The sequence below is a fragment of the Marmota flaviventris genome, chromosome X (genome assembly GCF_047511675.1).
Source record: "Marmota flaviventris isolate mMarFla1 chromosome X, mMarFla1.hap1, whole genome shotgun sequence".
Lineage (NCBI taxonomy): Eukaryota > Metazoa > Chordata > Mammalia > Rodentia > Sciuridae > Marmota > Marmota flaviventris.
This window is the reverse complement of record NC_092518.1, coordinates 103,461,614-103,533,702: the sequence shown is the minus strand read 5'-3', so window position 1 is coordinate 103,533,702 and position 72,089 is coordinate 103,461,614. Positions and strand designations below refer to the sequence as shown.

General features: G+C 38.2%; 1 protein-coding gene and 2 non-coding genes across 4 annotated transcripts in view; 1 reads left to right on the top strand and 2 right to left on the bottom strand.

Annotated features, from left to right (window-relative positions):
• The window catches only part of Atp1b4 (ATPase Na+/K+ transporting family member beta 4), a 15,801-nt gene extending 2,667 nt beyond the window's left edge, over positions 1-13,134 (bottom strand). The window contains exons 1-6 of one of the 2 annotated variants that reach the window (XM_027933606.2): positions 13,072-13,134; positions 8,862-9,135; positions 5,118-5,246; positions 4,754-4,858; positions 1,403-1,599; positions 575-631 (exon numbers count right to left, since the gene is read on the bottom strand). In XM_027933606.2, the coding sequence (XP_027789407.2) occupies positions 575-631; positions 1,403-1,599; positions 4,754-4,858; positions 5,118-5,246; positions 8,862-9,135; positions 13,072-13,134 (825 nt within the window). The remainder of the gene's footprint in view (positions 1-574; positions 632-1,402; positions 1,600-4,753; positions 4,859-5,117; positions 5,247-8,861; positions 9,136-13,071) is intronic. The other variant, XM_027933615.2, reaches the window with a different exon arrangement.
• Positions 1,068-1,140, bottom strand: Trnai-uau (transfer RNA isoleucine (anticodon UAU)). Its single transcript has one exon. It is a non-coding gene; the product is annotated as a tRNA-Ile (tRNA).
• A 44,531-nt stretch (positions 13,135-57,665) lies between the features above and the next one.
• Trnaa-ugc (transfer RNA alanine (anticodon UGC)) lies at positions 57,666-57,738 on the top strand. Its single transcript has one exon. It is a non-coding gene; the product is annotated as a tRNA-Ala (tRNA).
• Positions 57,739-72,089: the final 14,351 nt, after the last annotated feature.

Genomic DNA, 72,089 nt, shown 5'->3' with positions numbered 1-72,089 from the left:
ATCCAAGATCTAGGGCTTTTTCTTACAAAGGAGCTAATTGGTGCAGATGAGATAGGAGTTAATGGTCCAGTTAATTAGCATATTAATGAAGTTCTGTTTATACTTCCCTTGTAGTCATTTATTATTGCAACACCCAGTGCCACTGGTCATTGCTGCAAAATGTGAAATTCAGTTTTAAAATCAGGGACTAATGACTCTAATGAAAGCTGTTTGTTTAGTTCAAAGAAACAAGTAATTAGAGCTAAAAGCAAAAGTGTAAACAGAATTCCAATTAATGACTTGGCACATTATTGTTCCCTGCTGTGGAACCTAGCTGAGGTTCAGTCTTTGGCTTTCACAGGTATAAATCATGACACACCGACTCTCTCTTACACACACATATGCACTGCACACACATGCTTTGAATGCTTTCCAGAAAAAGGAAGACCTGAAGGCACTAAGAAAGGTATAGTTATGAAAAATATGAACACTTTCCCTAACATGCACTATCCCTGTGTAAGTGCATGGAAGGGCTCAACTACTTTTTTGGATGAAATAGATGTGCTAACAATGCTTACTCAAAAGGACACTTTACCTGAACCTTGCAGGAAACTTTCACAGGATCTCCAAGCTCAGGACGAAAGCCTACAATCTAGCAAAATCAAACAAACAAAAACAAACAACAACAGAAAATAGTAGTTTTTAAAAAACAGATTTAACAGTAAAAAATGAGGCTTTTCTAAACTCCCATTGAGTCATCTTTCCTCTGGCATAAACTACATCTACTTTGCCCCTTCAGATATGTCATGAATAGTGGAAAAGGCTAAACATCTTCAGAGTGGATCAGCCCAGCTGATTCCATGTTGTATTTGTGCCTGAGGGAAAATTGCAGATAACCATAAAGACGTAAAGAACTTTCTGGTTCCAAAAGGAGTGTGCTGGGTAAGGTTCTGCCACATCTAGGGTATGACAAGAGAACGGGAAAATGCATTTTTTTCAATGATACAAGAACCATCCCTGCCTCACCCCCATTTCAATCCTCTGTTCCAAACATCTCAGGACTCTATTCTTTTTTAATTTTGTTTTTTTGGTGGTGCTGGGGATTGAACCCAGGGCCTTGTGCATATAAGGCAAGCACTCTACCAACTGAGCTACAACCCCAGCCCCCCAAAGGACTCTATTCTTGACAGACGCCATCAATGGGGCAGGTTTAGAGGTGGGTTTGAGATGTGGCAACAGGAACTGTTCAGGGAGAGAAAGGAACTGATAGCTTCGACTGTTTGGTTGCATTTCTGATGCTGTTGATAAGAATGGCCAGACTTGCAGTGCTTAAGTAAAGACCAGAGCCCAAAACAAATAGTGTTCAGAGCCCTTCTACACAGCTCATTCACTTATCAACATGAGATATGAGGGGTTAATATACCCGGTTCATCTTTAGGAGGATGCAAGGCTGTCCAGTAGAATATCCAAAAGTAGGGTCCTCCAGACCAGAGCAGTTCTTTAGGAAGGAGCGCTTAAATTGGCAGGCCTTCTTGTCCTCATCCTCATCGCCATCTTGAATGAAGTACTGCCCTGGAGGACAATCTACATTCATTTCCTCTTGAAGACTGTCATTATAACCTAAAGCACATGTGGGTGGCAAAGGGTCGCGTTAAGACAAGTGCTACAAGGAAAGGCCATGCTTTTAGTCCTCTCTCCCTAATTTATTTTCTCTACCTTGCTTATCCCCCTGTGAAAACCCAAGTCTACTGTAATTCTTCTGACCTGCCATGAGCTGCCCAAAGGTCTTCATCAGCAATATCCCTGGGCGGGTGGGGTGTGTGGCTTCCTGGCTGGTCACTTCAGCCCACTTGATTCCTGCTCCCTTTGTTTCTCATTTGCTCAGAATTTCTGGATATCTATCTCAGGGTCGCATGTTGGCCACATGATAACTTTTCTCTATTTCTTTCCATATATTGTAAACTTGAAGGGGTAGCTTCTCTACTTCTGGGAGAAGAATGGGTATATAGTTGGTAGATTTTGGAAGACGGACTGAGTTGTGAAAAGGCATGGCACATACAAGGAGGCTAAGTTCCTAGGTTAAATTTCCTTAAGTTCAGCTTAGGAAATGTCTCCTTTCGAGGTCAATGAGAGGTACCTGATATAAGAGAGTGAGAATTATGTGTTGTGGAACAGAAGGAACATGAAAGAAGAGGAAGAGAAGGAGGAGGAGAAGGAGGAGAAGAAAATAAATCAGCTTCTCTTTTTTAACAGTGGGAAGGTAGCACTGCAAAATAAGAGCTTAGGTTGAAGACAGAAACCAGTGACAACCATAGGGTCTCCACTGAGAAGGTGAAGGGGTGAGATCTTGTCTCCTGAGACCCGAGACACCTAGTTTAGTGTCCCTTTGCATTGGATGGAATGTAATAGGTGTCCAAGAAATACACATAAGGGAAGAGAGCTATGTGTTCACTCTTTCAACTACCAGATACTAGGAAAATAGGCTTTGCAAATCACTGCATTATTTCCAATTTGGTTCTAACTGATGGAACCCAGTTAATCCTGTTAGATGTAGCCCCCATGTATTCATGTTCAAAGTAGCACAGTTTTTCAAAGGAGATTGTGCAGTTATGAGCCACCAGAGGCAAAACTCAAAATGAAATGCTGGATCCATATCTAGACAGGTTGTGACTTGGGTTTGATATTACTGAGAGACAACTGGGAATTTTAAATCTATTCCAATTATGGCTATGCCTTTATTTTTCTCTGACAATGCTACATTAAATTCAAGTCTTTGTTTTTCTCTCTCTCTCTTTTTTTAGGAACAGGAGCTATGCTCAAATAATAACTTTCTAAATAGAAACTGCAATCATGTGCTCATTGTTTCTCTTGAGGTAGTTCCATTAAAAATAATGTGACATGGGCATGACCCTTATTGCAAAATCCCAGTCCTCATGAGAATGAAACTGATACTCTGGGATGTCTATTTCAGAGATGTGTTCCTTTTTAGCAGGACATATTATCTACTCTTAGGAACAAAACCCCCAATACTTATCCTAACATTCCCTGCCTCCATCATCAGGTCACAATTGGTATTTTTCCATTTACTAGCTTCTCGTCAGCTAGTAAATGGGTTTCCTCAGCAGAGATTCTGGCGATATACATATTTGCAATACATATACATATTTGCAATCACAAGCATTTTGAAAGAAAAGAAGATATTGTGCTAGCTATGATGCCTAAAACATTTTTGTGGCTAAGAATGGAACTATATGGACTCAGAGAGAACCCAGCCCCCTTCATTCTATAGGTAAAGAACCTGAAGCTCAGTTTTACCCAAAATAACACCTGAGCATTATTGCTACAAAGGTAAGTTTCCAACTCCTGGTCAGATGGTAACAGCATAGAGTTGTGAAAAACATACAGATCACCTGCAGATTCTGTTAAAATGCAGATTCTGATTCAGTAACTCTGTGGTGGGACCAGGCCTTTCTAAGAATCCTAAGCAATGCCCATGCTTCAGATCCCTGGAAAACCCTTTTGAGTAGCAAGGGCATCAAAACATGTTGGTTCAATCACTGGCTCTACTTCTAGGAGATTTTGATCGAGTTACTTCCCCTTTCTGAGTCTCAATGCACTCATTTGTAAAACAAGGACAATGGACTCTATTATGCAGGGTTAAAGTTGAATGACAAAATTCATTTATTTCAAATAACACTTCATGGTACATAAAATTGTTATCCTCCTAATTCAGTGTACATTCTTCTAGGCACCCTCACCCCCCACTTTAGCCAGACCAGATCAACCAAACCAGTTTGACGCACTTTTTTTCTATGAAGATTGGGTGCAGCAACACAAACTCCACTGGGCTCCTCGGACAGTTGGGTAAATACAGAACCTGGGTTCTCTGGATTTAACTTTAACCAAGCTGCTACAACCTCAACTTTTACCATGTGTTGGGACTCCCACAAAGCCATTATTTTGTCCCTGAAATTATGTCTGATAACATAGAGATAGGCATCTTCAAATATTTGAGATCAAAATACTGGAGTGATGCCACCCAGAGATTATTCCTCTGACTCCTTTTTGGAATGCTGCTAAAGACACTTGTTTTCTCCCTTCTAGACAGCCCATCTCCAATAAACGAATTCTCTTACCATTAGAAAGCATAGGAGGCAGGAATTCTCCAGCTCTAAAGAACATTTTCCTTTACTCCTCACTATCTCCCTCCAGATTTTTTTTTTTTTCAGTGCTTGGGACGAAACCCAGGGCCTCACACATGCTAGGCAAGCACTGTACCACTGAGCTACACCCCAGTCATTTTAAATTTTTTTTTTTTTTTTTGAGACAGGGTCTCACTAAATTGCTGAGGCTGACCTCAAACTTGTGGTCATCCCGCCTCAGCCTCATGAGTTGCTGGGATTACAGGCATGTGCCACCATGCCCAACTCTGAGTCACCTTTTATAAGTGATCACTACTAACCACCTGGATATGCTTAGGACTTAACTAGGTTCTGTGTAGTGTTCATGAACATAAAGCATATTTTCTGCCTCAAAGAGCTTATTGTCTAGCTGCGGAGTTGACCTGTGTGCCCTCAAGGCAACATATATCATACACTAGAGCAGTTTCAATAGTATGAAGGGTGCTGAGGGGGAATGTAAAGTAAGGAAAGACCATGATAGACTGGGGTTGGTTAGTAAGCCTGGAATTTCTGGGTTAGGTGAATTTCGAATTATGAATTCCCACTCATCATCTTTCAAGAGAGTTTTCTGTTATTCAGAGGAGTTTACTTACCCTGAAGAAAGCCATTTAGGCTAATCACATAATGCTGCCAAGTGTCAGGTTCAGAAACATTGAAGTTGAAGTTAAGGCTATGGGCGAAGGGTCTGATCATAACTCCTGGCAATGAAAACAGGTCTTGGATATATTAACCCATTCTTGGATAATTTTTTTGTATTGATTCCCATGAAACCATTTCCCCCCAGGCAATCAAAATGAAAAGGACCATAATTTGCCAAGTACCATTTTACTTTTACTCTTAATAATTGAATCTCTAAGTCATTACCGGGAAGAACCAAAGTTAATTGAGGCTGAACATGCTGTGCAAGCGGATTTCTGTCCAGCGAGTCCTGACAACAGGGCATTTGGGCACACTCACCAGGAGGCTTCATCCGCTCAGTGAAGGTTGGCATGTAAGGAGTGATGGTCAAAAATAGTGTATACATGCAGAGGGTGATCACAGCAGCCAGGGAGGCATAGAAGACGAAGTAAATGACTAAAACCAGGCCTGCAGAGCAATTAAAAATGACAGTGGTCAGTGCTCACCAACAAGCCTTGCCTCCCCACTTTGAACTCATGATCCAGAACCAACCCAAACATGAGATGGCTTTTTTTTTTTAATTCCCCAGATTCTGTATGTCCTTGCTTATTCAGATTTTACCAATCTGGAACTAGTGAGGATTTTGCCAGGAGTCTGACTGCAGTTTACCTTCATAGTGTCTCCAGATGGAAGGGCTTGCTGGGCACATGATGACCATAAACAAGATTACAGGGAGTGGAGTTTAAAGTACTGCAGAGGGCAAATTGCTTGAGAGTCCTCTGGGCAATAGCTGATGTCCTAAGTACAAATCATTCTTCACTATTCATTAAAGCAGATGCCCTGAAGTGTCCTAGCAGCTTGGTTCCAGTGATTATATGTATTTGCAAGTGATGAAAACAGCATTTCCTTTCACAGCATTTCAAACTTTTGATTAATTTCCATTGGACTTGCCTCTAATCAAGGCAAAGTGAGGTTTTATACTAATTATTTCAAATCTTATTCATCTTTAGCAAAGTTTAAGTGGCTTTGCTTTTCAAAATTAAAAAAAAAACTAACATAGGGTGGGGAATGGAGGAGGAGGAAACAGTATTTAATCACTGACACTTGCTGTCTGTGAGCTTGGGCAAATTATAGAACCTCTCTGTACCCATTGTTCTCCGCAGGTAAAATGAGGATAAGATTAGCACCTACTTTATCTCCTTATCTATATCCCTAACAATATCTGAAATTCAGCCTTTCTTACATCCTAACCTGACTATATCACTTTCCAGCTCTGTACTCTTGGATGTGCTGTTCTCACTTCTCTGGGCCTCAATTTCCTTATCTGGAAAATAAGGATAATAATAGCACTTAGTTCTTAGCATTAAATAATGCATATAAACAGTATAGTACAGAGCCTGACAGATACTAAGTGTTCTATAAATGGCAGTCATCATTATGATAGGCCCAACTGAATCATGAACCATAAACTAGAACAAACCACATAACTTTGCTATACTCCAAACTGAATTCAAATGTTAAGTTTTAGATGGAACCCTAAGCTAAATAAAATTAACTGCGAAAGAAAGAAAGAGGGGTGGGGTGGGGAGAAGAACCCTGAGTAATCAAACTAGAAATGGAAATGACCCTTTATGTTTTATAAAATGAACTAAAGCAGAACTGGAACATGAGCACATTGATTCAGTTGGAGTCCCTGGAGAAGAAACAACAGTGCCAGTGTGCCTGTGATACTTGGCTGTTGCCCACAGGCTACCCTAATGGGATGTACCCTGTGCTTCCTCTTCCATTCCTCCACCCCCATCCCCATTTTGGGAATGAATCAACAGCAGGAGCCATCTCAGAAGAGCCCATCTGGTCCTGAGTCCCCTTCAGGGACTTGTTCATTGTTGCAATTCATGAAAATAGTATGATATTCTGGCAAGAGAATGAATTCTGGTGTTTGAATCCCAGCACTGCCACTTGGTTACTATATGACTTTAGATACGTTACTTACCCTCTCTAAGCCTCAGTTTCTGCATCTGTAAAATGGGGATAATAATATTACTACCTCATATGATTCTTGTCAGAATCCAATAAATAACATATAGGTCCTAATAATACAGGTTGCCCAGCTATCAAAGGAAAAACCCAGAGTATATTAATAGGCTGGGTGAATATGTTAAACATGCTGATGTCCAGGCTGGAACAGGGTTAGTAAATGCTCAAGTGGACATCCAGCTCTCAGGAAAGAGGGCAGCGAGGCATGTGCTTTATAGTCTAAGCGTTAATATTACCGTTTGCCTTTGCCTACGAGTAGCTTAACAGAAGAAGCTGGATTTGCTGGGCTCCCCTTAGACCTGCTACCCTGGGGTCTGGCTAGGGCCTACTGTGCAGTGTCTCTACTGACTTATCTTCTCCAGGTACTTGAAACTTCCTCCCTCATCCCCACTTATTGTCTTGGGTTATCTTCCACAGGAACAATTTAGATCAACTCATCTGGTGAAGTTCCAGCAGCTGGCTGTTTAGGGGTTAAAGCATGGTTCCTCCTCCCAGAATCACACTTGCATTTCACACAGCCTGTTTTCCAGTCGTCTTTAGGCATAAGAGAAACAGCTGTGCCCCTTTGCAGCCCCAGTGAGTGTCCAGCATTTGTCTGCAGCTTCCAGAATGTTGGAATGTCTGTATAATGGTACATTTGTTCCAGTTGAGAGTTCGAGGGATGGGCAGGGGTGGAGCTGGGAACTGAGGAGGGGTGACGGGAGCTGGGTGTTGTTCAGAGCCCCACACCTGCTATTCCTAATTCCAGGAAGCAGGGCTGGCTGTTTTACCCTCACTACGCTGAATTAGCCACATTAAATACAAAAGAGAGAATTCTCAGTCACAGGGGCCTTTGGAAGGCATGGCCACCAACCTCAGCAAGGTAGACCCTTGGCATAATAAGAGGACTCTTACTTCATTCATGGCGTCCTCTATTTTTTTTCTCTTGTGGATTAACTGAGTTCTAAACCAGCAACTTCTCTGCTTCTGGGTTGTGTAGAGTGTAGCAAGTGTGAATTTTACTACAGGCAAAAATCTCCTGAGAAGAAGGTCCAGCAATAATAGTTTAAGTGAGTAGGACCCGATGAAGCAGTGCTGGGGAGGTTGTGAAGTAAAAATAGTGGGATCATGTGACAAAAAAGAAAAGCTAAGGAACAAGATCCTGCTGTTGAGCAAACAGCATGGAAGCTCAGCCCTAATCTTTGGTAATGATTCCGTTCAATCTAATTCCCCTGTGTCTACCATGGGAGAATAAAGCACTCCCAAGCTGAGGCCAGGGACAGGCATCTTAGTTCTTCTTTTCTGACATTACGAGGTGAAGTGATAAGGCTTTATAAACCTTTGATCAGGCTGGGCGTAGTGGCACATGCCTGTAATCCCAGAGGCTTTGGAGGCTGAGGCAGGAGGATCGAAAGTTCAAAGCCAGCTTCAGCAACTTAGCGAGGTGCTAAGCCACTCAGCAAGACTCTGTCTCAAAATAAAATATAAAAAAGGGCTGGGGATGTGGCTCAGTGGTTAAGTGCCCCTGAGTTCAATCCCCAGTACCAATAAATAAATAAACCCTTGATCACGTTAACAGAGACTTGGGTCATATCCTAGAAATAGGTCTTCTGCATAGTACTTTCAACTTTACAATTTTAACATCTTATTGGAGTAACATGCTGATCCTGTGAGAAAGACAAGGCAGGGATTGTTTGCTTCATTTGGCAGGTGGGGAGACTGAGGCTAAGAGAAGGTAAATGATGAGCCCAATGTCACATGGATAGAAAATGACAGGGCTGGGACTTTTTAAAAACCCTATGCTTTTTCAACTCATTTTCACTGTCTCTTTGCATTGCATATTAAGCCCAGTGGATTTCAGTTACACAATCAAGTTTGTTCATCTATTTGGAATTTGTTTTGCTGGATCTGTCCACAGTCCAGACATTTCCTTAGGTATCGTGCTTTTATGTGAAATGTTAAGAAAACTTTGCAAACAAGTCCATCCAGTGTATGGTAAAGAAGTCCTGGACACCACACCAAAAGCGAAGGACACCAGACTGGGGCATTGGGACAAATGGGACTTACTCCAACTCTGACCTGTTCGGGCCAGAGACATCCTTCTCTCCGGGTCCCACAGGTATTCATTCATGATCTGCAATTTCCGCCACCAGGCATTGCCTGTTGGCTGACCCTGACCCTCTTCCTCCTCCTTTTCCTCCTCCTCCTCCTCCTCCTCCTCCTCTTTCTCTTCCTCTTCTTCCTCCTCCTCCAAATCAGGCACCATCATCACCCGAGCCTCTTCTTCTGCTTCTTCTTCTTCATCTGCTAAGTAGTTCTGATTCACTTCATCCTGATCATCCTGGAACAGAGACAAAACAAAATCTCCTTTTTGAACAAAATTTCCAATGGCACATCCCATCAGCCAAAAATAAGTGGGAACAACTCAATATTTGAAAACACTTCAAATTTCCACTTCCCCCAAAACATCCATTGTTACAAGAGGTAGATTTTCTTTCTGTTCTTTTGGAGGAAATATCCTTTCTATGACCCATATTGAGTAAGTATTCTTTCCATAGAGGTATAAGTTTTATTCTCAGCTTTAGGCATTTTGGTTCTTCCCCTAGGACATCTCTTGTCAATACTTTGTCTCGGGGCCTTGGCCTTCCGCTTAACTTTGACCTGTCAGGGAAGAGTTGAGTTCACAGTGGAGAATGGAGTAGTCTTAGACATTTATGTCTATGATGGCAAATTCTCAGTACTTGCCTGCTTTGTCCTAACACCCTGTACACTTTCAGCTGCTCAACCTCACCATCCCAAGTTGTTCCTAAAAATACCCTGGGACAGGCATCAAGAGAAGAAGCCAACTGCTATACCCCTCCTCAAACCTTGGACTGCCTTCCCAACAGAAACAAGAGATGGGGATTTATTTGCTACTTCTCTAACTACTGCTCTAGCTGGAACCCCTTCCTGCCTTAAGCTAGACAGACAAACAACCTGAGAGCTAGGGCCCCAACAGATAACTTTCCCAGTTCTACCCCTACCCCATAACCTAGGCAAAAAGCTGGGCACATAGGAAATGCTCAATATCTATTTGTTGATTGACTGATTGCAGCCATTAATTAAGATATGAAATTGTAATCTTCTCTAAGTGGTTCTAAGAAACTTTAAAAAATACAAAGAAAGGAAAAAGAAAAAACCAGACTTCACCAAGTGGTGTTTCAAATGCCTTCCAGCCACAGGCTGGAAGCTTGTATCTTTGCTCTTTGGGAGTTTGCCAAGGCTCACTGCAGCAGCAGAAAATGAGGCCACCCTCCCTTTCTCTCTGCTGTCCAAGTCTGAAGACTGGCAGGGACTGTGCACCTGTTGGGGTTGGATATGTCAAATGCTAGAGGCCAGGGGCTCCTTGCTGCCCCCTCCCTGCCTGATTCCTCAAAGGCCACTTAGAGGGCACTCAGCTAAAAATGCTGCCTTTGGTGAGGGAGTTCAGCAAATTGGATCATTCAAAATCAGCATAAGTGATAAAGAATGACAAGGCTCTACTCTCACCATTCAGTCTGCCCAGCACTATCTAGCTCTTGATTATAAGCACTCTTGAATTGCTCTGTAATTTGTTCAAATGTATAGCTCTATATCATACAGCATATCAAAACTGACAGGGACATCCAAGATTTGCTTGTCCATTTGAGGCCAAGAAAGGGGACAGGATCTGCCATTCCGCAAATTCATAACAGAGTAGACAGTCTCAGAACCTGTGTCTCAATACTCTGGACAATGATGTTTCTTTTCCATCACATTAAGCATAAGTGCCTAGAGGTTGCTTAGCAGATTTATGAAGAATGATAATGTCCTGGGTTCTGTGTTCCCAAGAGATTGTAGGCACTTATGACCAAGGATTTCTGATTGTAATATGAATTCACAGTATAAGGCTTAGGAAAATAAACTTCATCTGTCACTCAATGTTGAATGGATTAATAAATGGTCTTAAATCTCTTTCACTTGTATGTGAACCTATTACACATTTGACCTCACGAACTACATTTTGAGCAGCTAGGGGGAGGGTTTATATTTTCTAACTTCTTGCTGTCCATTCACAGTGTGAAGCCCACAGCTATGTACCCAGTGAGTATTGATTAAATATCAATGATACCTGCCTGACTTAAGAGTCCTGATGTAGGACTCTGGGGAAATACGCTCACAAAGCTTGTCACCTTAACCTCAGCACTCATGTGCACTAGAATGGGTAGTCATCATAGCCCCTAGAGAGTTTACTACACCTGAGAATCTTTGAGAATTTGAAATGTAATGTTTCATCATGGATGAATTTATATTCCCTTTATATTTTCAGAACAACCTGTTTTTCTTGTTGCTTACATCTGCCTTCCACCTCTAGTCTATAGAGGAGACAGCTGGCCATAGCCTCAACCTGATCTTATTTGTAGGTATGAGCTCTCATGATAATCCTATTAAAATGGCTTGTCATTAAAGTCTTACCCTCCTGGGAAGAATTAATCTTCTCAGAGCTTACACCACAGATCTTATACCACCTGAGCCTTACTTTAGGAACCTCAAATATCTTTTTGATATTGTACACATTGTATAAGAGGAGCCTTCCCCAAAAGTTCGTCATTAATTAAATCCTGTGTAAAAATGTACTTTCATGCAACTATTTAACAAAATTTGGTAAAGAATTATTTGGTTATGAGAATGTTTACCCACAACGTTCTGTTTTTTTGTTTTTTTTTTCAGTTTCCTAAAGTGGCGCTATCCCCATGTGATAGAGTATGTGAGTGTGCTGGGGTTTGGTAGTGGGTGTGTGCTGAAGCCATCATGTTTCCCTAAAAGGGAAGTCTGAAGGACAGGGGGTGGCTCCATTTTGAGCAATCTAAATATATGAACATATAAACAAATATATAAACATGACCAAGGATATGACCCAAAGGATAAATTTGTGCCCTGCATTGAGTAACACCCTGTAAACACTTGAGTGGTTCATTAATTTAAAAAGAGAAATTAAGTATACAATTACATCAAATAATTTTTAAATCTGATCAAGTGTTATAAAGAGTAAGATCCTCTGATGTACTTAAAACCCAAGTAATTGAAATTATCCACAACTTTAGCAGCATTACATAAAAAAAGAAGCCAAATAAAGAATGGTTAGATATGTCCTATAGACCATGACTGCTCTGAGAGCTGGAAGGGACTTTGGGGATATCAAAAGAAAGATTCTATAAATTGTGGTTAGAAAGCAAATGGGGACCCTCAGTAGTTGATGTGGGGTTAGAAGAAGTCATGTCTTCTTCTGGCTATTGACAGTCTTCACTTAATTCCCTTGTTATATAAATGGTCATATCCAAATAAAGATGGATTATGTTTTGTTTCCTCCTGCAGCTCAGATCATAATCGTCTCTGAAGAAGACTTAACAATACCACCCCCCCCCCCCGCCAAATGGGGCGTAAATTAATGATTTAGACCAAAGTAAATGCAAAGAAACTTTTGGATAAAATAATGCACCCTGGAGATAAATGGTGAAACCAAAGGTGTGTGTGTGTGTGTGTGTGTGTGTGTGTGTGTGTGTGTGAAGCAGGGTGCAGTGGCAGACAAGGTGGTAAATGGGTAGTGGTGGATCAGGGGCTAGGGAGTGGAAAGAGTATGAGGTTAGAAATAAAGACACTCATTCTCACTTTGGTTCCTCCACTAACTTGCCAGTCACTCTGCCATGCTGAGCCCCAGCAGCCTCCTTTACATAATGATGGTGTTCTGGAGAAATGGTATCTAGGATTCCTCTCAGCTCCTATCAAGGATTCTATGATTTTAGTTATAGTTTGGAATCTCTGCTTTAGAAAAAGAGCAGCTGGGTTCTAAGAAGCTACCACCCAAAGGGACTGAGACAGCTGGGTAGGCAGTGCCTTTCATTTCCTCTTCTCCTTCTCTGCTCTCTTGGCTAAATTTTTTTTTGCACTATCAGAATGAAATCTCCACTCTCAGACTCCAAAAGGTCTGTTCAAAATCTAGGCTCCTAAGAAAAAAACTTTAGAAAGCCCTGTTATTCTCTGGCATCTTCCCCTTCCCTTATCTTTGTTCTACAGGAAGAGGGGCTTCCTCCTTCCATTCAGCAATTTAGGGTGCCCTGGAGGGCTGAGACTCACTGCTCCTTCTAGAAACCCTGCCTTTCCTTAAACTTCACTGTTTCTGCACATTCCAAGGAGAGGCAGCCTTAATCCAAGACCTATACAGCCCCCAACCCACCCTGTTAAAAAGTGGCAGCAAAATATTCTGCTCCCTGGGACTCACAAGTCTGAAGCGATAACCGTAAGGAAAGGCCGGAGCCCTTCTGGACCGGAGTTGCCTTCTCATAGCTGTTCTGTGGGCAAAGACGCCGCGGAGGCAGCAAGTGGGTCAGAGATCTGGAGCTTCTGCTGGTACAGGAGACGCTGCTTGCTGGGGACACTTGGAGCCTGGTAAAAGTGAACCCTCCTGGCATGAGCCCTTCCCCAAAATAATCTAACATGCCCCTCTCTCATTGGTTGGCCCCTTCCCCGAATCAAAGGAAAGCCCTTATGGAAAAGCAAGCTCATCATTACAGGGAGGGGGAGATATTCTGGGTCACGAGGATGAGCAACTTACCCCCCCTTTGTGTGTCTTTCCACCCTTGCTCTTCTCCAGCTCCTGAGATATAATGGGCCCAATGGAAATCTTAAGTCATATTCTTCTCAATTGAGAGTTGGCTATCAGTGTGTGCAGCGGGTGGGGCATTGGGTGGGAGTTGGGGGGTGAGGGGAGATGGCCAAGAATAACTTGCTTTTTTCATAAGGCTGATCTCATGCAAAAGGATCTAGGGTGTCAGGAAAGATTCCCTTTGCTCTCTCCCTCCCCCTCCCCATACACACTCTAAACCACCTACAATATTCCTTATTTGTGTCAATTCAGGAGCTCCCTAAAATGTGGATTATGCCTTCTGCTTTTAGAAGCAAGGCTCCTGCTTTACCTCTTCCTAACCCAAAGAGGGTCTTAGACATAAAAAAGCCTTTTTCTAGACCACATGTCGGAGTGGCCCCATCAGTCACTGCCCCTCATACACACACCCCTTGGAATCCTGGCCAAATTTCTGTAGTGGTTGAGATCTATATTTATCCCTTAGCATCAGGGCAGGGAACAAGCCAGAACTTTGCAGTGTCAGTTTCCCAGACATATGTAACTACTGAAGCCAAGGTGGGATCCAACAAAAGAAAAATTAGTAGAAACAGCCAAGAACATTGTATAGCATTTTTGGTCTGTTTGGTCCATTCTGCTGGAGCCTGGGTGGCTAAAAGGCCTGGATGGAGTCTGTGATCCTTCATTCAAAATCACCCCCCATTATACTCAGGTGGCTGAGGATGTCACAGAAACTGAGATTCTGGACATATTCATAACCAAGAAAAATAGCACAATCACTTAAATTTAATAACTCTAAGTCTAGGCTATTCTGATGAAAATGGCTTCAATTGTGGTTAATTTTTTTTTAAAAAAAGAGCTCCATTTACTATAACATTAGTAATCAGGACTATTCCTTAACCAAGTCTCCTCAAACTCTTCTTTCAAGAGAAAGAAACCACATACAAAAGGAGAAATTCATTCCTCTCTTTGGATTTTAATAAAAGCAAAATATATTTTACAGGATATGAGCGCTATATGGTATGAGCTCTATCTTTTACACCTTTTCTACTCCAGTATTTTTGTGATTCCTGATGGCAAATATGAAAATTCTTTTAAAATATATTTTTATTAGTTATTGATAGACCTTTATTTATTTATTTGCTTATATGTGGTGCTGAGAATCGAACTCATTGCCTCACACATGCTAGGCAAGTGCTGTACCGCTGAACCACAACCCCAGCCCCAAATATGAGAATTCTGAGGTCCTTGGAAGCCTCAAAATCAAACAAAGAACAAGTTAACTGGTCTTGTCTTACTAAGGCAGAAAAGAAAGCATGATCATGATAGTAACATTTTAAAAACCAAGAGTAGAGGGACTAATGGGGACTTGGAGTGACATGACTTCAGGTAACAAAATATCCCATTCTCCAGAATCTTTCATTCCCTAGCATTCTGGGCAATTGGTGGTTTGATAGATACTTAATATATTTGCAATGTATTTCTACTATAGTCCAGACGGCCTTCTGGAATGTCAGCTGTTGGGTGGGGTAAAATAACCAAATCCCATAGAGTGCCAAAAACAAAAATCTGTATGAGTTCATGCTCAAAAGGCTCTAGTTAAAGGAGAACCCATTTCTGCCAATTTTGAAAAAAGGCAATATGCTTAGCAGTGCAGCGGAATGGAGCCAAAAATGGCCAATGGGGCAGCAAATGGAGCAGTGGTTACAAAAGCAAGAGAGGAAGGAGAAAAATGAAGCCTTGAATATGACAGCAGATTTAAAGACAAATTATCCAAGCCTCTAAAAGTACATGCCCATTCCTTGGGCACAAGTATTAGCTGCTTTTATAAGCACTTCGTCCTGGTTGCCTGCTCCATTAAAACTATATGGTTGGTGAGAGTGGCAAATGGGAACAGAAACAATCTTATGAACTGTTCCAGTTCTGTTCCCGGTGGAAGGAAGAAATGGTAATACCCTTCAGAGAATCTGACTTTACCACGAGATGGGCTAGTTCATGGCATCTGTTCTTGTGGGCTATTTCTACCAACGTGTGTGTGAACAGGAGCAGTGTGTCCCAGAATCATCAAAGAGCAGTTATGAATTTTCCTTACCCCAGGGATTGGCTACATCCTTGGGAAGACTCTGGGCATGTGCAGTGGAGCTTCAGAGTTGTTTGCCATTGGATTTACCCAGGTATTGTTGAGTGTTTTCTAAAACTCCAGTCTCTTCTGGCATTAGTGACCTGTGGATTCTGAAGCCACTGGGTAACGAAGCTCTGGGTCAGGTTAGGGCCTGTGGCTACCCATAAATGCTGCCCAGCAAAGGGTATCCTTTTCAAAGTGCATTGAGGAGGAAGAACTCACTTGGGATTACAAAGATCAGGGAAGGCTTCCTGGAATAGGCAGGATTTAGGCTGGCCCTTGCAGGGCAGTCCTTCAAGCTGGAACTGTTACTGCCTGACTTTGATGATGCCAGTTTGGTCCCCAGTGCCCAAAGCTCCCCCTCCCGAACAGCTAGCCTCTGAATAGTGGCCAGCAGGCATAGCCAGCAGGATCACTGACTAAGGCCAGAGGGTTTCCTTGACCTGAATGGTCGTAGATAATGGCCCCAGATCCCTATTTCACTAGGTTCCAGGAAGAACCCTTAGCACATCACATTCCTGAGCAGTTTCCATCTGTCGAGTACAGTTGTAAAGTGAGAGATGCTTTCATTTCGAGGGATTGAAGGCCATGGGTTTGTGACTGTATAAGCTTAGACCCCTAGGGAAAAAATGAGGACTTGGGAAATTGTGAGGTCCTTGTGGAAATTCAAGCCTATTTCCAGTAGCTAAAAGGCACTAATGAGTATAATGCAGGCAAGAGACTTTGGTTCAAACAAACAACTAATTGGAATTAAGAGAAGAAGTGTGCAGAGGCCCGTAATGAATGGATATGCTAATTGGTCTTCTTTGCTAGCCCCTTGGGCTTTGGCTGTGACATAGACTAGCCTATTAGATGCCTGCTCTGTAATAGCTGCTGAACGCTGGGGCCCTTTATTGCCATGGTAACATTGATGTCTAGAGTCTAGCTGAGCCCTGGATCTCTTAATTTACTACTCAGGGGGCTACAATTCTTTGGGTTTTATTATTCTTCGTGCCCCGGGTGCCAGAGTGGCAGTGAATCATGCTTATTCATCCTCTGCACCACCCACAGTGTCTTTGAATAAGTCAGGGTGTCTCTTACTGTGTGTGATGAGCAGATTATTAAGTTAGAGCCTATTTCTGCCTTAGCTAGACCGGTGCCTCTCAGAAACCCAATGCACCCCTCCAACCGCTTATTTACCTGCTGCCTTAAGTGGCTTTTGGCAAGCAGAATGATGGCACTGCAGTGGACCGACAGGGGCCCAGAAACCCAGAAGCCTTTGCTTGCTTGGTAGGCAGAGAAAAGCAGTGCAATATGGGGTGGTGGTGGTATCAACTGGGAGAATTAACCTTAGAAACACTATCAAAATGGAACAGTCAGGGGGAAGAAGCATTGTAGCAGAAAGTCCTGACTGAGAACTGTGATGCTAGTTTTAGTTTCTCCAGGACAAGAAGGTTGAGCCTGTTTGGAAAAGGACATTCCTTGTTCTGAGTGATGCCAAAGGAAGGAAGCAGCCCCCAAAGGCCAAAACATATAGGAGAGATGGGTTTCATTTTATTTAATAAAATCCTTGTTTTAAAAGGCTGCCCAGAGAGACCAGCTGCCTCTGAAAGTTAGTAATCAGCTTGTCACTGGAGCTGCTCAAACTTTGGTATTGCAGTACAGAGATGCTCTAAGCATCCACTGTCAGGGGACAAGGAGGAGGATGGAGGGCTTTGCCAGATGACCTCTTAGTACTCTTCCAGCCTTGAAATTTTTGTGTCTATATATAATGCTGTTTACTTTATCAAGACATATGCTAAACTTGGGTGATACTTTATATGTACATGTGCTTGGCTCAATAGCACATATGCTAAAATTGGGATGATACTCTGTGTGTGTGTGTGTGTGTGTGTGTGTGTGTGTGTGTCCGTCTGTTTGTCTGTCTGCCTGTCTCCTACATAAATGAAACTGCAACAGGTGTAGATATGTTTTCCTAATACCTCAGTCACTAAGAAATGGACAAACTAAAGACACATTGTTCAATAAAACTCCAAATTACAAAAGGCTCTTTTGAGCAGAAGAGAGTCTTGGGGTTGTTGGTTTTTGTGGTTGGTTGGTTTGTTTTTTCATTTTACTGCAGCATTTGCAGCACTGCACTGGGCATTCTCATGGAAGAATCAGCAGACTACAGAGATAACTGTGGGTACACAAAATTTGAGCACATTTAAAAAGCTTTTTTTTTTCCTGTTTGTTGGGGATGGAGGGTGTAGGATGAGGGTGGGAGGTCTTCTTGTGCCAGCTAGATTCTAAGAAGTAGAGTTTTTCTCTGTGACAGCCTGGACAGAGAGCTGTAAATGTAAGGATAGTCAATCAAGTGTGCTAGGCACAGAAGGGGCTGTTAGGCAACACTGGTCTTTTTCCACCCAATTCTGCAAGCCTGTTTATTATCAAGCAGCTGCATTTTCCTGCACCGAGGACAGCGATATTAATCCAACCTGAACTCACTCTGGATTCAGCAAGCACTAGTCAGAAATCACAGTGGCTCTCAGCTGCCTCTTAAATCAAAGTCAAATTCATAAGCAAGACCTAAAGGTCTCTCCATCAGCAGCCCTGTTCAGTTATTCACTTGCTGTAAGACCACAGGAATGCCAATTGATTTCTCTGTTGCACCCTCTCCCCCACCCCCTTGAAAGGCCAGTGTCTGATTCCTCACTCTCCAGAATGCTGTGGGCCTAGAAATCTTTGGAAGAATTCTCAAGTCAGGTGGAATTATTGCTTATTAAGGATAATGGTATAGGGCTGGGGTTGTGGCTCAGTGGTAGAGCACTCGCCTGGCACGTGTGAGGCCCTGGGTTCGATCCTCAGCACCACATAAAAATAAATAAGTAAAATAAAGGTATTGTGTCCAACTACAACTAAAAATAAATAAATAAAAATAAATTTAAAAAAAGAATAATGGTATAATGTTTTAAAGCATGTGCTCTATAATTAGAACTGGGTTTGAATCCAGTTTCCTATTAATAGCTCTGTGACCCTCACCTGTATAAGCCTCAGTTTTCCTATGTGTAAAATCATTAGACTGGTATAAGGATCAAATGATTTAATTTATATAAATTACCTGACCTACTTCACTCAATAAAGGTGATGATGATAATGATGATAATGATTATTAGCACTTTATATGTGTTACATGGATGTTGTTAGTAAGGTAGCTCCCAGAACACATGACTTCTCAGGGCTCTTCTTTGTCAAGAAAGCACTTAAATCAATGGATTCTAAAAACCATTTAGGGGAAAGCAGGATATTCATGCAGTCTCAAAGTATTACCCCAAAGATTATTATTTTCAAAGAAAAAAATTCACTTTTACAATAAAGAATCCAGCAGATATCCACCTTAGCTAAGTGATCAAATACAGCATCACTAATACCAACTAATACCAAGGCAATGGATAATGATATATGGGCTACCTACTGTGATGCAGTGGGGCATCAACAACATTAATTCTGTATAGTCTTGCCAAAAATGTTTAATCTGAATGTAATCATGAGGAAACCACCAGAAAAATCCAGATTGCATTCAAGAAAACTGATCTAGATTCTTCAAATAAATCAGTATCATTGATTGAAAGGAAAAAACCTATTGCTCCAGAATCTAGATTAAAGGACTAAAGTAAAGATAATCAAATGAAATCCATGATTTTTGATTGAATAATGTCAATACAGATAAGCTAAGATGTTTTGGAGGCAATGTGAGAAATTTTAATATGAGCTCAATGTTAGATAATGTTATTCTATCATATTAGCATATTAAATCTTTTACATGTAATAATGGTATGATTATGCAAGAAAATGAAACAATGATTTTGTTCTTAGGAGATACATGTTGAAGTATTTAGTTGTGGCGTAGCATGACTGCAATTTAATTTCAAATATATATATATATATATATATATATATATATATATATATATATATATATATTTGTGAGAAAGAGAATGTATGCAAATGTCAAATGTTAACAATTTCTAGGTGAAGGTTATTCTGGTATTCATTATAGCTTACTTTCAGTTTTTTTTAAAGAGAGAGAGAGAGAATTTATATATATATATATATATATATATATATATTTAGTTTTCAGTGGACACAACATCTTTATTTTATTTTTATGTGGTGCTGAAGATCGAACCCAGCGCCCTGCGCATGCCAGGCAAGTGCACTACCGCTTGAGCCACATCCCCAGCCCACTTTCAGTTTTTAACATTTAAAATTTTTTTTTAGTTGTAGATGGACATAAGATCTTTGTTTTATTTATTTTTATGTGATGCTCACATGTGCTAGGCAAGCACTCCACCACTGAGTCACAATCCTAGCCCCTAGTTTTTAACATTTTTTTAAATTTAAAAATTTGGAGACCAAATATAAATCCTTATCTTGGGATAAAGATCTATCCCAGATGTGCCTTCTCATATATATATATACCCAATTCTTATATCCCCAATACCTTCCATCTCTTTCAACCAGAGAGTGTTAGAGTTAAGGAAACATAAAATCAGGAAAAGCTTCATGAAGGCAGTTATATCTAAACTTGGCCTCTACGGAAGGGACAAGATTTCACCAAGCAGAGATGGAAGGGAAAGAACTTTCCAGAAAGAGGCAATAATTAAAACTTGAAGAGTATAAAGTAGAAATTTTCAATGTTAGTAGGCACAGAGTTATATGAGGAACTTGTTAACTATGCAGATTTCCTTATTCCGATTTCAAAATTCTAATTATGCAGGTCTGAAGTGTGGGCCCACCAATTTGAAGGTTTAATAAAACTAAGATGAATCCAATGCAGGGGTTGAAGGACCATGATTTGGGAAGCACTGGCATAGACATACTACATCCTCAGAGAACTGACTCTGTCTGTCTTCTGTTCAGTTGAATTGCTCATAGGTGAGTTATTACCAAGACTGACCTTCAGAAGGAAGTTCTCTGTATTAGACCTGTCAGTCATGGTGTCTGCTATGTCTAATACTCTGTTCCCAGTCCCCTGCTCAGAAAGGCAAATCCAGCTAGTTATGGCATGAAGGTGACTGTTACTACAACAGGAATAGTCTGATTGATAGTAACAAGTTAAGAGATTTGGACAAGCACCCTGTAGAATTGTTTCTACAGACTATGGAGAAACTTTTCCAGACAGTGGCAAGAAAAGAATACAAAAAACTTACAGAGGGGAAAAAAATCTTACAGCAGGAAACAGGGACATTATGTGAAGAGCACAAGATGCTGCTGCTAGAGCTTCTTTGGAATCTAGGGATTTCCCAGGCCATGTGTATCCTCCATATAATCTTACTTTTCTTGAAGTATCCTAAGTGGACCTCTGTTATCTATGATAAAAGGATTCAATTAATGTACCCTCCATGAGGTTCCCAGTTCTTAGAGAATTCCTAATGCTCACATGACAAAAAAGTGATCTTTAGGGGCTGGGGTTGTGGTTCAGTGGTAGAGTGCTTGCCTTGTACACATGAGGCACTGGGTTTGATCCTCGACACCACACGTAAATAAATAAATGAAATAAAGATATTATGTCCATCTGCAACTAAAAAAAATGTTTTAAAGTGATCTCTAGGGAATGCGGCTGTTCACCCGAAGAGCTGGCAGGCCAAAGTTAAGCTAATTATTTCATTTCTCTTAATATCTTTAAGCAGACCACAAGTTGAGAAAAGGAACGCTGAGCCCACTTTCTCAAGACCCTTCTTAGCTTAAAGATGCCTGTGTCCCAAGTGCCACCCTTTCTTACCTCCAGTCCTCTTTGTTTGGTTTAAGTTAATGGAAACCTCAACTCATGTAGTCCTTTTCTGAAATGTTTTCTTTCCCCCACTCTGACTCCAACCCAAGTAGAGCTCAGTTTAGTAAATCTAAGCCCAGAAATGAAGTTAAACAATGATTCTTTGTTTAGATAAGAGCAACAACTGCTAGAGGGGTTTGAGGAAGAGATGGTAGAAAGTTTTGGTGAGGTCCACAGTCCCATGTTTTTGCAGTATACCAATATTTAAGCCACCTAAATAATCCTTCTATGCTAAGAGCCAAGTATATGATGCATGGCATTTTTAGTCTAAAGGTGACGCCAGCTAGCCATTGAGATGATATGATTATGTTAAGATTTGCATTCATATGGATATTGGACTCCTGCTGTTCACCTAGGCCGGCTACGGGACTCCTGGAGAGTTCCCATTGGTTGGGGAAGTACAGTAGGAGGGAGTTCCGGGGGAGGAGCTCTCTCTGCAGGTCCAGGAGGAGGCCGCGTGGGTGGAAAAAATCTTCCCGGGCGCGTACCGGACATTGGCGGCAGTTTCAAAAAATAAACTTTGTTCCTGCTTGAGTGGCTCGTGATTTTGTGCCCAGCCAGACTGCGGCAACTGGCGGCCCGCACGGGGAACGCCTGAAGCTTGGAGGTGAGTAAAATTGCTCGCCCCTGAGGGAAGGCAACAAAATGGGTGACCATTTCAAAAAACAATGTGTTCTCGTTTTGATTTATCTTGTTTTTGTTTCAAGCTGCCTATCCCTAGAATTTTCTCAGGCAAACTGGGAAAATTGGTTGGCTCAAGGTTTGAAGTTATTCGGCCCTGAGAAAGAGAAAATTGATACAACTATTCTTTGTTCGGTTTTTGTTTCATTCTGTTTTGGTTTTGTTTTATGCTATCTTATTGGGTTGCGTTACCTTTATAGTAGATTAGAAACTAGTAAAAAACAAACCGAAAGACCATTAAGTAAATTGTTAGAGGTCCAGACTATGGTAGAAAACATGTTAGGTCAAGCGAAAGAGAAGGTCTCTCAAGCTAGTCAGACAGAGGAAGATTTGAAGAAAGAAAGCTTAGAGGAAAAACAACCATCAGGCGGGGAATTACAACAGGAGGCTGCTACTAACCCCGTTCTATCACCAGAGGGCGTAATTCAACCAACAGCTCCATCTACAGCTGAGCGGCCCTCAACTCCCGTAGTTGATGGACGGAATCCTGAGGCAGGACCCCAAAGATTAGCATGCCCTGTACTTGAGCAGGCAGGAGGGCAACGAATTCACCGTGCTTTAGATTTCAAAACAGTGAAGCAATTAAAGGAGGCTGTAACAACCTACGGGCCGCAAGCACCCTTCACTGTGAGCATGGTCGAATCCATTACCAACTTAGACATGACGCCAGCAGATTGGGCTAACATGTGTCGATCTGTGCTAAATGGAGGACAATATTTGTTATGGAAGGTTGCCAATGAGGAATTTTGCATGGAGACAGCTAGGCGAAATGCAACAGCCGGTTACCCTCAAAGAAATCTAGAGATGTTATTAGGAAAAGGACCTTATGAGGGTCAACGGCAACAAATTGAATATGATCCTGGCGTATACGCACAAATTGCTGCAGACGCAGTTAGGGCATGGAAAACTTTACAGGGGCATGGAGATTTACAAGGACAATTATCTAAGGTAATACAAGGAGCTAATGAACCTTACGCTGAATTTGTAGATAGGCTTATTCAGACAGCATCTAGAGTATTTGGAGATACAGAACAGGCAATGCCATTTATAAAACAACTGGCTTATGACCAAGCAAATCGTTGCTGCAGAGAGGTCATCAGACCATGGAAACATGAAGATTTAAACACATATATTAAATTATGTAGAGACATTAATGAACAAGGGCAAGTCTTAGCAGCAGTACAACAGGCTTTAGATGCCAGGCCAAAAACATGCTATAATTGTGATCAAACAGGACATTTTAAAAGGAGTTGCCCCATAGGAAGAGGGTTTAACAAGGCTAGGTATCAAAGGAATAGAATACTGGGTATTTGCCCACGATGCCATAGAGGGAAACATTGGGCTAATGAATGCCATTCTCAAACCACCATAGAAGGTATTCCGTTATCAAAAAACAGACAAGGACCAAGTGTTTACCCACGATATCGTGGAGAAAGACATCAGGCTCCATTGCCAAAAAACGGACTGGAGGGCCCAATGCTCCGGGGCCCAAAACCACAAATATACGGGGCAGTGGAGGAACCCAGCAACACCATCAAGGTAGTGCCCAGGACGCATTATCCATTAAATCCCTCATCAGACAAACTAGAGGGAGCGCAGGGTTGGACATCTGCGCCTCTGCCAGAGCAGTACTAACTCCAGAGATGGGAGTTCAAATCATTCCCACAGGAGTAAAAGGACCTCTTCCCCAAGGAACAGTAGGCTTATTATTGGGACGCAGTTCTTCACTAAAAGGACTTATGATAAGTCCTGGGGTAATTGATCCCGATTATGAAGGTGAAATAAAAATTATAGCTAGTTCTCCAAGAGGTATATCAGTAATTTCACCAGGAGATAGAATAGCACAGTTATTAATAATACCCAGCCTACATGATAAATTTTCCAGTCGTACTGTAGAAAGAGGTTCCAGGGGATTAGGCTCCACAGGTGTAGATTGGGCTATGCTGTCTTTAAATCTAGATTCTCGCCCAATGCTAAAACTAAATATTCAAGGACATGACTTTAATGGGCTACTTGATACAGGTGCAGACCTTAGCATAATATCTCGTCAAGAATGGCCAAAACACTGGCCATTACAACAAGCCACTCAAACGCTTCGAGGCCTAGGAGTGGCAACTAATCCCCATAGAAGTGCAATGGTATTAGATTGGAAGGATCCTGAAGGATGTGAAGGAACTATACAGCCCTATGTATTGGATCATCTTCCTATAAATTTATGGGGACGAGATGTCCTAGATCAATTAGGTTTGACATTAACAAATAACATCAATCCTAATGCGCCCACTACTAGAGCTAGACAAGGCTTTAGGAAAGAAGAAAGATTAAGAGAACAAGAACAAGGTATGACAGCACCAATTCAAATAGATAAAAAAACAAATAGACATGGATTGGGTTTTCAGAAAGGGCCACTGAGACAATCAAAATTACTTGGAAATCAAAAAGACCAGTGTGGGTTCCTCAGTGGCCCCTGACTAAAGAAAAGATACAAATAGCCCATGACCTGGTCAAACAACAATTAGCGGAGGGACATATACAACCTTCCGTATCTCCCCATAATACTCCCATTTTTGTCATTAAAAAGAAATCTGGTAAATGGAGATTGTTACAAGATTTAAGAGCCATTAATAATGAGATGGTTATTATGGGACCTGCTCAATCAGGGATTCCCCAATTGTCTGCTTTACCAAAAACCTGGTATGTTTTAGCTATAGATATTAAAGATTGTTTTTTTTCAATTCCAATTCATCCCGAGGATAGTCCACATTTTGCATTTACTATCCCTGCACTAAATCATGAAGGTCCTGATCAGAGATATGAATGGAAAGTACTCCCTCAAGGGATGGCTAATAGTCCAACTATGTGTCAAATTTATGTTAACAAAGCAATCCAGCCACTTAGAAATCAAAATCCTGAACTACAAATATTTCACTATATGGATGATGTGTTATTGGCACATAAAGATAAAAACACATTGCTAGAATGTTATGCCACACTTACAAATTTATTAAAAAATTATAATCTAGAGATAGCAATAGATAAAGTACAATTAAATCTTCCAATTAATTATTTAGGGGTTTTATTATCCTCAACCATGGTCCGTCCACCCAAAATTCAAATACGAGTAGATCAACTCAAATCACTTAACGACTTTCAAAAGTTATTAGGAGACATAAATTGGATAAGGCCTTATCTAGGCATACCAACAGGAGAGTTGGGACCTTTATTTGATATTCTAAAAGGTCCATCAGATCCAAATTCATCCCGCATGTTGACGCCTGAAGCAAGAAAGGCATTAAAAATCATTGAAACATATATGGAAAATATGCATTTGGATAGAATTGATATAAGTTTGCCTTTATTATTTATTGTACTGCCAACAAAAAATATTCCTACAGGAGTATTCTGGCAAGAAGGTCCATTATGATAAAAAAAATGTGGCATTTATACACAATGGAGTATTACTCTGCATTAAAAAATGACAAAATCATAGAATTTACAGGGAAATGGATGGCATTAGAGCAGATTATGCTAAGTGAAGCTAGCCAATCCCTAAAAAACAAATGTCAAATGTCTTCTTTGATATAAGGAGAGTAACTAAGAACAGAGTAGGGTCGAAGAGCATGAGAAGAAGATTAACATTAAACAGGGATGAGAGGTGGGAGGGAAAGGGAGAGAGAAGGGAAAATGCATGGAAATGGAAGGAGACCCTCAGAGTTATACAAAAGTACATACAAGAGGAAGTGAGGGGAAGGGGAAAAATAATACAAGGGGGACAAACGAATGTCAGTAAAGGGGGCAGAGAGAGAAGAGGGGAGGGGAGGGGAGGGGAGGGGAGGGGGGATAGTAGAGGATAGGAAAGACAGCAGAATACAACAGACACTAGTATGGCAATATGTAAATCAATGGATGTGTAACTGATGTGATTCTGCAATCTGTATATGGGGTAAAAATGGGAGCTCATAACCCACTTGAATCAAATTGTGAAATATGATATATCAAGAACTATGTAATGTTTTGAACAGCCAACAATAAAAAAAAAAAAGAAGGTCCATTATTGTGGATACATTTATCTTATTCTCCTAACACTATTCTTACTAGGTATCCTGAGGCTGTAGGACAATTAATACTCAAAGGAATAAAAGCAGCCAAGGGAGTGTTTGGGATTTCTCCCAATAAAATTATTACTCCATATACTATAGATCAAATTGATGAGTTAGCTAATGAGTTAAATACTTGGGCAATAATCATGTGTAAATCTAATGTTTCATTTGATAATCACTTACCGTCTAATCCTTTGTTGTCTTTTTGGTCTAAACATCCTGTAGTTTTTCCAAAGATGACAAAAAAAACCCCTATCATGAATGCTCCAAATATATTCACTGATGGGTCAAATAATGGTACAGCAGCAGTAGTTACCCCTGATCAAACTTTTACATTTTTAGTACCCAAACAATCAGCTCAAAAGGTAGAGCTTAATGCAGTATTACAAGCTTTTATGATGTTTAAAGATTCTGTATTTAATTTATTTTCTGATAGTCAGTACGTAGTTAATGCTATAGTATCCCTTGAAGATGCTGGTAGGATTTCCCCTTCTTCTACTGTTTTCTCTTTGTTTTCCACTATACAAAGTCTAATCTGGGACAGAAAAGATCCATTCTTTATAGGACATATCAGGGCACATACAGGATTGCCTGGAGCCCTTAGTTTGGGCAATGAGTTAGCAGATAAATCTACACATGACATACATATTTTCTCCACAATAGAAGAAGCTATAAATTTTCATAAAAGGTTCCATGTCAATGCTAATACTTTACAAAAGCGTTTTAAAATAACTAAAGAACAAGCCCGACATATAATAAAACAATGTCAAAATTGTGTGACATTTTTACCACAAATTAATCTTGGAGTCAATCCTAGAGGACTGATACCTAACCATATTTGGCAGATGGACGTCACACACTTGCCAGAATTTGGAAAATTAAAATATTTACATGTTACAGTTGATACTTCTTCCGGATTTCTGATGGGCTCCCTTCATGCCAGAGAAAAAACTAAAGATGTTATAGCTCATTGCTTACAAAATTTTGCCACTGTGGGCGTTCCAAAACAGTTAAAAACCGATAATGGTCCTGGTTATACGTCCACCTCTTTTAAACAATTTTGCTCATCATTTGGCATTACTCACATAACAGGAATTCCATACAATCCACAAGGACAAGGCATAGTTGAAAGAGCTCATCAAACTATTAAAATGTACTTATTAAAACAAAAGGAGGGAATTGGAAAGGGGTATATATCCCCCAAAGATAAACTTAAAATAACCCTTTTTACTCTAAACTTTTTAAATTTGGATTCATCAGGGCTTAGTGCTGCGGAAAGACATTTGTATCCAAAAAATGTACATAAGCCTAAGGTACTTTGGAAGGATATTCTAACAGGACAATGGAAAGGTCCTGACCCAGTGATAGTCTGGAGTCGGGGCTCTGTTTGTGTTTTTCCACAGGGAGAACAGCAGCCGATTTGGATTCCAGAGAGATTAACTAAAATAATTTCTACAGAACAAAAGGAAAATGATTTGACTCAAATCCATAACAGCTGATATCCAGAGCTCCAGCTTGGCTATTCTTACATCTGCGACAGTGATTAACCAGGATGCTTTTTTCAATATCTATTTTATTATTGCTTTTTCCCACATCATAAAGTTCTATTTTATTTTTGAGCTCATACAGACCTAGGTTAATGTTTTTTCTGATCAGTTTTATTTTTTGACTGTGGAGTTTTTGAACATTGCAATGGAGATTTCACCTAGGTAAAGCTACAAGGCCTTTACTATTGTCTTATGTGTTATATGTTACGTGTGCACACTTCTGTTTTGTGTTGTATGTCTGTATGTGCGTATGTCCATGTATCACATATGAGGGGCGCTCATGCACATGGATCCAAAAAATTTTTTTTTATTATTATTCACGTGATTTTAATAGTTTAATTTAATTTGGGTAAACAGCTGTTGAGGATTGTTTTAATATATGAACAAATAGAAGGTTAACAGATCTGTTTGTTTACTTTCACCTTTCCTTTTCATTATATTTAATAATTCTGTTCAGGATAATGTAAATTGTTCTAAATATTGTTCTCTTAGTACCTGTTGAAATGTTACATATTTTTTTTAGAATCATTGTCAAAATTCCTATTTTCATCCCAGTGCCGGTGAAGACAAAGATAAAACCAAACTACAACTTCTTCGAGAGTTATCACAACAAACCGTGTAAACTGATACATCAATGATTTATAACTCAACAAGTAATGCTCAATCAATGAGTCGATTTATTTTGGAAGGATATGGACATATTGATAGATTCCTCTGCTTTGAACTGCTTACAGAACTTGCCTGGACTATGTATCACTTGTATGCTTTATTTTGGGAGGATATGGACATATTGATAGATTCCTCTGCTTTGAACTGCTTACAGAATTTGCCTGGACTATGTATCACTTGTATGCTTTGTGATCTATTTGTTGATGCAGCGAATTATGGTAGTGCTAGCGTATCTTTGCTGATGTGTCACCAGTGATGTAATTTTTCCTAGGAGCCGTTAATTGACTTGGTGTCATGACATTTCTGTATCCTCCTCCCTTCTACTAGTGATGGTCTAATTTTGGGGGCCAACAGAGGTGAGGTAAAGAACCTCACCCCCCCACCGACACCAAGGGCCAAATTTGGGGGCCAACAGAGGTGAGGCAAAGAACCTCACCCCCCCACTGGTACATAGGCCTATCCACAAGTATGGCTATATGCTGGACCGGTAGTCAGTGACGGGTATGATCTAATTGCAGTGGTATCAACCTAAGACAGGAGGCTGACGCCTAAAAGTCAGTTTTCCGATGACGGGTAAGAACCATATGTTGAATTGGACAAACCTAACAGGCACGGTCCCTAGCCAGATTGCTTGTTACTTAAACAGAAGGGGGGAGATGCTAAGAGCCAAGTATATGATGCATGGCATTTTTAGTCTAAAGGTGACGCCAGCTAGCCATTGAGATGATATGATTATGTTAAGATTTGCATTCATATGGATATTGGACTCCTGCTGTTCACCTAGGCCGGCTACGGGACTCCTGGAGAGTTCCCATTGGTTGGGGAAGTACAGTAGAAGGGAGTTCCGGGGGAGGAGCTCTCTCTGCGGGTCCGGGAGGAGGCCGCGTGGGTGGAAAAAATCTTCCCGGGCGCGTACCGGACATTGGCGGCAGTTTCAAAAAATAAACTTTGTTCCTGCTTGAGTGGCTCGTGATTTTGTGCCCAGCCAGACTGCGGCACTTCTATCCTGCTTTTGTGGAAGGAAACATGGCTTGGAATTGACTTTACCCTGTTCTTTGCCTCCTAAGTTTTATCTTCTGGGAAAGATGACCAGAATCTGTCAGAATAAATGAATCTTCATTCTAATGTTCTATGCTTCTACCTCCTTGAAACTATTCTCTAAACTTACTAAATATCCATAGTAGGGAAAGGAATTATAATCAAATTCACAATGTGATATTGGACGAGTTACTTAGTCTTCTTGGACCTCAGTGTCCTCAAAGCATTATTGTGAGGATGGCATGTGATCATTTTGGTAAAAGTGCTATACAAATAATCAGGCCTTCTAGTAGAGCCATCCTCTGGAGACATGATAAGTGAGAATGTCTTCATTTCTCCATAGCTTCCTGTTTCTCCTCTCTCCAACCCCATGCTGGCAGTTTCTTTAGCTTTAGTAAACAAAGAGAAAGATTGTCCAATAACCCAACATTGTTGGGGATAAAAGGAGTTTGCAGACAATGAAAGCAAAAGACCTAAATAAACAAAAGGGATATTTGGGCCTCCCAAGTTAAAAACCTCCAGTGAAACTGCTTTATACAGTTAATTTGAGGTTTAGAAATATGTGGAAGATGTGATCTTGGGATCCCATCATTGTACACCACCTGAACTACCTATTACCCAGGTGGTTCAGTAGAAATATAGGAGGTTAGTGTCTTTTAATGTAGAGACTGGCAAATAGCCCACAAAAAGCTAAAACTAGCTGGTTATTTATGAAGAGTCTAAGGTGTTCCAACTGTCTCCTTGGGGAATTCCTTCAATTAATATGCATCAGCCTGGTAAAATCCTGACTATTGCAAGAACCATACCCTGAGAAAATAACATGACTAAGAAAATAGGACCATAGATTAAGCACTACCATTAATTTAGGAGACAGAAAGAAAGACAATTAGGGGCTAGGGTTGTGACTCAGTGGTACAGCATTTGCCTAGCACGTGCGAGGCCCTGGGTTCAATCCTCAGCACCACATAAAAATAAATAAATAAAATAAAGATATTGTATCCAACTACAACTAAAAAATAAATATTAAAAAAGAAAGATAATTAGATACTTTAAACCTCTTCTCTTTTTGCCTAATGGGATAGATACCTATCAAACTTGAAAAATGTGTTCAGGTCTAGTGTCACATGGGTATGGGGGAAGAGCAGGTATATGATGTAGCAACTATCTGAGTACAACTCAAGAAGCAACACCATCCTGGGAAAGGAGTGTGAATTCCAGAGAAAAGAGCCGTGAATGCAATTCTGAATTCTGATACTTTTCAACTATGTCACTATCAGGCTGTGAGAAGATATTGAGATTTTATCTTACCTGCAAGCTAATAAGTTAACCTGCAACAATTTCATGAATGCTGACAGAAGACATGAGACCCCTGGGTCAGAGATAAGAGACTTTATTTCTCAAAGCAATAATATTAGCCAGAATATAATATTATCTTATATTGGTATCTCTTGCTCATAAGTTCTGTAGGAGATACTCAAAGAGGGCCAGGAAACATCTGCGCATGCTCTGGATTGCATTATAGAAGAGCAATGGTAAGCTTAATAAATTGTAATCTATTGTGATGGGCAGTAAGTATGTCTGATTTGGGGGAGATAGAGTGAGGCACTCTAACTTTCAAAGCTGTTCACTCCACAGATACCCTGGGAAAGTAATCAGGAAAAAAATGTCAGTCATTGTCTCTGCTCATAAGATGTGCAGAAATACAAGAGACTCATGGGATAATATCACACAATGGTAGTCATTAGCAAATTATCTAACTTTTTTGCATCTCAATTTCTTCATCTGTAAAATGTACACCATAATAGTATCTACTTCTCTAATTGTGAAGATTACATGAATTCATACCTGTTAAAGTACAGGCACATAGCAAATGTTAATTTCATTCCCATTCTCACTTTTTCAGCACTATTACTAGAAGGCCACATTTCTTTTCAGTTCCTATAGTCATTCCCTGGCTCCCCAAAAATCCCTCAGTTTATTCCTCACAGTCTTTACTTACTCATTTGTTAGTTGCCATCCATATTCTCTCAGGATTTGAGTCTCAATTAATTAATTAACATATTAATTCATTTAACCAGCAGTTATATAACAGTTATGGTGTCAGATACCATGCTAGATGATGAGGATATGGCAGAGAATGAAAAAGACATGATCACCACTCTCATAGAGTTTGCCCTTTAGTTGGGGAGATGGAAAGTAAAAAATAAATCACATAAAATTATTGGTTACCAGGAAAGCATAACATCTGGTAGACAGAACTATCCCCCATTTTATTAATTTGATCTGTGCTGCCCCACTGAGAGTTAAGACATAGGACCATATCTCTCACCACTTCCTTGATGGAGTCAAAATTCACTCCTGGGCTCTAACTAGGTAAAAGTTCAATCTAAACTTGTGGACCAGCTAGGATGTAGAACACCGTCCAAGGACCGGAGTCCTATTACTTTCCAAGACAGGCAGCAACTCTGGTGATAGAAAGGAGGGTCAGAGAAATAAGGCTTCTAAAATCTACTGAAGACTTGAAAGAACAAATCACAGTTGGCATTAGCAGAGCTATTCTTTAAGAGAAAATATAGCCTGCCACAAGGGTGTTTGAAAGCAAATCTGTTGGTCTTCACTCTTAAAGAATCTGCATGCTATCTTCATTTTTCAACATTAATTAGCTACACAAAACTTCCTCCCCTTCTTCAAAGGTCAGCCTCACCTATGGATATAAAGAAAAGATCACACACTCCAAACTAGTGGGATATTTCACTGGTTTGCTTTTATCCTTCTTCCTCTTAGGTATTTCCTATCTCCAATTGAAGATGAGACCTGTACCTTACATGTCTCTTATAACTCACATCCATTCCTTCCATTTCCAGAAAAGCCTGCATCTGTTCAATGATACAAACAATCTGTTCTTTAAAAAATAATTACCTAAAAAAAGGAAATGATGCTGTAGAATGGCATGGTGTTTACAAGCAGATTCATGGTTATTTTATTTATAAAAATTCCCAGACTCCTTTGGTCAGTCACCCTGATGGTATCAACAGAAACAATTTTTTTCCCAACTCCTGAGCCTGAAGAGATCCGTCTCCTTAGTTTCACAGATAGAAAGTCAAGTGTTAATGTGGACCAATTGCATGCTAATACAGCACTGCTAAGAATAGAAGCAAGGAAACATTATCTCCAACTCTCACTTTAATCATTAGCTTGTCTTCTTTCTTAGCCTAATCCCCTTGATCATGAATTAGGAATCTTTCCAAGTATAACGGTAAAGCTTCTACCACTGTTCCTCTCTGGGGAAAGGGGCAGGGGGTGATTAACTTTTGGGGAAGAGTGGAAGAAGAGGTATTACCTCTCAACTATTGTAACTTGGGGATCAAAAGGAGAAATCAAGTTTTTGGAGAGAGCAAGATTGGAAGGAACTTTTAAATGTGGCAACAAGGACGCCCTTATAAGTATGGAAGAGGAAAAAGCTATAACAACTATAAAAATCATCCCAGGCACTGAATCTGGCTATTCACTTGTCAGAACTGAACTTAGGAATGTTTGGAAAGTAAATAATGCCTATCTTGTCTCTAGAGAATAAGGATAATATGTTGGTAAAAACAGAATTTGGACTTTGACAGCCCAATATATTTAACCCAGTCTAAAGTTAACTTAGTGACACATCTACTGAAAAAAAAAAAGAAAGAAAGAAAACTTAGAGTACTGTAACTACAATAACTTCTCTCCAGACATGTCTCCCTTTTAAAAAATTGTGGAAAGTACATAACAATTTGTATGGGGTCCTAGGGATTGAACCCAGGTTCTCGTGCACTCTAGCATGGAACTACATTCCCATCCCTTTTTCATATTTAGTTTTAAATCAGGGTCTCAGTGAGTTGCCCAGGTAGGTTTGGAATGTACCACCCTTCTACCTCAGCCTCCTGAGAAGCTATAATTACAGGAATGTGCCACCATGACTGTCTCATAACTTTTTTTTTTCAGTGTTAGTGATCAAACTCAGAGTCTCACACCTGCTAGGCAAGCAGCCTACCACTGAGCATATCTCCAGTCCTCTAACAAAAATTTTAATATACTTTATTTAGAGCAGTTTTAGGTTAACAGAAGAATTGAGCAGGAAGTACAGATAATTCTCATATACTCCTTGTTCCCCTCCATCTCTATCAATATCCTCCATCAGAGTGGTAGATTTATTACAATGAATGACCTTCAGTGACACATCATTATCATCCAAAGTTGACAGTTTACATTAGGGTTCTCTCTGTGGTGTACATTCTAAGGGTTTTTAAAAAGTGTATAATGACATGTATCCAATATTATAGAATCACACAGAATAGTTTTACTGTCCCCCAAATCCTTTGTGCTCCACCTATTCAGCCCTTCTTCCCTCCTAACCCCTGACAACTGCTGATCTTTTTATGTCTCTATAGTTTTACCTATTCCAGAATATTGTATAGTTGGAACTATAAAGTATGGTACCATTTTAGATTGTCTTTTCTCATTTAGCAATATAAAAATGAATGTTTATTCATATAATAAAGAATTTTTGCAGCCATATTCCTGTAGTCTATATAGGAGTAGTATCCTATACTTCATTGGAGATAAGTTAGTATAAATCTGAAAATGAGTCTGATAAGATATATGTGGTAAGGCCTAGAACAAGCACTAAGAAAATAATTTAAAAACATACAAAGATCATAAAAATGTTAAGATGCTACATTTAAAATTCTTTTAATGCCCAAAAGAAGTAAAGGAGAACTACAGAAACAAAAAGACATGGGATATGTATAGTAAACCAAAAGTAAAGCTGCAGACATAAATCCAACTACATCAATAATGACACTGAATGTGAATGTGCTAAGTAATCCATCCAATAGGCAGAGGTTGCAAGGATGGATTTTTAAAATACAATACAGGGCTGTAGTTGTAGCTCAGTGATAGAGCACTTGGCTAGCACATGTGAGGCACTGGGTTCAATTCTCAGCACTACATAAAAATAAATTAATAAAGGTATTGTGTCTATCTATAACTTAAAAGATATTTTAAAAATACAATATATACTGAATACTTTTGGAACACATTTTAAATTTGAAAATATAATTAGATTGTGCTGGTCACAGTGGTGCATGCCTATAACCCCCGTGACTTATGAGGCTGAGGCAGGAGGATCGCAAATTCAAAACCAGCCTCAGCAACTTAGTGAGACCCTCTCAAAATAAAATATAAAAAGGGCTGGGGATGTGGATCAGTAGTGAAGTGCCCCTGGGTTAATTCCCAGATACAGAGGGGAAAATAGATTGAAAGAAAAAGGGAGGAAAAAGATGCAAACAGCAACCACAGGAAAGCTGGAGTGGCTATAACATCAGACAAATTCAACTTTAGGACAAAAAATATTACTAGAAATTGGAGAGACATTTTACAATGATAAAACAGTCAATTCGCCAGGAAGACATAACAACTATAAATATATATATATGTACCTAACAACGGTGCATTACAATATATGAAGCAAAGTGACACATTAAAGGGAGAAATAGACAAAAGCACAATCATAAAGGAGACTTCAATACATGGCTTTCAAAAATAGATAAATAACTAGACATAAAATCAGCAAGAAAATGGAAGACTTATCAAAAATATAATCCAAACAGATATAACAGACATCTGTAAACACTCTATCCCTCACCAGAAAAATATTAATCTCAAGTGCACATTACAGCACTCTCTGGGATAAACCATATGTTAGGTCAAAAATCAAGTATTAGTACATTTATTTATTTATTTATTTATTTTGGTGCTGGGGATTGAACCCAGGGTCTTGTGCATGCAAGACAAGCACTCTACCTACTGAGCTATATCCCCAGCCCAAGTATTAGTACATTTAAAAGGATATAAATAATACTAAAGATTAGAGTGGAAATCAAGAAAACAGAGTTTAAAGACAGCAATAGGGAAAAATCAATAGACCCAAAACTTTGTTCTTTGAAAAGATCAACAACACTGACAAACCTTTAGCTATATTGACCAAGAGAAAGAAAGAAGAGTCAAATTACTAAAATCACAAGAGGGGACATTACTATTGATCTTATACAAAAGATATGATTTTTTTCAGTACTGGGGATTGAATTCAGGGGCACTCAACCACTGAGCCCCATCCCCAGCCCTATTTTGTATTTTATTTAGAAACGGGGTCTCACTGAGTTGCTTAGCACCTCACCATTGCTGAGGCTGGCTTTGAACTCGTGATCCTCCTGTCTCACCCACGGAGCTGCTGGGATTACAGGTATGCGCCACCACACGCAGCCAAAAGATATGATTATTAAGGAATGTTATGAACAAGTGTATGTTAACATATTAAATAATATGGATAAATGGATAAATTTCTAGGAAGACACAAACTACTGACACTGATTCAAGAAGAAACATGCAATCCAAATAGGCCTATAACAAGTAAAGGCAATAAATTAACAATCAAAAAATTCTCACAAAGAAAATCCCAAGACCAGCTAGTTTCCCTGGTTAATTCTACCAAACATTTAAAGAAGAATTAACATCAGTTTTCACAATACTTGGCAAAAAAAAATTGAAGAGAAGAGAATATTTTTCAAGTCATTCTGTGAGGCTAGTACCACCCTAATACCACAACTAGACAAATAAATCACAAGAAAACTGTAGACTAGGCGGGACACAGTTGTGTATGCCTGTAATCCCAGAGACTCGGGAGGCTGAGGCAGGAAGATCACAAGTTCGAGATCAGCCTCAGCAACTTAGTGAGGTCCTATAAGCAACTTAGGGAGACCCTGTCTCTAAATAAAATATAAGAAAAAGGGCTGGGGGATGTGGCTCAGTTGTTAAGCACCCCTAGGTTCAATCCTTGCTACCCCCCCGCAAAATAGTAATAATAAAAATATGAATAAATAAATAGATCAGAAAAGCCACATGATAACTCAATAGATGCAGAAGAATATTGATAAAATCCAGCTCCTTTTCATGATTAAATAATAAAAACATTCAACAAACTAGGAATAGCAGAAACTTCTTGAACCTATCTACAAAATATACACAGGTATATTGTGCCTGAAGACTGAATGGTTTCCCCCCAAGATCAAAAGCAAGGATTTCCATACTCACCTGTTCTATTCAACATCATTGGGAAAAGACATTTTAAAAAGGAAGGAAAGTAAAAGAAAGGGAAAGTAAAAGAAAGGGAAAGTAAGGTAAGGTAAGGTAGGAAGGGAGGGAGAGAGAGAGGGAGGGAGGGAGGGAGGAAATGAAATGTATCCAGATTGCAAAGGAAGATTATTTACATATAACACAATTTTGTATGAAGAATCCACAAAGTCTCAAAGAATTCACAGAAAACTATTAGAGCTAATAAGCAAATACAGCAAAACTTTGCAGCATATAAGATTAATGCAAAATCAGTTGTATTTGTATATTAACAATGAACACTCTGAAAATGACATTAAGAAAATAATTCTATTTACAATATCATCAAAAACAATAACATATTTAAGAACAATTTAAACAAGGAAGTATAAGACTTCTAAATTGAAAACTACAAAACATTTTTTAAAGAAATTAAAGACTTAAATAAATGGAAAGAACCATGGTCATGGGTTAGAAGACTTTAAGTACTTCCCAAATTGATCTACAGATTTCAATGAATCTACAGATTCATTGGTTAGAATCCCAATTGGATTCTTTGTGGAAATTGACAAGATAATACAGAAGACTCAAAATAGACAAAACAATCTTTGAAAAGCAAGAACAAAATAAAAGACACACTTCCTGATTTCAAATTTACTATAAATCAACAGTAATCAAGACCATTTGGTGCTGGTAAAAGGATTAATATAGGATCAATGGAATAGAATTGAGAGTCCAGAAATAAATCCATGTCTCTATGATCAACTGCTTTTCAGTAAGGGTGCCAAGACAATTTAATTGTGAAAGAATAGTCTTTTCTATAAATAGTGCCAGAAAAACTAGATAGCCACACAAAAAAAAATAAGCCCCTGACATCACATCATATGTTGTAGGGACAGCTCAAGGCCAGAGGCCTTGTTTGCACATTTCTACAACCCACTATACTGGATACGTTTGTGAAAAACTAGTAAAGGGGTGTCCAGCACCTGGATTGCTGATTTCTTCCTGGCCAATGGCCAAGTAAGATAGGGCAACACGAAAATAGGAAGTTTATATACATTGAACTCTTTGTAGAGATCTTTTGCTGACAGTCCTAAAATTAGCCATGGTGAAGATTTCTGGAGAAGTCCAGTTAAGATTTTTCTGTGGAGAAAGGGGGTGCCACTTCATATATACAAAAATTAACACACAATGGATCAAAGACCAATATGTAAGAACTAAACATTCTTAGAAGAAAATTTAAGGGGTAAATCACTGTTATCTCAGATTTGGCAATGGAAACGAAGAGATGACACCCAAAGTGCAATCAGTAAAAGCAAAACTAGACCAATTTGACTCCATAAAATTAAAAATTGCCAGGCATGGTGGCACTCCTGTAATCCCAGCAATTTGGGAGGCTGAAGCAGGAGGATTGCAAGTTCCAGGCGAGCCTCAGCAACTTAGCAAGGCCCTAAGCACTTAGACAGATGCTGTCTCAAGATAAAAAATAAAAAGGGATGGGGATTTGGCTCAGTGATTATGCAACCCTGGGATCAATCCTCAGTACCAAAAAATAAATAAAAATAAAAAGGTCTGGGGAACTGGGGAGGTAGCTCAGTAGTACAGTGCTGTTGGGTTCAATCCCTAGTACCATACACACACATACACAAAGTTAAAACCTTTTGTACTTCAAAGGACACAAGAAAGTGGACAGACCCTAGAATGAGGGAAAACAATTTGCAAATCATATATCTGATTAGGGACTTGAAATTAGAATATATAAAGAACTCTTACAACTGAATTATACAAAGAGGAACAACACAATTTAAATGGGGGAAATGGATTGGAATAGATATTTCTCAAAAAAAAAAAAAAAAAAGAAATACAAATAGTCAAAAGCTCATGAAAAGATGAGCAATGTTGCCGCAGTCTGGCTGGGCACAATTCAGGAGCCACTTGTCAAAAGAAACAAACTTTATTTTTAGAACCACACACAATGTCATGAGTGATTGGAGGAAATGCAAATCAAAATCACAATGAGATGCCGAAGAAGATGCCTATATAAAAAGTCAGATAGGGCACTGTGGTACACTCCCAGCTACTCAAGGAGACTAAGGCGGGAGGATTATAAATTTGAGACCAGCCTCAGCAACTTAGTGATACCCTGAATAAAAAAAGGCTGGAGATATGATTCAGTGGAAGAGCACCCCTGGGTTCAATCCCCAATACTGAAAAAAAAAAGTCAGATAATAACAAGCGTTGACAAGTACATAAATAAAATTGAGACCCTCATACATGCTGGTGGGAATGTAAGATGGTGCAGTCACTTTGGCAATTCCTCTAATGGTTAAACATAAAATTACCACATGACCCAGCAATCCAACTGAGAATTGAAAGAGAAATAACCCAGAAATTCAACTTCTAGATATCTACCCATGAGAAATGATTATACATGTCCACATAAAACCTTGTACATGACTGTTTATAGCAACATTATTTATAATAGGAAAAATGTGGAAACAACCCAAATGTCCATGAAAAAAAATGTGATATACATAACAGAAGATTTTTTCAACCATACACAGGAATAAAGTAATGTTATGGATGGAGTTTTGTACCCCCTAAAATTCATGCATTGAAGCCCTAACCCCCAATTTGACTGTGTTTGGAGACAGGGAACTTAAGAAGATAAAATTAAGATTTAATGAGGTCATAAGGGTAGAGCCCTCATCTGATAGGACAGGTGTCTTTATAAAAAGAGGAAGAGACACTATAGATCTCTCTCTGCAGGCACTCAGAGGAAAGGGCATGTGAAAACACAGTGAGAAGGTGGCCATCTGTAACTCAAGATGCCCTAACAGAAAGCAACCCTGCTAATACATTAATCTTGGACTTCAAGTCTCCAAAACTCTGAGAAAATAAACTTATGTGGTTTAATCCACCCAGTCTGTGGATATTCTGTTACAGTGGCCCAAGAAGACTAAAATAAGAATTGATACATGCTACAACATGTATGAACCTTGAAAGTATTAAGTGGAAGAAGCCTATTACAAAAGCCACACATTATATGATTCCACTTATATGAAATGTCCAGTATGGACAAATCTACAGAGACAGAAAGTATATTAGTGGTTTTTTAAGTCTGGAGGGGAGAGAAAGTCAATAACTTATGGTTGCTCATATCTGTGAATATACTAAAAACCATTGACTTGCACACTTTAAATGGGTGAAAAGTATGGGATGCAAATTATATTTCATTAAAGCTGTCAAAATGAATTTATGTATATATGGAAGAGATGTAAACCAAAATACCAAAATATTGGCAATTGTTACTTTAACTGGAGGATACATGAGAGTTAAATTTATCACTCTTTCAAATTTTTCCTGTAACTAAAGAATTGGACAATATAAAATAATCTCTCCCATGTATCCCTTCCTGATCATTTCCATCTTTCCTCTCCCAAGAAGTAATTAACACCTTGAACTTTGTGTTAATAATGTACTTGCCTAATAGCTAGGCATGGTGGTGCAGGGCTATAATCCCAGTGACTCTGGAGGCAGAGGGAAGAGGATTGTAAGCTGGAGGCCAGCCTCAGCAACTTAGCAAGACCCTGTCTCAAAAATAAAAAAATAAAGAGAGCTGGGGATGCAGCTCAGTAGTAGACTGCTCCTGGGTTCAATGCCCACCACCTCAAAAAAAAAAAAAAAAAAAAAGTACTTGCTTTCTTTTATAGTTCTATCACCTATATATGAGTCCCAAAACAATATAGTTTAGTTTTGCCTGATTTCAACATTATATACAGGGAGTCATACAGCATGTAATATTTTGTATCTTTTTGTGTTCAGCAATATTATGTTTGTAAGTTTCATTCATTTGTGTTGTTGCATGTAGCTGTTTTTCATTCATTTTTGTTGCTATGTAGTATTCCATTGTGTGAATATTTCACAACTTTTTATACTTTCTAGTGCTGACCAATGTTTTGTTTATTCTAGTTTAAGGGCTATTAAAAATTCTGTTAAGGGGGCTGGGGATGTGGCTCAAGTGGTAGGGCGCTCGCCTGGCATGTGTGTGGCCCGGGTTCAATCCTCAGCACCACATACAAACAAAGAAGTTGTGTCTGCCAAAAACTAAAAAATAAATATTAAAAAATTCAAAAAAATGCTGTTAAGAACATTTTTGTACATGGCTTTGGATGGATATATGTTGGATATATACCTAGAAGTGGAATTGCTGGGTCATATAAAAGACATTAGCTTCAAATTTATTTGATAATACCAATTTTTTCAAAGTAGTTAAATCACATCTCCACTAGCAGTGTATCAGAGTTCCTTTTGCTCCACATCCCTACCAATAGTTGGAATTATATGGATGTTTTAAAAAATTTTAGCCATTCTGGTAGATATGTGGTCATACATCTTTATGGTGTTAATTTTGTTTATTTAATAAAGTTGAGGATAGTTTCATATGTTTGTTGGACATTTGGATTTCTACTCTTGAGAAGTAACTGTTTATGAGTTTTTGTTATTTTAAAAATCATTTTAAATGACTTAAATAATTAAAATCATTTTCTAGCAGTTCTGGGTATGTTCCAGGTCCTAGAACTTTGAAATCTTTCTCCTTTCTCTCTTTCATATCCTCTGCTACTTTATGGCTCAATTTTCCATGCTTTTAATGATTGTCTTTTGGTGAATTGACTTTAATATTTTTTTGGGGGGTACTGGGGATTTAAAACAGGGATTCTTCACCACTTAGCTACATCCCCAGCCCTTTTTATTATTTTTTAAATTGTGTGACAGGGTCTCATTAAGTTGCTGAGAATGACCTCAAAGCTGTGATCCTCCTGCCTCAGGCTCCCAAATTGCAGGGATTACAGGCATGTTCCACTATGACTAGCTATTTTATTTTAATGTGGTCAAATTTAATTGTTTTTTCCTTTATGGTTAATGGTTTTGTGTACTGTTTAATAGCTTTTTTTTTTTTACTATCTAAGGGTTGTAAATATAATTGTTTATATTTTAAAAGCATAATTTTCCCTTCAAATTTAGATTTATAAGCTGCCTGTAACTGACTTTGGGTTATTAATTGTGTATCCATAATACTTTGTTTAACCATTCTCTAATTGAAGGACATCTGGATGATACCAGTCTTTGCCAAAAAAAAAAAAAATTGAACAATCATGGACAGGTTTTTGTGTGAACATAAATTTTTAATTTCTCTGGAGTAAATGCCTTTGGTTACTTTTAAGATCTTTTAATTTTGGTCTTCTGTATTTACAGTGTGACTAGGTGTGGAGTTATTTTTTAGTTATTTTTCTTGGTATTCAATGTTTTCTACACCTATGAAATCAGGTATTTCATCAGTTTGGAAAATTTGCAGCCATTATCTCTTCAAATATTGTCTCTTCTCAACTCATTTAAATATCTAAGATATATATTGAATATTTTTACTAATTTTAAATCTCAACTCCTTTCATATTTATCATTTCCTTGTCTCTCTATACTGTAGTCTGAATAACTTCCCAATTCTATTCTAATATTACTCAATATCATAATCATATAAAGACATCAGAAGGAGGTTAGTTGTCCTTCAAGAATAAAAACAAAAATTTCAAGAATTTTAGAAATAAGAGCTGAACAACATATAAAATGATAATACACTATCTTAAAATTAATATTTATTCCAGAAACAAAATTTGGTTTAACATTTGAAAACCAATCACTGTAAGTCCTCATATTAACAGATTAAATGCATTAAAAAGATGTGGTAAAATCTATCATATACTCATGATAAAATCTCTCAGGAAACTGAGAGAACTTTCTTAACTTAAAGGAAATGACAAAGAAACTATAGCTAACATCATAATTTATGGTGAAAGAATGAGTTATTCTCCCACAAGATCAATGTCTTAGTTCATCTGTGCTATTATAACAGAATATCTGAAACTAGGTAACTTATAAAGAACAAAAATGTATTTCTCACTCTTAAAGAATAAGGCTCTAGCATCTGGTTGGTGCCTTCTTGATACATCCTTACTTGGTGGAAGGTGGAAGGGCAAGAGGGGTTGAATGCTGTGTCCTCACATAAAAGAAGAGCAGAAAAGCAGCTAGCTAAATACTGTGTGCAGCCTCTTTTATAAGGGCCTAATCCCATTAATGAGGGAGCAGCCTCCATGTTCTAATTATCTCTTAAAAGGCCCAGTGCATGCCCCCCCCCACTCTCTCTCTCCAGGGATTCAACCCAGGGGTGCTTAACCACTGAGCCACATCCACAGCCATTTTTTTTTTTTTTTTGGAGACAGAATCTTGCTAAGTTGCTTAGGGACTCACTAGGTAGCAAGGCCGGTCTTGAATTTATGATCCTCCTGCCTTAGCCTCCCCATCCACTGGGATTACAGGTGTGCACCACTGCACCTGGCCCCAGCTCTTAGTATACTATCACATTGGCAACACCTGAATTTTTAAAGGGGTTTATCCGAACCATAGCATTCAGAAAAAACAAAAAAAAAAAAAAAAAAAAAAAAACAAGATACAGATGTGAATTTAGATATACTGATAATGATGGAAAAAATAAAAATAGCTTCAGGGAGCTAGCATTAAGAATGCATGTTGCTTCTGTTTTATTTCATGTCAGAAGGCTCCATACAGAAGACAGGATTTCAGCAACAGATGAAAAAAATTAGTTAAATAGACAAACTGAAGGCTAGCAAACCTGATACATGATCTGAAGTCTTCTTTCTGAAATGAGGAATAGTTGACCTATGGCACCCTGCTGCACCTAGGTTAAGTAGACACATTGGGTATCCTATAACAGCAAGAAGAAAGATGGAAACTACACTGTATTTCAAACCATGGGCTACAGTCAAGGACAAATCCATTTGGAAATCCAAGTTTTTCTTACCTTTCTGATTATGCCTTCTCTACCTACTGTTTCTCTAAATGACTCTTAAATATTGCTGTTCCTTAGGCCTGTGTCCTAAGACCTCTTTTTCCATATCCTACAAAATCGCCCCTGTAATCTAATCCACTCCACTGTTTTTTAAACTGTTGTGACATCTTGCACATTTTTCTCTTTATACTAGATTACCCACCCCCCTAGCTTTGGATTTTAACACCAACTTCCCAGAGAATATCAGTACATAGATATACTACTGATATCCCTAACTTGAAATATTCAAAATTGTATTACAGTGATACCAGAAATAATGGTGTGGCAAGGAAGAAAAATTCTACATAAGCAATGAGAAAAGTGATAAACTGGCCAGTATCAACTTTGTATTTTACATCGAGAAATTAACCAAAGGCTTCGAGGAATCAGGGAGTGTTTATTGAAGAAAAATAGCTAAATTATGACAAGAACAACAAGCTCTATGGTGTTTCAACTTGCTATATGCCTGTCCCCTTGTCTCCAGCTCTGCAGTAGCCTTGAAAACTGACATAACAGATCAGGAGCCTGGCAACTACTTGAGGAGGTAGGATGGGGTTAGAGCTCCTTCAAAGTGCTATAGGCACATAATTGTCATTATTTGACCTGTATGATGATTTCCTGGAAGACTCCATTTGACCTAAGAATTCGCCTCTTCATTAAGGGTGTTTGTTGAAAATAGTAAGGGGCAATTGTCTAAAATTTTAGCTAACTGGGGAAGTGGATAAAAATTGGGGCAAGCAGTAGAGGCTGATATAAAGACTTAAGATGAAAAGTGAGGAAATGAAAGGTCTCTATGGGCCTTGACAAATTCTGATGGACTCCTGGGAACCTAGAAGTATATGCACGTACAAAGGACTGTGTATGGGGGCTTAGGAAAAATGAAGTATCAAAGCTCTCCTCAAGCTGACTCTGAGGCTTTACATAAGCAGGAGATGAAGATTAAGAGAGAGTTTCAAATTGTCTAGATGAGTGTCGAGTGCCTCCAAATGAACACAGAGCTCCTCAATAAAGCCCACGAGACTGATTAGCTTCAGGCACTTAAAAACATTTCTTTCTAATTCTTCTTGACCACCAAGATAGCCAAGCAAAGATTTCAGTAGTCACAGATGACAAAAAAGACAAAGTTTACAGAATTGCTTTAGTAAAGTCATTAAACAAACAAATAATAGCAATAACAAAAAATAGCAATAAAAACCCTGTGTCAAGCATGGTGGCACACACCTTTAATCGTAGTGACTCAGGAGACTGAGACAGGAGGATTGCAACTTTGAGGCCAATCTTGGCGCTTATGTGAGACCCTGTCTCAAAATAAAAATTGAAAAGGAGCTAGGGATGTAGCTTAGTGTAGCATGGGGAAGATAGTCAAAATAAACTGTTCTTGAAAAAGCCCAGACACTGGACTCACTACACTAAAATTTTAAATGTTTTATCTTAAATATGCTAAAAATAAATATAAGGGGCAGAAAGGAAAATGAACAGACTCAGAGACTTATTGGACATGACCAAGCATACCAACATAGGCATAATGAAAGATCAAGAAGGAAAGGAAAGAAAGAATGGGGGGAGTAGATCTGAAGAAATGTAAAAAAATCATGATTTCATTAAAATATCATGGATCTACACATCCAAGAAATGAAATGAACTCCAAATAGTATAGATTCAGAGTTCCATACCTAAACACATCATAATCCAACTATAAAAGACAAAGAATTTTGAAAGGAGCCAGAGAAAAGTGACTCATTATACAAGGATTATTCAACTAAATTTACAGCTGATTTCTATCAGAAATTATAGAGACCAGAAGGTCGTAAGATGATATATCAAAGTGCTAAAATATGGGGCTGGGGTAGTGGCTCAGTGGTAGAGTGCTTGCCTAGCATGTGTGAGGCACTGGGTTTGATTCTCAGCACCACATATAAACAAATAAAATAAAGGTTCGTCAACAATTAAAAAAAATTTTAAAAGTGCTAAAATAAAGATTACCAACTATGAATTCTATATCCAGCAAAATTAAACTTGAAAATAAAAGAACCAGGCACAGTGGCACACACCTGTAATCCCAGTGGTTCAGGAGGCTGAGGCAGGAGGATTGCAAATTTAAAGCCAGCCTCAGTAACTTAGTGAGTCTCAAAATAAAAAATAAAAAGGGTTGGGGATGTGGCTCAGTGGTTAAGTGCCCCTATATTCAATTCCTGGTATCCCCCCCCAACAAAAACAACAACAACAACAACAAAAAAAACACAAACCAACTGAGAACATTCATTGGGGGCAGACCTGCCCTACAAGAAATATTATAATGGGAATTTTCAGACTGAAATGAAAGGTCACTAGATAGTAAACTCAAATCAATATAAATGAGTGAAACAGTAAATTTAACTACTTAGGCAAAATATAACAAGTGTTATGTATATTTGTTTTTTGTTACTCCTTGATCATTGCCTCTCCACCCCATTGGTGAGGGATCAATCCCTAACTTATAGTTATGGAGATGACTGAACACACGACATCTGACACTGGACAGATGAGATTGTTGGCAGCTTATTGGTCACATATACTTGTAGTCCAGGGGAGGAGGTCCCCATGTGTCATGCAGGACCACAAGGGAGTTGTACATGAGAAATTAATGAAAAAACAGCATCTATGGGAGGCAGATGTTGTGATATCAAGAGGTTTTAAGTGACCATTGGTCCCCACAGAAGGATGTGATTGGCTTGTTTGAGTAATTCCATGCATTGACAGGGAGTGACACCTGTTACTTAGGGATAACTGTGGTTCCCATGATAAGGAGGATTTTTTTGGTTTGTTTTTTGTCTAGGGGACATTATCTACAGGAGCAGAGTCGGGGAAGGGAGCTTGTGGTTAGGCTATTTGAGGCCCTCCTGGTTTTTCCACATGTCAAGGAAGTACTTAATATTAATTTTAGGACTTTCATCACAATTGACCACTTAATATTTTGACATGAATTTAAACCCTGGTGGTGACTGAGACTATTGGAGAGCAGAAGTGCCTTTCTAGGAAGTGAAACAGGCATCTGACCAAGAGGAAGAGGGCCACAGGGAGAGATGGTCATCAAAAAACATGAATATTAGAGAAGCTCCACTTTATTGCCAGTAAAAGCATTTGAGGGACAGGTTTGGCATTTTTTGGGGGGGGTACATGTCTCCAGGGGCCATGAACTTAGACTTATCAATACCTATGGACTCGATGGGAGTTCATTTGCTACTTTGCAGCCTAAATAAGCATTCCCTAAGAGGATTATGCTTTCAATTAAACCTGGGGGGTCTGGGATGGGGATAGAAGTTCCATTGAATGTCTTCTTCAATAGCTCAGCATTTTGTACTCCAAAAAGTGAAATGAGTACCTTCGCCACTATCAGCAATGTCTGGGACTACAAAAGGGATAAGAAGTGTTCTGGTGAGGCCATGTATTATGGCCTTAGAATTTGTAGAGACATATGTGGCCTTGATTTATATTTTGAGTATCTATGAGGTAAGAGATTACTAGGGCTCTTTATCCCAAAGGAGGCAACTTTAAGGCAATGATCCAAGAGAGTATAAAAATGTGCAAGGAGAACTGTTTGTAAGCCAGGGCATTCAATAATAAGATGACTGCCTGAAGTGCAGCCAATTGTGCTGACGTTTGGTTACATTCTTTTCAAGGACATTTCTGGTTAAGGGATGAAAAGTAGCAACATTTCGCTGAACGTCTCATGTGATGGTGGATGCCATTCATAAAGTATATGAATTCCCATTATTGATCATTTAGTTGATCCTGATGGGGTCCCAAGGTAACCAAGGGATTAGGAGAGGGTTGATTCCCTCCAGCACTATGGTATCTGGTAACTGACTGAGGATAAAGAGGCCAATGCCTCCTATAGGTGGGGGTTCTACTACAGGTCCCAGGTTTGGCTCTATTCTGAAGCAAGGAGGTATCAATATCTATGCTGTGTTTGTGGGGTGATGCTTCCATGACCCAAGGCATAATGGGCAACCTGGTATAGAGGGTTGCAGGTGCAGGGGCTTGTAAAAAGCCTTGATTTGCAGGAGAGGTCAATATGTAGCCAGTAATTGCTGCCCTAATAGTGTATGGTACAAGCTGAGAAGGTAAGGTAAGCTTCTTGCATCAGAAGCCTATGGAAGTCAGGTGTGGTGGCACAGGCCTGTAATCTCAGCTACTTGGGAGGCTGAGGCAGGAGGATTGCAAGTTAGATGCCAATATGGGCAATTTAGCAAGACCTTGTCTCAAAATTAAATAGAAAAAGTAGGAGGGAACCTGGGTCTACAGCTTGGTAGTAGAGCACTTGCCTAGAATATGTGAGGCCCTGGGTCCATCCCTAGCACCATACACACACACACACACACACACACGAAAACTGTGGACAACTTATGGTCATTCTAGGTGATCCAGAAAGCCCATGATGCCTAAGAGGAGGCTGCTAAAGCTTCTATGATAAAGGAGTCTCTGAGGGCACAAATAGGAGTACCTATTGATTTCCATTTAGAGAGACTTTTGTTGGAGAAGGTGCCATTTGAGGTGGGTGATGTGTAAGTAACAGCATCACTGAAGTTAAGTAACATTTATAAATAAGGAATATGTTGCTTCCAGGATCTAAAATGAACTAAAAGACATGATTATACTAATGCTGTGGGTGATTAAAGGATCAATAGATGTTGGGAGCTGCCCTGGACAGGAGCTATGTACACACCTTTAAGTCCCGAGTAAAGAGGTTCTGGACTGATATTGCCCCTATTGCAATGCAAGTGGACTTGCCTCTGCTCAGATAGAAAGGTGTACCTCTGGGAGTGGGCGTTGCCCAACTGGAGGGGGCTGCCTCGTTGTTCCTTTGTAATCCTACCCTTTTCCCTTTTTTGGATAGAATGTTCCATGGAACCTCCTCTTGTGTGTCCCCTATATAAGAAAAAGAATTCCAGTGACTCTCTCTTTCCACGGACCCCTAAGGTTGCAGAGCCGTCCCTGGATTTTGAAAGGGTACTTCTATGTGCTTGTGTGCTTTCTTCACCGTTTTCTTAAGTTATTGAAGTAGTCAGATTTTGTGAACCCAGCATAAGTTGCTAGATTGGATAGATGGTGATAAATAACTCTTTCTTTTTTTAAAATTCTTTTTAGGTATACATGATAGTAGAGTGTGTATGTTATACGTAAATGGAGTATGACTTCCCATTCTTGTGGTTGTACATGATGTGGAGTTTCACTGATCGTGAACATAGGAATGTTATGTCCAATTCATTCTACTGTCTAATCTGATGAGCTTCTATCCCCACACCATCATTGTGTGTTAGTATCCACCTATCAAAGAGAACATTTAGCCTTTGGTTTTCCGAGATTGACCTACTTCACTTAGCCCAATAATCTCCAGTTCCATCCATTTACTGGCAAATGCCATACTTTTATTGTTTTTTATGGCTGAGTAATATTCCATTGTGTATACATGCACATTTTCTTTATCCATTCATCTGTCGAAGGGCACCTAGCTTGATTCCACAGCTTAGCTTCACTGGCTGTTTCTTAACAGTATTTGGAATGAAGTAGCCCTTGATTTACCAAATAATTTTTCAGGAATTTAACACAGGTGGTGAGGGCTTGCACTATATGTGAAGTAATAGTCTATCCCTTACTTGTGAGATCCTTTGCATTTTTATATCCTTAATAAATGTGTTGAATGAATCTCTTTGGAGGAGAATGTCATCAATATAATGTCATGTGTCCTTAGAGAAAGACGGGTGCAGTTAGAATCTTGCCTACAAAGATCCTGTGCAATGGCAAGGTCTAGTAAAGGCAATATTGTGTCCTCTAGGGGATAAAGACAAACTGCAACTGGGAGTTGTTGAAATATACATTGAACATAACATACTATCCAAATGTGCAATTGCAAAACATTTACCAGTTGCTGATTAGATGGAGTCAGTAATTCCACTTGAGTATTGGGATGAGGACCTTAATGGATGAGACCACCACTGAGGTTACAGTTAGCTACTGTGAGGCACCATTCATTCTGTTAAGAACAGGCAAAACTGGGGTGTTAAATGGAAGAGCAGTGGGAATGATCACCCCTTCACTAATTAGGTCTTATATATTTTAATCCTTGAAGGACTTGTTTTAAGTTACGTTAGGACATGTTAACTATTGAACTGGGGGATATATGATATCATATTAGGTGGAGCCAACTTTTAAGCATCAACAATCCATTTAACTTTAATTTATTACTTATTGGATCTGAATGTTCATGCTCATCATAGGATATTTTAGGGTAATAAGTGCTATGATCATGAGAAATTTAGGCAAATTCTGATGGTAAAAGAAAGACATACCTATTCATCCTCTATTTTATAGCCAGTAATTCCCTTAAGGTTATAGGGGTACCTTGTTTAAATTTAATGGATCTCCAGATAAAACTGTAACTTGACCCAAGTACTGATTAAGTCTGTGGAAGTGGTTTGCTAATTGATGCATTTCAGAAACATTAATGTTAATTCAGAACCTATGGTGTAGAGGCACAAAAGCTAATCAGTGCTGCTTTGTCTTTTTGCTGTGTAAATTACTTTAGTAAAATTTGGATTTCCAATTGTGTCAAATTGTATACCTCTGTTTCAATTTAACTTTTTCCCTGTAACCCTGAAGACTGAGTTCCTTTTGTTGCAATGGAAGCATAATTAATAGAGTGATACAGCAGAAAAGCTTTAGGCCCACAATTCTACCATGGCCCTACTCTTTTTTTCCACATGGCCTTCCTGTTTCCTCTTTTCTCTCTAAAATTCCCTCATACTAATTTAGATTTCTATTTTGTGAAGTCTTTGTTTTTAGTTTCTCAGGGGTATGGGACCCTGCAGACTGCCTCACATGTACCTGCTTCCTCTAGGGCATGGGCAACTTCCCAGGGTCAAGGCCCATATCTTGTAAAATAATTTTATCTTTGGCCTTGATGAATCCATCAATCCCTGTTGTTACAAGATCAGCCCTTTGGTGTGTTGGTAAGAGTAGTGGGAGGCAAATCCTAGCACATTGGCTAGGAGTTAAGTATTGGGAGAACAATTGAATACAAAATTCTCATTTCCATTTTTAAAAATGATCAGTGTGTAGGCCATGAGCCACCATAAATATATACCTCAATATCTTTCAGAGTCAATACTTTGGGGAGTCAAGAGAGCACACATAAAAGCAGCAAGGGAAGCAGCATTCTGGGAGAGAAGCAAAGTTGCTTCTTGCCAGCACAACCATGACTACTTTACAACTATTAGGGTGCCATACTTAATTATCCTCAGGGTGGTGGTCTCCTTTCCCATGAATCTTACGAAGGGCTGTTCCCAGGCCATCCTGGCCCAAACAGCCAGTAATAGAAACCACGCTAGACACAATGACCAGAGAACACTAGTACCACTATTGGTTGGATTCAGGTAACAAATGGTTAGATGCTAAGGCAGACTTTACTCAGGACCATCATGATAGTTGTATGAGCTACTGCAATGAGGTCTTGCCGTGTAGAAATGAGATTGGGCTTAACTATGACTACAACATGGGAAAATGGGAATTTGTAGCTAAGGATCAGGATGAGGGTTAGTGGATTAAAAAATTACTAAATGGAGCTAGGGATGTGGCTCAAGCGGTAGTGTGCTCGCCTGGCATGCGTGTGGCCCGGTTTCGATCCTCAGCACCACATACAAACAAAGATGTTGTGTCCGCCAAAAACTAAAAAATAAATATTAAAAAAAATTACTAAACAGCAGTAACAGCAGGGGTAAGGGGAAACAGCAGGGGTAAGGGGAAATTCTGGCTAAACTGCCCTAGCAAAATTCTTGCTGAAGACAGGATATGGGGAAGGTGGCAAATGAGGAACCCTATTAGATATGAAGAGTGATCTGATATAAGGGATATGAGGGTGGGAGGTTCTGGCCAAGATGACTTAGCAGGATTCTTGTTAATTGAAGAAGAACATGGAAATCAAAACATCAGCTTAGTTGAAAGTAAGTTCTGGAAACCCTAAGTAGAGTTCAGTCAGTGAGAGAATCTTTGTTACTACTCAGGGATAAGCAGGAGCTGTGCCTGGTCCTCATAAGAATAATTGTTTTGTTAAAGGACATTATCTATCTAGGGAAGTAGAGAGGAAAGGGAATTGCAGTTAGGCCAATTTCACCATGTCAACGGAGTACATAATATTGATTTTAGGTCTCATACCACATTCCTTTTTGTTGTTGTTGTTTCTGATTTAAAGACAAATGCACTTCCCGAGAGCAACTTGCACAGTCCTAGATTATTAAGCAACTTACTTCCATCAGCATTGAGCCAGGAGTAGGGGTTGAAGAGACCATTGCAGATGCCTAAATCAACTATTTTAATAAATCAATTATCAGCACTTAAAAAATAAATAAAAATACAATAGCATAAAGCAATAATGACAAATCTGTGTTGATATACATACAATGTGTAAAGATGTAATTTTATGACAACAATAGAACAAAGGAGGAGAGAGGAATTGAACTGTACTTGGAACAATGTTCTTATATAATATTGAAATGAAACTGGTAGGTATTAATTTCAAACAGATTTTTGTAAGTTAATATGTTAATTGTAATTCTCAGGGAAGCCACTAAAAAATAACTCAAAATATAGCAAAATAAATAACAAAGTAATTAAAATGGTAGACCAGAATCTATCCATTTAACAAAAAGTGAAGCAGTAATGAAGAAGTTGGGGAACAAAAAGGATACAACATAGAAAACAACTAACAAAACAGCAGAGATAAGCCTGGTGTGGTAGTGCATACCTGTAATTTTAATGGCACAGGAGGCTGAGGCAGGAGGACTGCAACTTCAAGGCCAGCCTGAGCAAATTAGTGAGGCCTAACCAACTTACTGAGATCCTGACTCAAAATAAAAAATAAAATGGGGCTGGGAATATAGTTCAGTGATCAAGTAGCCCTGAGTTCAATTCCCAGTACAAAAAAGAAAAAAGAAAAAATCCAAACATACAAATCAAAAAACCCAGCAGACATAAATTCTACCTTTTGCTAATTACTTAAATTTAAATAAATAGATTAAGCACCATTATTGAAAGATAGAGATAAAAGAATAAATTAAAAATATGATCCATTTACAAGAGACATGATTTATGTTCAAAGACACAATTATGTTGAAATATGGAGAAAGTTATGCCATGCAAACGATAGCCAAAAGGGATTTGGAGTGGGCATACCATCAGATAGATAGGATATACTTTAATACAAAAATTGTTACTAGATACAAAGGACATTTTATGATTATAAAACTTTCAATAATTCAGGAATGTATAATAATTACAAACATATACACACCTAAAAACAAACCCCTTAATACATAAGAAGCAAAAACTGTCAGAACTGCAAAGACAATTCAGCAATAATAGTTGAAGACCTCACCCAGTTCCTTTCCTCTAAAAACAGATAAAACAATTAGTACATCAACAAGGAAAGAGAAGGCTTGAACAAAAACATAAATCATCTAGAAATAACAGACATCTATAGAACATTTCAACCCCACAAGAGCAAAATACATGTCCTTCTCAAATACAAATGAAGCATTCTCCAAAATATAACATGTGCGAGGCCATATATCAAGTCTCAATATATTTAAGGAGGCTAAAATCATACAACGTATATTCTAGAATGAAATTAGAAATCATTAACAGAAAGATCTTTTCCGTATTCACAAGTATGTGCAAATCAAACCACAAACTCCTAAATAACTAATGGATCAGAGAAGAAATCAGAAGGAAAATTGGACAATAGTTTGAGGTGAATTTAAAAAACAAACCAACCATGACAAACTAAACTTATGAGATGCAGCCAAAGCACTGCTTATAAGGAAGTTTATGGTTATAAATGCCTACATTAAAATGAAGAACAATCTCAAATAAATTACCCAAACTTAAACCTTAAAAAACTGGAGCCGGGCATGGTGGCACATGCCTGTCTGTAATGCCAAGGAGAAGCTGAAGCAGAAGGATTAAAGCTTGAAGACTAGTCTGGACAATTTGTTGAGACCCTGCCTCAACATAAAAAGCATTGGGGTTTTGGTTCAGTGCTAAACTGGCCCTGAGTTTAATCCTAAGTATTGCAAGAAAATAAATAAAGAAAAAGCAAGAGTAAAAAGAGCAAACTAAACCCAAAGCAAACAGTGATATCATTCCCCAGTATTTCCCCTTTCCCTTCCCTCCTCCCTCCCCCAGTTCCTTTCCTCTATTCTACTAATCTCCCTTCCATTTTCATGAGATCCACCCCTACCTTTCTTTTTCTTTATCCTCTCCAGCCTCAACATATGAGAGAAAACATACAGCCTTGACTTTCTGAGTTTGGCTTATTTTCCATTTGTTTTCAAATTCCATTCACTTCCTGTAAATGACATAATTTCATTTTTCTTTATAGCTGCATAGAACTCCATTGTATACATAGTCCACATTTTCTTTATCCATTTATCCACTGACAAACATCTGGACTTGTTCCATAATTCAGCTATTATGTACCGTGCTGCTATAAACATGTATATGCACATATCACTGTAGTATACAGACATTAATTCTTTAGGATAAATACCCAGGAGTGGTATAACTGGGTCATATGGTGGTTATATTCCTAGTCTTTCGAGGAACCTCCATATTGATTTCTATAGTGGTTGTAATAATTTACAATCCCACCAACAGTTTTTTCTCCACATCCTCTCTAGCATTTATTATTGTTTGTCTTCTTGATAGCTGCCATTCTAACTGGAGTGAGATGAAATCTCAGTGTAGTTCTGATTTGCACTTCCTTAATTGCTAATGATGTTGAAGATTCTTTTCATGAATTTGTTGTATTTTTTTCTTTTGAGAAGTGTCTGTTTGGTATGTACATTTATTAATTGCCCATTTATTAATTGGATTATTTGTGGGATTTTTTTTTGTGTGTGTGTGTTAGCTTTTGAGTTCTTTTTTTTTTTCTACAGCACAAATTGTCTTTTAACATTTTACCATTAATTTTTTTAAAAAATCATGCAGTGATCACAATAAAAAGATCAGACAAAAGCTATCATCATTTTTTAACAAGATCAGAGAAAAGCAATCTAAAATCTCTGGGTTAAGATAGCAAGACAAAAGAGAGAGAGAAGAGTTCAAATGAAAGCAAAATTGGAAAGAATATAGGAGTGAATAGTAGGTAAGAAATAACAGTAGGAATAAAAAGGAAATTCAGAGATAGAAGGACCAGAAAAATCTATAAAATTAGGCAAACAATATCCAATATGTCAAATATTGGATACAAGCTCAAAAGAAGAAAAATGATAGTTGAGTTCTTTATATACCCTGGATATTAATTCTCTTTCAGTGGAGTAGCTAGAAAATATTTTCTCCCATTCTTTAGGTTCTTTCTTCACATGCTTAATTGTTTCCTTTGCTGTGCAGAAGCTTTGTAATTTGATGCCATTTCATCTATTAATTCTTGGAATTATTTCCTGAGCTTTAGGTGTCCTATTAAGAAAGTTGTTGCCTGTGCCTATATGTTGGAGTGTTAACCTTATGTTAACCTTAGGTGAAATTCTTCTGGGAGTCGCATCATTTCTGGTCTAATTCCTAGGTCTTTGATCCATTTTTTTAGATGGACACAATATCTTTATTTTTATTTATTTATTTTTATGTGGTGCTGAGGATTGAACCCAGGGCCTCACACATGCGAAGCAAGCGCTCTACCACTGAGCTACAACCTGAGCCCTGTTTTTGATCCATTTTGAGTTGACTTTTGTGCAGGGTGAGAGATGAGGATATAGTTTCACTTTTCTATATATGATAACCAGCTTTCCCAGCATCATTTCTTAAAAAGGCTATCTTTTCTCTAATGAATTTTTGGCATCTTTGTCAAGGATCAAATGACTGTATCTGTGTAGGTTTGTCTCTGTGTCTTCTATTTTGTACTATTAGTCTGTGTGTCTATTTTTATGCCACTACTAAGCAGTTTTTATTACTATAGCTCTGTAGTATAATTTGAAGTCAGGCATTGTGATGTCTTCTGTATTGCTTTCTTGGAGGGCTTAGAATTGTTTTGAATATTGTGGGTCTTTTATTCTTCCAAATTTATTTTAGAACTATTTTTTCCAGTTCTGTAGAGAATGTCATTGGTATTCTGATGGGGATTGCATTGAATCTGTATATTGATTTGGCAGTATGGCCATTTTAACAATATTAATTCTAACTATCCATATACATGAGAGGTCTTTCTATTTTCTTGTGTCTTCTTCTATTACTTTATTCAGTGTTCTATAGTTTTCACTGTAGAGGTCTTCCACTTCCTTGGTCAGGTATATTCCTATGATTTTTTTAAAGGCTATAGTGAGTAGGATTGTTTTCTTGATTTCTTTCTTAGAAAATTCATTATTGTTGTATAGGAAAGCTACTGACTTTTGTATGTTGATCTTTTAACCTGCTACATTGCTGAATTTGTTTATTAACTCTAGCAGTCTTCTGGTGGAGTTTTTTGAATCTTCTAAGTATAGGATCATATCATCTGCAAACAGTGAAAATTAACTTTTTCCTTTCCTCTTTTTATCCTTTTTATTTCCTTCTCTTGCCTAATTGCTCTGAGTAAAATTTATACTACTATACTGAATAGGAGTGGTGAGAGTGGACATCCTTGCCTTGCCACAGAAATTAAAGGAAATGCTTTCAGTTTTTTCCCAATTTACTATGAGGTTGGGTTTGGGTGGTTCATCAATAGCCTTTATGATGTTGAAGTAGGGTCCTTCTATCCCTGAATTTTACAGCATTTTTATCATGAATTAGTGCCGAATTTTGTCAAAAGCTTTCTCTATACCTATTGAGATGACTGTGATTTTTACCTTTAATTTCATTTATGTGGTGAATTCCATTTATTGATTTGCATTTGCTAAATCATCCCTGCATACCTGGAATAAAACTAACATGGTCATGATGTACAATCTTCTTAATATGTTATATGTTGTTAAATATGGTTTGCTCATATTTTATTAAGAATTTTTGCATCTAAGTTCATCAGAGATATTGGTTTATAATTTTCTTTCCTTGATATGTCCTTATCTATTTTGGTATGAGAGTTATGCTGGCTTCATAGAATGCATGTTGAAATGTTCCATCCCTTTCTATTTCATGGTATAATTTGGATTTTTCTTTGTTGGAAATCTTTTTTTTTCTTTTTTCCTCCACATTTTTTATTGGTATCTTATAGTTGTATATAATGATGTAAGTTTTTGTTACACATTCATACATGTATACAATGTAAAAATATAATTTGGTTAACTGGAAGACCTTTTTAAATATTTTTAGTTGTCAATGGACCTTTATTTGTTTTATGTGGTGCTGAGAATTGAATCCAGTGCCTCACACATGCTAGGCAAGTGCTCTACCACTGAGCCACAAGCCCAGTCCCAACTGGAAGACTTTTTATTACTGCTTCTATCTCATTGCCTGTTATTGGTCTGTCTTAGGTTTGCTGCACCCTTTTGATTCAATTTTGGCAGGTCAAATGTGTCTAGAAATATATTGATTTGTTCTAGGTTTTCCAATTTATTGGAGTAAAAGTTTTTAAAATAATCCCTAATGATCCTCTGGATTTCTATCATGTCTATGTTGATTTCTCCTTTTTCATCTCTAATTTTATTAATTTGGGTCTTATCCCTCTTTTTTATTAGTTTGGCTAAGGGCTTATCAATCTTGTTTGTCTTTTCAAAGAACCTACTTTCCATTTCATTTATCCTTTGTATTGTTTTTTTATTATCAATTTCATTGACTTTGGCTTTGATCTTAATTATTTTCTTCTACTTATTTTGGAATTGGTTTGTTCTTGTTTTTCAAGGACCATGAGATGTATCATTAGGTTGTTTATTTGATTTTTTTTACGTAAGTACTCAGAGCTATAAACCTTCCTCATAGAAATGCCTTCATAGTGTCTCAGAGGTTCTGGTATGTTGTATCACTATTCTTGTTTAATTGGAGGAATTTTTAGATTACTTCCCTGATTTCTTCTATCACCTGTTCATCATTCAAAAGTGTATTGTTCAAAAGCACAATAAAACATACATTGGAGAAAAGATAGCCTCTTCAACAAATGGTGCTGGCAAAACTGGAAATCCATATGTAGCAAAATGAAATTAGACCCCTATCTCTCACCTGCACAAAACTCAACTCAAAGTTGATCAAGGACCTAGGAATTAGATCAGAGACCCTGCACCTAATAGAAGAAAAAGTAGGGGCTAGGGATATAGCTCAGTTGGTAGAGTGCTTGCCTTGCATGCACAAGGCCCTGGGTTCAATCCCCAGCATCCCCCCAAAAAAGATAATAATAAAAAAAGAAGAAAAAGTAGGACCAAATCTCCATCATGTTGGATCTTCTATAGAGCAAGGAATAAAATCAAGAATCAATAAATAGGATGGTTTCAAACTGAAAAGCTTCTTCTCAGCAAAAGAAACAATCAGTGAAGTGAAGAAAGAGCCTACAGAATGGGAGCAAATTTTTACCACATGCACATCAGATAGAGCACTAATCTCTAGGATATATAGCAAACTCAAAAAACTTAACACCAAAAAAAAAAAAAAACAAATCAACAAATCAACAGAAAATGAACAGACACTTCTCAAAAGATGATATACAATTAATCAACAAATATGAGAAAATGTTCAACATCTCTAGCAATTAGAGAAATGTAAATCAAAACTACATTGAGATTTCATCTCACTCCATTCAGAATGGCGATTATTAAGAATACAAGTAACAATAAATGTTGGCGGGGATGTAGGGGAAAGGGTACACTCATACGTTGCTGGTGGGACTGCAAATTAGTGCAACCACTCTGGAAAGCAGTATGGAGATTCCTCAGAAAATCTGGAATGAAACCACCATTGTACCCAGTTATCCCACTCGTTGGCATATACCCAAAAGACTTCAAACTAGCATACTATAGGGACATGGACACATCAATGTTTATAGCAGCTCAATACAAATAGCTAAGCTATCCAACCAACCTAGATGCCCTTCAACAGATGAATGGATTAAGAAAATGTGGTACACATATACAATGAAATATTACCCAGCCATAAAGAAGAAAGAAATCATGGCATTTGCCAGTAAATGAATGGAAATGGATACTTTCATATTAAGTGAAATAAGCCAAACCCCCAAAAATAAAGGCCAAATGTTCTCCCTGATATACAGATGCTAACTCATAATAAGCTGAGGGGAGGGAAGAATAGAAGTTCACTGGATTATACAAAGAGGAATGAAGGGAACAAAGGGGGAATGGGAATAGGAAAGACAGTAGAATGAATCAGATATAACTTTCCTATGTTCATATATGAATACACGACCAGTGTAACTCCACATCACGTACAACCACAAAAATGGGAAGTTATACTCCTGTATGTATGATATATTAGAATACATTCTATTGTCAGGTATAACTAAAAAGAACAAATAAAAAAAATTTAAAATGTATATTGTTCAATCTGTGTGTTTATGTAGTTTCTGTAGGTATTTTTGTTGTTGATCTTTAATTTCATTCCATTATGATCAGATAAGATACAAAGAATTATATCAATGTTTTGTATTTTTTGTATTTGCTAAGAGTGGCCTAAAATATGCTCTATTTTGGAGAACATTCCATAAGCTGCTGAGAAGAAATTGCATTTGGCTGGATACCAATTTTTTACAAACACTTTGAAAAATTATAAGATGAAAAAACACTTCCAAATTTGTTCTATGAGACCACTATTACCCTGATACTAAAATAAAAGAAGTCATGAAAATAGAACTAGAGACCAATATGCATTTTAATTTGTTCACCAAAATACCCAACAAAATACTAGCAAACAAAAGCAATAATATATAAAAATGTTTATAACCCATCATTGAATGGTATTTATCACAGGAAATGCAAAGTTGATTCAGATACAAAACCCAATCAGTATAATACAACATATAAACAGAATAAAGGAAAAATAACATGATCATGTGACTAGATGAAAAACAAGCATTTGACAAATCTCAACATTATTTCGAGATAAATACACTCAATAAACCCTTAACCTGATAAAGGGCATCTACAAAAAACTCATACTTAGCATCATATTTAATGGTGAAAGACTGCAAACTTTCTCCTTAATATCAAGAACAAGACAAGGATGACCACTCTAATCACTTCTATTCAGGATGTCCTTGCCAGGGTAATTAGGCAAGAAAAATAAATAAAAGATATACATATTGGAATGAAAGAAGTAAAACTATCTCTTTTAGGGGCTGGGGTTGTGGCTCAGCAGTAGAGCACTTGCCTAGCACATGCAAGGCCCTGGGTTTGATCCTTAGCACCACATAAATTAAATAAAGATACTGTGTCCAACTACAACTAAAAAAAAAACCCCAAAACTATCTCTTTTATGGGTGGCATGATCTTTTTGTTTTGTTTTAAAACTTTTATATCTTTCTTCCTATTATTACAAATATTAAACATATTAATTGTACCAATTAATGGATTTCACTGTAAATACATGCATGTAACATGCCTTAATTATGTCTACCTTGCCTTCTTCTCCTTCTTGCTCTCCTCTCTCTCTCTCATTCCCCTTCCCATGAGTAGCATGATCTTGGATGTAGAAAATACTATAGAAACCACAAAGCAACTATTATATCTAATAATTGAGGTCAGCATAGTCAGAGGATAAAAAATAAATAGGCAGAAATCAACTGTATCCCTATGCACTTGCAATGAACCCTCTGAAAATGAAATTAAGAAAATAATTGCATTAATAATAGTATTGAAAAAGAGTTAAGTATTTAGGAATAAATTTAACAAAAGGATTGCAATACTTGTACACTGACAACCATATAACATTATTGAAAGAAAATAAAGACCTAAATAAATGGAAAGTAATCCCATGTTCATGTACTGGAAAACAAATCACTAAGATGGCAATACTCCCCAAACAGATCTATAGATTCAGTGCAAACCCTGTCAAAATCGCAGCTGCCCTTGTCTCAGTAATTGACATGCCAGACTGGCCTATAATCCCAGCAGCTCAGGCAGGAGGATCATGTGTTCAAAGCCAGCCTCAGCAATGGTGAGGGGCTAAGCAACTCAGTGAGACCCTGTCTCTAAATAAAATACAAAATAGGGCTGGGGATGTGCCTCAGTGGTTGAGTATCCTTGAGTTCAATCTCTGGTGCCCACAGTAAAAAAAAAATGGCATGCCAATCCTAAAATTCATATGGAAATTCAAGGGACCCAGAATTATCAAAACAATCTTGAGGGGCTGGGGATGTGGCTCAAACGGTAGTGCGCTCGCCTGGCATGCGCGGGGCGCTGGGTCCGATCCTCAGCACCACATAAAAATAAAATAAAGATGTTGTGTCCACTGAAAACTAAAAAATAAATATTAAATTCTCTCTCTCCCTCTCTCTCTCTTAAAAAAAAAACAATCTTAAGAAAGAACAAAGGTGGAGTCCTCACACTTCACCAATTTCAAAATTTACCAGAAAGAAACAATAATCAAGACTATATTCCTATACACTTGATTACTATAAAAACAAATATAAGACCAGATATATAAGCAAAGATATATAGTTCAATGGAATATATTTGGGAAACCAGAAATTAAATTCACATTTACAATCAACTGATTTTGACAAGTATGCCAAGACCATTCAGTGTGTGTGTGGCAAGAATGGTGTTTTCAACAAATGGATATCTACATCAAAAGAATGAAGTTAGATCCCCACCCAAATTAACTCAAAATGGAACAAAGACATAAGTATAAGAATTTTTAAAAAACTATAAAATTATTAGAAGAGAACATAGGCATAAATATTTGGGTCCTTGAATTAAGCAATGGATTTTTAGATATGACACCAAAAAATTCAAGTGACAGAAGAAAAAATACATAATTTGCATTTCCTCAAATTTAAAAACTGTTATAATTGAAAGGATACCTACCATCAGTTAAAAAAAAACACTTATGTCCCACAGGATGGGAAACAATTTTTGAAAATCATATATTTGACTTTATCTACTTATCTATCTATTGAGACAATGACTATGAAATTGGCTCACATGACTATGCAGGCTGAGAATTCCCAAAATTTGCCATCTGAAAGCTGGAGTCCAAAGGTCTAAGAAACAGGAAATGCCAATGCCCAGGTAGGAGAAGATGGATGTCCCTTCACACAGGAAGACAGCAAGTTGGCCCTGTGTTCAAATTTTTGTTGATTTGGACCCTCAATGAATGATGTTCCTGATACTAGTAAGGGTGGATCTTCTTTACTCTCGCCACTAATTCAAATCCTAATTTCTTCCAGAAACACTCTAACAAGCACATACTCAGATATAATGTTTTACCAGATAGCTGAGCATTCTTAGCCCAATTAAGTTGACACATAAAAATTAAACATCACACTAGGGAAATGCAAATTAATACCACAATAAAAGACTACTTCACACGCAGATGAATATAAGAAAGATAGATAATAATAAGAGAGGATGTGGAGAAATTAGAATCCTCATATATGATTCGAATGTATAATGGTAAAGCCACTTTGCTAAACAGTTTGGTAGTTCCTCAAAATGTCCATTATGAAGTTATCGTATTTCATAGCTATTCCACTCCTAGGTGTATATACTCAAGAGAATTGAAAATGTATGTCTACTCAAAAACATAAACAAATATTCATTCATGGCAGCATTATTCATAATAACTGAAAAATGGAAGCAACCTAAATGTTCACCAACTGATGAATAGATAAGCACAATGTGGTATATCCATACATCAAACAATTATTCAGCTATTACAATGAAATAAATGCCAGGCACAGTGGCACACACCTGTAATTCCAGTAGCTTGGGAGGCCAAGGCAGGAGGATTGGGAGTCCGAAGCCAGCCTCAGCAAAAGCGAGGTGCTAAGCAACTCAGTGAGCCCCTGTCTCTAAATAAAATATGAAATAGGGCTGGAGATGTGGCTCAGTGGTTGAGTGCCCCTGAGTTCAATCCCTGGTATCCCCCTTAAAAAAGTGAAATAAGTACTGACATATGCAGCATGGATGAAGTGAGAAAAGAAGTCAAACATAAAAGGCCACATATTGTAGAATTCCATTTAGTTGAAATTTTCATAGTAGACAAATTCATAGAAACAGAAAATAAATTAGTAGTTGCCAGGAGCTGGGTGTGTGGGGTAGGGATGGTAATGGGGAATGATTGCTAACGGCTATGGTATTTTTTTTTCAGGTAAAGAAAATATTCTGAAATTAAATAGTGGTGATATTTGCACAACTTTGTTACTAAAGTCCACTGACTTGTATAGTTTTAAAATGAATTTAATGGCACAGTATACAAGTTACATCTCAATAAAAATTATATATGAAAAGATAACTTTCAAATAGCCTAAAATTAATTAACTCATTATTGCTCCATACCATCAAAAATTGTTCCTCTCCTTATATTCCTGGTATCAGTGAGCAGTACTGTCATTCAAAGAATTATTCATGCTGAATTCTGAGAGAAGCACTCTTCTTCCCTTATATCCAACACCAAGTCCTGAAGATGTCCCTATATATTTTCTCATTTATATTCCTGCTACCATTGAACTAGTCCAGAATACCTTCATTTCTTATCTAGATAATTGCAACAGTCTCCAAACTTATATCTTATCCTCTTGCCCCCTACTTTAATTCATTCTTCACCTGGTTCCCAGACTGATTTTTCTAAAAGATGCCACTCCTTTTCTTAAAACTTTAATGGCTTTCTGTTGCTTTTAGGGTGTGGTCCAAGTGCCTTACCTTGGCATACACGACCCTGCATAATCCTTATTCTCCAGCTTTGTTTTTCAATATTGATCTCTGTGCTCTACCAATACTGAGATTTTCTTTCTCTCTTTTCTTTCTCTCTTTCTTTCTTTGTGGTGCTAGGGATCAAACTCAGGGCTTTATGCATGCTAGATGAGTGCTCTATGGCTCAGCTACATCCCTAGTCCAATACTGAGACTTCCATAGTTTCCTAAACCCTCCAAATAGTTTTTGGCCTATGTGTCTTTGATGACATGTTTTCTGCTTGAGATGGCATCTCTCTCTGTGTTCCTTACTCCCTGAATAATTCCTACCATTCCATATCACTGCTTTCCTTCATGGTCAACCTTGTTGAAAATTTTTGTACATGTATTTCCATCTCCCAATTTACATTTACTCTTTTCCCCACTAAAATTAGGCTTTTCACTTCCCACTGAAACTGCTCATGTCAAGGTCACAAATTAGCTCCATTATCAAATTGGGTGAACATGTTATATAGTCCTTATGTAACTTGGCCTCTCAGGACCATTCAATCTAGTTGACAATTCATTCTTTTTTGAGGCACTCTCTTGTCTTCTACAATGCCAGGTTCTCCTTATACATCATTACCTTCTCAGTCTCATTTGCACTCTCTTCTACCTCACCTCTAAATGATGCTGTTCCTCAGGATTTGGCCATGGGTCCTCTTTCCTATCTTTTCTCCACTTTCCTTAGGTAATCTCATCTAATCCTGTATATTTAAATATTTTACTTATGTTGTTGATTCCCAAATCTATATATGTAGGCCAGATGTTTTCTCTAAAGTCCAGACCCCCAAATCCAACTGCCTGCTTGACTTTTCCATAACTATGACCTACAAACATCTTGAACTTAACATGCTCCAAATAGAACTCTTTGATGATTTCCACCCCCAAATTTCTACTCTTCCCCATCTTTAGGCATCTGATAATCAGGCATTGACACCATGGTCCACTCTGTTGCTCCAGCAAGACATCTAAAAATCCTCCTTGATTCTTCCAGTTCTATCACCTCTCCCCCATGTACCCCAAATGGTTAGCACAGTGCTTGGAATACAATAAGCATGTATTTATTTATCCAATGAGTATTTGTTTAGCTCCCACAATATTCATGGTACTCTTTTAGACTTTAGATATGCAACAACAAATAAAGCAAATACCTGACTGACCTCATGGGAATTACATCCTATAGAATGAATATGTAATTAAATATTTTAACCTGTTTTGTCCCATCATCCCAGACATAGAACACCTGTGAAAATTTAAATATAGAATATAATTATATAATAATAAAATACTACATATAATATAGAAGTACTTGTAAATGAATATATACAATATATCATACTATACATATAATACATATAATTATGTATACATATAGTACATGTTATATAATAATATATGTAAGCTCTAGATTATGATTTTCAATCTATTCTAATGCATCTGTGTCAATTTGATTGAAATATTCACAGAATTGTAAACTTGGTACTTTAATGGGTTAACACTTGAAGCAGGTACCACTCCCCCTATCCCTCCTGCCTGGGAACTTCTTCTCAGTCTTCTCTCAGTAGCCAGCACACATCTTTGTCATTGAATTTATTTTTTGTGTGCTAAAATTATCTTTTGATAAATCTTTCTCCTCCGCTTCACTGTGAATTCTTTGAGAGCAGCATCTGGACTCATTTCTAGACCCTGGAACAAAGCAAGTGCTCAATGATGGTTTGTTCTATACCAGCCATGGTGTTTCTTAGCTTTGAATACAATCTCTACCCCCTTAGATCCAATTCCACCTCTAGATCCCTACACCCATCACAAACACAACTTAATATGGTGAGGAACACTTGTCCAGTTTTTACTGGATTCCAGATTTGTTTCATACATATGACCCTGGGGTTGTACCTCAGGTAAAGCTTAGGAATCTTGAAGTATTTTTCAGAAGTATCATCAGAACAAAAGACTGCTCAGTCCTTTCAATTTAGGGAAGGTTGTTACAACTCTATTCATTTTGATCCCAAAAGATTACCCTTTCCACTGTAAACTGGACTTTATAGTTCTAAGCACTGACCTTATTTTAAATAATTTATTTGTTGTGGTGCTGGGGTTTGAACCCATGGCCTCAGGCATGCTGGGCAGGTGCTCTACCACTGAGCCACACCCCACCCCTGCAAATACTCACTAGATCCTGAGTCAGATCTCTGTGGTGATTCTGGGGTACCTTCTGGAGGGATTCAGTGGAAATTTTTCAAACTAGGGAAACAAAGGCCAGCAAGAAATTATGAGCAGTTCATCCATTCCATCTCTACCACAGGGAAAACATACCACAGATCCTAGTGAGGGAGTTCAGCATAGTCAGTTTTCATGACCAGCAACTGATGTTACTCCAATGGAAGAACCATATCAGTCACGTAGTTCTCTGCTGCATTTCCTATATGTTAGGGAGTATAATACAGCCTACAGAATTTCTGCAAGTCAGTATGATAACCTCTGTATTTTGAATGGAAAAAATAGGGCAAGAAGGGTTAATTAGACCAGGAGACTCCCGTCATTTTGTGAGGAGAGGCCATTTTTCATTTCATTTAAGCCTTGAGAACACCTAAGCAGGGGAGGGAGGGAGATATGCATGCCTGTATGTGCGAGTGTGTTGGGAGGGAGCTGTCAGTGAAAGCCTTGAAGCTGGCCTGGGGGGATAGCACTAAGAGTGATTGATCCGTGGGGACTGAGGGAAAGGATAATGATAGGAGGGGGTTAAAAGAGCTGACAAGTAGGACCCTGGGGGTGGGAGGGAGGCTGACAGTAAAGGTCCTTGGAGTGGGGAGGAACTGACAATCTGACAGTGATGACCCTACGCAGAGCCATGGAGGGGCTGCTGCTGTTTGCAGCATTTCCTTACTAGTTGATCCAGTGTCCTAGTTGGGGCCCCTTGGGCTGGACTAATAATGTACGTGCCCTACTACAATGCCAACACATCAAACAAGCCACCATTAGAACAGGATCATTTTCCTCCAGGCAGCTGCTTGCTGCAATCATTCTGCTGATTAAATTTCATTCTGGAAAGTACTGCACAGACATTAATCAGGTGTCACAGCCACTCCATCCTATAGAGCCAAAGCCTCTCTGACCTTTAAAAATACACCAAACAGTTGCTAGAGCACATCTCCCCAGGGAGGACAGATCCTCAGGCCAGCCCACAGACACTGTGCTATCCCGCCCCCTTCCAGCTGATCATCCTTTTCCCTGGAGATAGCAAAGAGCAACAGACCTTTCTGACATTTTTGCCTGTGGGACCCTGGTCAACCTTCTATCTTAGTTATATTATCAACCCCCTACATATGTGGATTTGAAAGCCTGGAAAGGTTTCCCCATCTCTAAAGAGCTTTCCCACTGACCTGTTCTACTGTCTGACATTTTCACAATAATAAGCACTCCTATCACATTGTAGTCTTCAGAAACCCGATTTAAATGAAACAGAATAAAACTGGTTTATCTGGAAGAAATAATTCAAAAATAATCATGACATCTTACAATCAGAGCACTTTTCCTTGCATTCAATGTACTTTCCCCAATATTATTTGATTTCATCTTTTAAAAAAAAAAACATTTTTGGTATTTGTGTATGAACAGCGTGCCTTTGTTGTATTTGTTTATTTTTATGTGGTGCTAAGAATCAAACCTGGTGCCTCACACATGGTAGGCAAGCACTCTGCCACTGAGCTACAGCCCCAGCCTCTTGACTTCATCTTTACATCAACCTTATGACAAAGATATTACAATAATCCCCATTTTATAGATGTCAAAATGGAGGCTCAGAGAGATTCATTGATCCGGCCAAAGGCCTAGGGTTAGAAAATGGTCTTCTAATGCCAAGCCTTAAGCACTTTCTGTCATGCTAACATAAATAAATACTGGCAGCTGAGAGTTCTAAAAAGCAATGTGTTTTGATGGGAAGGGGGTAGGCAATGACTAAGGAGGTCATCTCCAATTATGATATCAAAGAAAGGGCATGTAGGGACTGAAAGCATCCTGGTCTCCTTCACCAATTTAGATGTTAATATAGGCACACTCTCCCATGTTTCCCCCAAACCATTTGGTGGCAAATAAAATGCTTTTCCTGTAGTTGGGCCTTCCTTCCAGAAGTGGTACAGAGATGTTGGATGTAAATGGAGGAGGATAATCACATGTTTGTGCTACCCTGGGTTGGGCTGCCCTTGATGACATGAACCAGCAGCCTCTGGCTGTCCACTCTCCTCAGGTGATGCTCATTAAAGTCCAGAATATTAATACTGAGATAGAACATTATAACACTGTATCAATAATATAAGACAGAGTCCTGTCCTTAAAGCATAATGTAATTTAAAATTCAATGTGTAGTAGACTGCAACTTAATTGGAAAGGATGCCTTGGACCATTCGGGATGCTACAGAACATTTGGCATAGCCATTAAAAACTGTTCTCCAGAGCCTGGGAAACTAATTGCAAATGGTTAGGTAATGCACAGCTGATGGAAGGAAGATTTTTCCTTAAATTGATTCTATGGTATATGTGCAGGGATATTTATTGCAACATTGCTTGTAACTATGAAAAACTGGAACTAAATTAAATGTCCAATCATGGGGGGTTGGTTAAATAAATCTGGAACATTCCCATGATGGAATGTATACAAAGTGAGGCAAAGTAACATTTAAAATAGGTCCATGAAACAGTAAGGTTTTTTAAAGTAAGTTACAGAATAATATTTATAGTTTGTATAAATCTTTGTTCACTACGTTTTTAATTGTGTTTATGTGCATATACTTGTTGAGAATGTAGAGGGAAAGTAGAAAAGTTTGGAAGAAGTATATCAGATTTTTAACAGAGGTTACCTCTGGAGTGAGATTGGGGAGGGAAGGAATTCATGCAATTCTGTATTATTTGAAATCTATGCATGTATTTTACTTTTGTAATTGCTGGCTGTTTGATAAAGGATGACAGCCTTTCCTGAACAACTCTCTCCTTGGGAACCTGGGTTCCTGAGCAAAGCTAGGAGGCAGGCATGGGTTTAGGTGCATTTCACCTTTAATAGCACTGGTTCAGCAGTATTTCTTTTAAACCAAAACATACTAAAATAAAACCTTAACAAAGAATCCTGTCTAATAAACACAGTTGTTGATTTTATCCCTTTCTCTATTCTGTCCTGCCCCCAAATGTCTTCCTCCCCTCCCCCGTGGCATAGTTCCTTTTATCTCCTCAGGCAAGTCAGTTTCCCAGAAAGCTGCTCCTTCCAGGCAATCCACAGAGTAGACAGCCCTCTACCGGTGTAATTTCAAGGGCATGGACGGAGCCAGACCAAAAAAAGTTCTTGCCCACCTGCTAACCCCAAAGAGCCTTACTTACACAATTGAGAAGTACAAATTCCTTTGAGAGACCTGACACATTGTCTGAAACTTGCAAGGAAGACAGATAATGGAGGGGTATGTGTGCACCCGTGTCTCTGCATGTGTGTGTGTGTGTGTGTGTGTGTGCCTGTGCACGCACGCTCACAAATTTGTCTGAGAGAGAGACCCCAAACTAAAAAAGGTGCATCCTGAGCAACCCTAGGCACACACTGTAGGAAGGATATAATGCAATTATGAAATATTCACCTGCTTATTTAGTTCATGTATTAAACAGATTTGAGGGGGTGTTAATGCTAATTTTCATAATATATTTTCTGTAATCTATTTGATAAATGTAGAAAAGTATAAAAAGTGAAGCAGTCTCCTGTAATTTCACTACTCAAAGACAACCACAGTAAATATGTTTGAGTTTTCTTCTAGTCATTTTTCTCTGTATGTTTATGCAATTTTAAACAAAATTGGGATCAATTTTGCCTACTTTGTTTTACTCATTATCATGTATATTTCCATGTTCTTCAATATTTCGAAACATGATTTTAATAGCTATATAACATATGCATCATATGGTTGTGGTAACATTTAGTTAATCATTCACCAAGTTTGGGGCATTTCAGGGTTTTTTTTTTCCCCATTTTTTTTTTTTTACTTATAAATAACATTGCACATAAATCTTAGTCTAGATTTCTCTTTCTTTAGTACAGATTCCCAGAAGTAGAATTACTGGGTCACAGAGTGTAAACATTTTTAAAGGCTCTGTGGAGCAGTTTGAACTGGTAGCAAATCTATTGATTCCCAGAAACTAGTGAACACAGAAATCCTCCCCAGTCCAAACCTGAACTAAGCAGTTGGATACACACACACTACTGCCTGCAACAATGCCACATCTAATTAGGTGTTTAATGAATGTTTTTGATGGGGATAAGGGGAAAGGATGTACTGAGCTCTGTAATTAATTAGAGGAAGGAAACAGGGCTGTTACAGCTTAACTGAATCCTATTCTACTAACCCCACCAACTGCCATCTCTGGCAGGTAAACCAGGGTATCTAAATTGTGAGATACCCCAAATGATTCCCCATCCTAGTTGGTGTGGGCTTAAGGCCACACCCCCATCTCCTGCCCTTTTTCTTGATGAGAAAGTATGGTGGGTTTTTTTTTTCTGTATGATATTTTCCCTTAATAAATAGTTTATTGTATTTCACTCTAACCTTAACATTTTGTTACATTCTAAAATTCTCAAAAAGTATTATCTAGCTTTTTAATATCACACTGTCACTTGTGTATTCATTGTTTCATGCATTACTATTCTCTGATGCTGTTTTATGCCTTCAAATTAGGGAAATGTAAAGTTCTATGTAAAAAAAAGATTAAACTTTAAAAAGAAACTACCTGATTTCTATAGTAGGAAACATATTACTTGCTCTTCAGAATTTCCTATCAAGAATTTAGTAAAAGGTGTATACCTGTATCATTTTAATGTTGTGTTAACATTTATAAGCAATGTATTTTGAAATAAAAATAATTTCTTTAGGGGCTGGGGATGTAGCTCAGTGGTAGAGCACTTGCCTAGCATGAATGAATACTTGAGTTCCATCCACAGTACTGCAGAATAATGATAATGATAATGATAATAATGATAATAATAATAATTTATTTTTTCCTTTTTATATTTAGTTGTCGATGAACCTTTATTTATTTGTACATGGTGCTGAAAACCAAACCCAGTACCTCACACATGCTAGGCAAGCATTTTATCACTGAGCCATAGCCTCATCTCCAATAATTTCTTAATGTTTAGTTTCATATTTTCTGTAATAGCTAAATAGGTATCAAAATATAAGTTGGATGGAGTTTCACTGTGTAAGACTGAACTACTATTTGGTTTGATTAATTGAAGATGGACTTTAATGTGCTGTATTTGAAAGCTTTAAATATAACTTACAATGTTTAATAAAAATTGCTATTTTGTTATTTTGAAAGTTTATTTTTGAAAGTAGTATTTAATTCTCAAAATGAAGGTAAAAATGTGTATGAAGAAAAGTTCTGGAAAAATGTAATCCAATCTGTATACTTGTTATCTTTAGGGAGTAGAACTGTGGGGAAGGAGTAATATGCTGCATCACATACTTTTGTAGTTTTATTTCAGTAAGCAGAAAAAAAGTAGTAAATAAAAATGTCACATGTAAATGCCAACTCTGTACCAGGCATAACTAAGAGATCATTACAGAAATTTGAAATCTAAATATAAAGAAGACTTTGGATACGTGCAACAAAGAGCAATAAAGAATACAACAATGAAAACATACGAGCAGCTGGAGGATTCTAAGGTATTTGTGGACTGTGACACAGTGTTTTCCGCCTGCTGGGACTATCCTCAGTCTCTGGCTCTTGGATCTGTGGTTCTCACTGGATGCTTTATGTCCAGCTGAACTCCAATCTGGCTTCTTGACTGATTCTATGTATTGCTGACTGTAACTAGGTATGTCTTCAGTGTTAAAACATCTCCTTTTCAAAGGAAAACAAAGAAGATGTGGGACCCAGATGCTTTCTCATGCTGGCAGTGGAAATGTGCTTTGCTACAAATATTTTGGAGGATGATTTAGGAACACAGATTCAAAGCTTTAAAAATACTGGGCTTTATGATAAATATCAAAACAGTGGTAACCTCTGGGAGGGAAACTGGGAAAGGGGCTCAAAGGAGCCATTTGGAATGTTGGAAAATTTTGATATCTTGATCTGGGTGGTGGTGGCTTCAAGAAGGTATCTATCTGTCGATCTGTATATGTATATGTGTATATATGAAAATTCATCTGAATGTAACATATTGATAAAAATTTAATTAGTAATATGTGTTAGGAATTTTTGAATCAATAATTCCACTGTAGTATAGTACCTTGTGATGAAAAAGATACAAAGATTTAGCTCATTGTGTTATTCACAGTGTTGAAAACTGGAGACCTCTAAAATATCCAATAACAGTGGAGTGGTAACTAAAGTATGTTGCATTCACTTAACATCATATTGTCAAATATTTTTATTGATATTGGAAAACACAGTGTTTGGTAACTAAAGCAGATCACAAAATAGAAAACAATAACAAAGCAAAGACAAGTACCAGTGCTGTTCTCTGATGTGGTTATTTTCCAGGTACCCAAAGTAAATGATGAGCTGACAATGGGAACCAATCGAACTTTATGGTGAAATAACACCTTACCATGTTCTTCCTCAATGAAAATTCAGAAGTGTGTGGTGCAGGCACTGAATACTCAGCATTGACCTAAGGTAGTTTGGTAGGTACAACTCTGACCTCAATTAGGGATGTCTGGACTCTTTGAGAGGCTCTATTATTCTGAAGCTCCTGTCTGTTCTTGGTCAACCTAAGTCTGGGAACTGAGAAGCAGGTGTAAAGATAAAGGCTGAAATATGTATATGAATGTGCATTTGTGAATACTTGTATGGCTACTA